The following is a 71,467-nucleotide window of genomic DNA, read 5'->3' on the forward strand; positions in this document are numbered from 1 at the left end:
ACACGCCTAAGTCCCTCTCTACTCACAGCCCTGTGGTGTCTCCCGTAGAATCAAGTCCAGTCCCCGTGTCACGGCCTGGATGATCTGGTGCCCGCCAACCTCCCCAGTCTCATCTCCCACCACTCCCTCCCTTACTCACTACGCTCCAGCCACACAGGCCTCTCCATGGCACTGAGAGGTAACAGCCTCAGGACCTTTGCACTTGCTGTGTAAGGGGATGCTCCTTCTTCCCCAGATCGTCACACACATCTTGCCATTGGGCATCGACTCAGATGCCAGCTCTTCAGAGAGGCCATCCCCAGTCATTCTTTTTTTTTTTTTTTTTTCTTATTTTGGCTGCTCCGTGTCTTAGTTGTGGCACACAGGATCTTCGTTGCAGCATGCGGGATCTTTTAGTTGCAACATGCAGACTTCTTAGTGGCGGCATGCAGACTCTTAGTTGCGGCATGTGAACTCTTAGTTGCGGCATGTGAACTCTTAGTTGCGGCATGTGAACTCTTAGTTGCAGCATGTGAATTCTTAGTTGCAGCATACATGCAGAGTCTAGTTCCCTGACCAGGAATCGAATCCAGGCCCCGGGAGCACAGTCTTACCCACTGGACCACCAGGGAAGTCCCGTCCCTGGTCATTCTGCACCATATCCCTCCCTGGGATGGAAAAAGTCCTCTACACCAACTAAAGGAAAACCCTGTTTGTCCAATTCAGGATGCTGGCTATTCACAAAACCCTCCTGTAGCCCAGAGCCCTACCAAATTATCCAAACTACCCAGCCCTCGGCAGCAGAGCTTACTCACCCTGCCTCCCGTGCCTTCCCATGAAAACCACAGTAAAGGACCCTGCCCACGCCTTCTCCTCTCTCCTTTCGCCTCCTGATGAATGTGGCGCTCCCCTGCCTAGCCCCCCATGGCGTGGTGTGCCCCCTCCTCTTGGGAATGAGTAACAAACTCTATTTTCTTTTTTTTTTCAAGATTTATCATTTGTTTACTTATTTATTTATTTTTAGCTGCATCGGGTCTTAGTGTGGCACATGGGATCTTCGTTGAGGCATGTGGGATCTTTCGTTGCAGCGCACAGGCTTCTCTCTAGTTGTGGCGCGTGGGTTTCCACGGTGCGTGGGCTCTGTAGTTTGTGGCGCGCAGGCTCTACAGTTGAGGCGTGCGAGCTCAGTAGTTGTGGCGCGCAGGCTTAGTCGCCCCACGGGGTGCGGGATCTTAGCTCCCCGACCAGGGATTGAACCCGCGTCCCCTGCATTGGAAGGCGGATTCTTTATCACTGGACCACCAGGGAAGTCCCCCAACTCTCTTTTCAATGGCCATCCTCTCCTGATCTGTTGGCCTCATCCTACAAAAACAGTAATGAAACCTACATTTTCATGCAGTCTCCTACCCCCAAACACAGAGCCTGGCACTCAACAAACATGCCACAAAGATCACACGAGGGCAGAAGCCATGCCCACCCAGCCCACCGCTCTACCTCCAGAGCCTAGCGCACTGCCCACCCCACAGCAGGCGCATGAGAAATACCAGTTGAATAAATGAATAATAAGGGCGGACTAAGTGCCAGGAACATTCCCATCTGGGAGGATAGTACGGTGGGTGGGAGCACGGATCTCGAAGCCTGGGTTGAATCCTGTTCTGCCACGTTCTAGCTGTGTAGACTCGGACAAATTACTTAACTTCTCTGTGTGTCCTCATAGGGAAAAGGGATAGGTAATAATGCCCTCAGAGAGTCGCTGTGACTGTTAAGTGAATTTGTTTAGGCAGGGGGTACAGAGCTGCGTGTGGCATGTGGGCATCACCACATATGTAATTACATGTCCTTGTTTTCTCCACCAACCAGCTCTGAGGACAGACTACTATTCCCATTTTGCAGAGAAAGACATTGAAGCGAAGAAGTGGCAGAGCTGTACCTTGACTATTCATCGTGTATTAGAATCCAAGGTTCCTCCAGTCAGGGCCAAGAGCTGGGCCTCCACCCCCCTGAGGGCCCCCAGCCCCCTCTGGCTCCTCGCCCGCCCACCTCCTGACCTGCTCTCCTGAGTGCCGTATCTTGGGCTGCACACACAAGCCATTCGGAGCAATGACCTGGATTCCGGGTGTTCAAGTTAAACTACAATTACGCCTGTGAAATCATGACTATATTATGCTTGGCAGAGAGGCTGTCCAATGGGACTCAGGCCATAGCCCAGCCCCACTCCCCACCAACAGAGTTTAAGCATTTTTTAGCTGCCAACAATGAAAACTTGTGAGATTCCACAGAAAACATTTAAATGTCCACATTCTGTTGAAAAATCAGAAGGTCTGGTCTTATCAGAGCTCAGAGACCCGCCTCCCCATTCCCACTGACCCTTTGTCCACCCTCACTCAGACTGTCACAGCCTCAGATGCCCCTGTTTTCACCCCCTCTAATCCTCCCTTGAGACATCTCCCAAAGAAGAATTTTACACCATTGCCCTTGTCACAAGAACCTTTTAGAAAATATCAATTGTATCAGGTCACGCCCTTGCTGTGAACTTCTGATTCTCTGTTTCTCTACAACTTCATATCTAAACTCCTTACTGGGGCATCCTAACCCGCTGTGGCCCAGCCTCTGGCTACTTTTCCAGCCTCAATTCTTCTGGCTTTCTTCAAAGCCATCTTAAACTATAATCGTATCCTAATGTGGAAGACAGACAATGAACAAACAAACAAATGAACAAGATTATAAAAGAGATATGAAAGAGCTGAACAGGGCAGTGTGATAAATGGTAATTGTGGGTCACCTTGAGGTAGAGCCATCTGGGAAGGCTTCTCAGAGGAGGTGGCCTTTGACCTGAAACTCGCATGGGCAGAGTTATCTCCTGAGTGCTCCCAATGAATCTTAAAGATGGATCTTCATCCATCCTTCATCATGAAGGATTCCAGTCCTTTGTGTCTGCCTGTCTCCACACTCCTTGCAATGCACATGTGCTGCCCTCCCACCAAGAGATATAGTCTGTTTCCCTATTCCTTGAACCTGGATTAGCCTTGGGACCTGCTTTGGCCAACAGAATGCAAAGACCATTCTTTCCCAACCCAAATGCTTAGGCACCTTTGTTGAAAATCAGTTATCATATGTATGTAGGTCTATTTTGGACTCTCTTCTGTTCCACTGATCTATGTGTCTACCCTTTACCAATACTACACCACTGTCTTGATTGTTCTGATATAGTAAGTCTTCAGACCAGGAAAAGGAAGTTTCCCAACTTTGTTCTTTTCCAAAATTGTTTTGGTTGATGCTAGGTCATTTGCATTTCCGTATAAACTTTAGAATCAGCTCATCAATTCCTACAAAAGTACCTGCTGCGATTTTGATTGGGACTATGTTGCTCAATTTGGGAAAAATTATCTCAACAACACTGAGTACCCCAATCCATGAATATGGTATACCACTCCATCTATTCAGGTCTTCCTTCATTCTCTTATTGCAGATGTCTTCCATTACAAAAGTCTTGGCTATCTTTGGTTAAATTTATTCCTAAATTGTTGGTGATACTGTAATTTCTAAAAATTTCATTTTCTAATTGTTTACTGCCAATACATAAAAACACAGGTGATCTTGTTTAGCCTTAGCTGGAAGCTGCCTACATCTGCCCTGCACATGTATTTTCAGGTTCAGCCAGAGACATTTTGGAGAATATGGAGAATTTAGGGGTTCTCCCCTCCAGCTCTCTCCTGCCCAGGACTCCGTCACTCTCCAGTGGCCACAGTAGCCCCACAGAACCAAGCTCTGATTCCCAGCCCAGAGATATGGCAGGATTTCTACTGGAGTTTTAGCTACTGTTTATTTCACCATGACTGCACCGTACCTTCAAGCTAAAGCCATAAAAACTGGAAACTACTCAATGTTGGGTCCCTTCTTTCAAGTTTTCTCCAAAATCTACTTACTTTGTGCACTTTCCAGAGGCTTGAGGTCCTGGTTATGTTTTGTTTTGTTTTTAAACAGTCAGCTTTCCTCTGGCTGACCTTTCTTCTTTTTCTTTTTAATAAATTTATTTTATTTATTTTATTTTTGGCTGCGTTGGGTCTTTGTTGCTGCACACGGGCCTTCTCTAGCTGCGGCGAGTGGGGTCCACTCCTCGTTGCAGTGCGTGGGCCTCTCACTGCGGTGGCTTCTCTTGTTGCGGAGCACAGGCTCTAGGCACGTGGGCCTCAGGAGTTGTGGCTTGAGGGCTCTAGAGCACAGGTTCAGTAGTTGTGGCACACGGGCTTAGTTGCTCCATGGCATGTGGGATCTTCCCGGACCAGGGTTCGAACCTGTGTCCCCTGCATTGGCAGGCAGATTCTTAACCACTGCGCCACCGGGTAAGCCCATGGTTACGTATTTTATTCAGTTTATAGTTGTTCTCTGAGGGAGGATCAGCCTGTTAGGAGCCTACTCTGCCATCCCAGAAGTGGAAGTCCTTGTTGATTTTAACATCTCTGATGGAACAAAGAATTTTAAAAGAAACATATCTTAAAAAAAAAAAAAAGGAAAATAACAAGTGTTGGCAAGGATGCAGAGAAATTAGAAAACTTGTGCTTTGCTGGCAGGAATGTATAATAGCACAGCCACTGCAGAAAAAGAGTCTGCCAGTTTCTCAAACAGCTAAGCACAGAATTACCATACAATCCAGCTATTCTCCTCCTGGGCATATACCCAAAAGAATCAAACGCTGAGACTCAAGGAGACACCTGTACACCAATATTGAAAGTGGCATTATTCACAACAGCCAATGGATGGAAATAACCCAGTGTCTATCAACAGATACATGGATAAACAAAACGTGGTCTATACACAAATGGAGTATTTTTCAGTCATAAAAGGGAAGGACTTTCTATTACATGCTGTTTGCTAGAGCTGTCGTAACGAAGTACCACAGACTGGGTGGCTTAAACAACAGAAATTTATTTTCTTCCGTGCTGGAGGCTAGAAGTCCAAGATCAAGGTGCTGGTAGAGTTCGTTCTTGCTGAGGGCTGTGAGGAAAGGGTCTCCTTGGCTTTTTGGTGGTCCTCTTCTCCCTGTGTCTTTATATGGTCTTCCGTCTGTCCACGTCTGTGTCCAAATTCCTTCTTCTGGTCAGGACACCAGTCATACTGGATCAGGGCCCATCCACATGACCTCATATCAACTTAAGTACCTCTGTAAAGACCCACTCTCCAAATGTCGTTATATTCTGAGGTACTGAGGGTCAGGACTTCAGCTTATGAATTTTAGCAGGTGCGGGGAGGAGAGATACCAATGCAGCAGCATGGATGAACCTTGAAAACATTACACTAATAAACCAGACACATAAGGACAAATATTATGTGATTTCGCTTATATGAGGTACCCAAAATAGTCAAATTCATAGAGACAGAAAGTAGAATAGAGGTTAACGGGGGCTGAGGGCAGGGGGAATGGGGAGTTAGTACGGAACGGTTACAGAGATTTTGTTTGAGACGATGAAAAAGTTCTGGAAATGGATAGTCACGATAGCTGTACCACACTGTAAATGTTGCACATTCACTGAATTGTACACTTAAAAATGGTTAAAATGGGCTTCCCTGGTGGCGCAGTGGTTGAGAGTCCGCATGCCGATGCAGGGGACACGGGTTCGTGCCCCGGTCCGGGAAGATCCCACATGCCGCAGAGCGGCTGGGCCCGTGAGCCATGGCCGCTGAGCCTGCACGTCCGGAGCCTGTGCTCTGCAGCGGGAGAGGCCACAACAGTGAGAGGCCCGCGTACCGCAAAAAAAAAAAAAAAAAAAAGCCAGGTCTTCCGTTTGACTAGTGGGGGCATCAATAACCTCGGGTGATCTACTTTATTTAATTTAAATAGTTTACTTGAACTTTCCCAGGGTGGCCAGCTGGGTGTCCCTTTGCCCCAGTAAGGTATCATCTTTTGGGCTGTAGACTCAGAAGAATGATTTCTCTCTGTGTCAAATGGTATCGTTACCCACTTAGAACACAAAACGTCGTGGTCCTGGGAGCTGGACATGCAAAGACATACAAAGCGTGGACAGCACTTCCGGGGCAAGGCATTTTCACTTCATATTCAAAACCACCTTAAGAGAATTACAATAGTCCCCATGGAACAGATAAGAAAACAGGCCTCAGTCTTCCTTCGGGAGCCTACACGAGCCCTGGAAAGTCTATGGGTATTAAAAATTATTTGAGGAAAGTTTGTATCCTTTCCTCTGGTGGTTCCAAAATAACTGCCTTTTCTTTTCTTTTTTTTTTTTTTACGGTACGCGGGCCTCTCACTGTTGTGGCCTCTCCCGTTGCTCCCCTTGTGGAGCACAGGCTCCGGACGTGCAGGCTCAGCGGCCATGGCTCACGGGTCCAGCCGCTCCGCGGCATGTGGGATCTTCCCGGACCGGGGCACGAACCCGTGTCCCCTGCATCGGCAGGCGGACTCTCAACCACTGCGCCACCAGGGAAGCCCTGCCTTTTCTTTCCATTGGACAAATAAGAGGGGAAGGAGGTGATGGAGATACATATATAATATACCTGTATTATAAATCTTAAATCCTTGCTCTATCACCTTATAAACCGTGTAACTTTAGGCAAGTGACCCCACTTCCTTACACTTAGTTTTTCTCAGCTGTAAAACGGAGATACTAGTGGAACTTGACCGAAACATAGGAAACACTTAATAACTATTAGCTAGTATTATTACTGTAATGGTGGTTATTCTTTTTTTTTTTTTTTTGCGGTACGCGGGCCTCTCACTGTTGTGGCCTCTCCCGTTGCGGAGCACAGGCTCTGGACGCGCAGGCTCAGCGGCCATGGCTCACGGGCCCAGCCGCTCTGCGGCATGTGGGATCTTCCCGGACCAGGGCACGAACCCGTGTCCCCTGCATCGGCAGGCGGACTCTCAACCACTGCGCCACCAGGGAAGCCCATTGGTGGTTAGTCTTACGTTCTCAGCAGTATGTCAAGGGCTTTAAGCATATCGTTGTCTACTGTCTCTCTTTCTACAGATAGACGTCTATCTATTAATATCCAGCTACCTCATTAAACCCATCTCAGCAACTCTGCAGAACATATTCTCTCATCCCCCTTATCGGAGGGAAAACTCAGGTTTTGAAACATTAAATAAACTTCCCCGAAGTTTGCACAGTTTATTGGCTGAGAAGTTCAGGGTTTAGAAAAAGCTGTGACTTGGAGGACCTGGTTCCGACACTGGTTTGTGATTGTCAGCAAGTCACTCTGCTTTCTCCCCAGCCTGTTTCCTCATCTGGAAGCTGGGAGTAACCAACCCCTGCATCCTCAGCGTCCTTGCTGAGACTGTGGCTGTGCAATCCTTTGTCATGATGAAAGAGAACGCAAGCTGCCTGGGAGGTCTGCATCTGTTGTGTTCCTGATTGTGCTCCCAGTTGCTGGCACCTTGGATGGGGACGTAGCAGGTACCCAATTTAAAGAAGCTGGATGAATGGGCAAATTAATTGTTTTGCTCAGAGCGGAAGTTTCCTGAATAATTCCCCAAATCCCAGCAATCCTGTGGTTCTCAGGACAAGAGCCTGAGAGGGTGATCACAACATCTGTCCCAGGTCTACCTGTGATTCCAAAGAGGAAAAATCCAGGAGAGATCAGGACACCTTTCTGCCGGCAGCAGCTGTGCCAGAGGGAGGAACGGTTGGTATCCTTGCAAAGGCCGTGGCGCTTGTACCCCGCCTGCCCTCGGAGGCCCCCTCCACAGGGCGGGGAGAGTCTATGGGGTGTCTCATGAACTGAAGTTCACATAGAAAACTAAACGCCAATGTCACTCAGGACATTTTTAGCAGTTCAGAGCTCAGCCCCTGTTTCGAAGCCCACACTCAGGTCATGTAGAGAAGCATTCTAACTCACTCACTGGCTGCCCTGTGGCCATCCTTGCTTTCAACTTGGGTTTTTCCTACTCTGCTCAGCAGAGATTAAATTCTCATTAGTTTTCTACTGTATCTTGAGGATGTGTATATCTGACAATGAATCATGCCTGGAAAAAACGAAGGAAACCCTCCAGAGGCAGCTATTTATTTGTCGTCAGATAAAGCTGCAAAGGAACCTAATTAAGGCTTTTATTTTTAATTTGGGTTCAATTTTGGAATGCTCCATTACCAAGAGCCCAGAGGAATCTACTTTCAGGGTCCTGAGGGCTTGAGCAGCTAGACCAGAGGAGAAAGGAGCTGGGAGTCAAAGAAGATGCAGACCGCCTTCCAGGGACAGCGGGAGAGGTCCTGGGGCTGAACAAGAGCCCCCTCCCTGAAGGAGCATGACCTTCCCGGTCACAGAGATGGTCATTCACAATATTATTACCCCCACATGACACAGCGGGCAGACTCAACTGCAAGTTCTTATGAAATGTTTCAGCTGCAAGGTGCTTAGCCCTTTGGGCCTCAGTCTTCTCATCTGTAAATGGGAATCGTAATGCATGCCTAGGTCAGAGTTGTTCTAAGCAGTCCAATGACATGCTGAGTGACAAGGCAACTTTAGAAGTGGGACCTTGCTTCCCCAAGTTTGGGCATTCTTTAACTGTCTCATGTCTCCCCCCTCTCCCACCCCTCCTCCAAAGAAACAATGAGCTCTTTCAGGGCCAGGTCCATGGCTTATCTAGCAGTGAAACACAGCTCAAAGTGAACAGGCTTTGACACAAGACATACCTGGGCTTCAGTTCTATCCCTGCCATATTCTGGCTGTGTCAACATGGGTCCATTTCTTAATCTGAAACTCTCACTGGATAATGGGGGTCATAACATTTTCCTCCTAGGGTGTCGTGAGGATAAAATGAAATCAGGGATTGACAGTGTGTGACGCTTAGTCAAAGTTCCCATGGAGGGTCACTCTCTTCTCCTCGTTCTTCCCCTAATACACTATTCTTATGACCTCACAGTTATCAGGGCAGGGCCTCTGCACATAGAGTGGGCAAATTAATGTTTGCTCAATAGATGATCAGTGTTTGATCAATACTTGTTCGAGACCCGCTGGCTAATTCACCCGACCTTGTCATGCAAAAAGACTACTTTCCCATAAAGCAGTCCAGCCCCCAACCTACTACTCTCTTTGTGGGAAGCCCAGAGGGAACTAACAGAAGTGATATCCTTTCATCAGTTGATAAAAGCAATAAGCTAGATTTCAATGATCTGATGTGGAAATCGTCATGATCACCATCATCGTCACTTATGTAGCTCTAACTCCATGGCAGTCACTGTCCTAAGAGCTTTACAAATATTCATCTGCTCATCAGAGCAGCCCTATGGATGCCTGTGCTGCTATTAACCCCAGTTTACACATTAAGTAAGACACAGGAGCCTTAAAGAAGGTCTCCTAGCATATGAAAGATGAAAGGATTCAAGTCCCAGAACTATGAAGAGAATTCCCAATTATGCACTTTTCAACACACACACATACATGTAAATTCACACACTGCGATGAGTGTAAGTCAAATATAGAGTTAGAGGGCACTGTCCCCAAGACCACCTTCACTTCTGACACCAGCTGCCAACTCGGAGTGGTTCCCGAAACCCTCAGGTTCAACACTTTGCTAGAACCCACAGAACTCATGAAAGCTCTTAGACTCACAGGTATGGTTTCCTACAAGGAAAAATACAGACTGAAATCAGCCAGGAGAGGAAGTGCGTAAGGCAGAGCCCATGAGAAATGCCAAACGTGGAGCTTCCACTGCCCCCTTTGCACGGGGTCATGGGCAGTTCATTCGCCCGACGTTGACATGGGACGACATGCAGAGGGTCACCAGCAAGGGAAGCTCACCCAAGCCTCAGAGTTGAGGACGCTCACTGTGGCGCCATTAGACCTGATTGATTAATTGATTGACTGCCCCGTGGTTGGTCTAATCTTCAGGTCAACTGGTAGACCGACCTACCCACCCTAAATCACCTTGTTGGTCTTTCTGGAATGGCCAGCCCCACCCTAAATCACACTGTTACTGTCTGGCTGACCCAGGCAAACAAAGATCGCCTCCCAGGAGCCGAGGGTAAAGGTCAGACCTCCCCTGGGGCAAGGCGAAACTCTTGACTACATATACACACATGTATTTGCTTGTACTTACATGTATATAAATGCCTAGAAGAAAGACTGGAAGGAAACTTACAGACTGTGCACAGTCAGAATAGAAGGAAGTGCAACCTAAATATTTCACTCTGTTTTCTTTCTGCATCTCTCTATCTTTAAAATCTTTTCTGGTGAGAATATATTTGCATATCACTTGTGAGAATAGTTACTTTTAAAACCTCAGAGAATAAAGAAAAAAGAGGAAAGAAAACAAAGTCCATTGTGGCTGCCAGGTCTGAAGTGCCTCATCCTATAAATAGGATGAAATCTGCTGCCTTGGCCCAGTGAGGAATGGCATGGGCTGACCGTGTCATGGAATTCGGAGTTGGGAAATGCTAATAAAATGGTGCACGCCGGGACCCAGGAGCAAGGGGAAGGAAGGAGGTGACTCCAGGAGAGTAATGACCCTCAGACAAGGGTCCGTTTGACCTCCGGCGAACTGGCAGCCAGGCTGCGCTGAGTCCTGGGAGGAGATAAGTGGGGATGGTGGCTGGGATGGAGAACATGGAACTCAGATCTTGGCCTTGAAAACGGAGGAGGGAGGTGAAGGTCAGAGGAGCACGAGGAAGTCCCCACTTTGATACTCCTCCACCCCAAACCCTAGACAGGAGCCCAGGAGAAGTCAATGGCAAAGCCCCAAGTCCCTCCTGTGTGGCACTCCGTGACACTGATCTGTCCTCTTGTCCTAGCCATGCAAAAGCTCTTCTAGCTCAGCACCCCGGGGGCGCCCTGATTTCCCCCAATCTCATAGCACAGGTCAGGGCAAGCCCTGGCCCACCTGTCGCTGTCATCAGGACAAACTCCCAGACCTCTGCTCCGTGGTGTCCAGCTGTCCCAAACAAAGGCAAGGCCTGCATTTTTCTTTTGAGAGGCAGTTGTACTTTCCCCTCTGAAAAGACTCTAACAAAACCTAAGAGCAAAGAAAGGCCAATTTACAGTTACCTGCATAAAAAACACAAATCAGAAATCACTTTGAAATCGTAATTCAAGCACCCTATGGGATCTATACTATTCATGTTCTCCAACATTTTGTTTTCTTTTTAGAAGAGTCAGATTTTCTGAAAGAGCTCACAGTGTTATTAGAGGCATAAGAGTGAAGTTATAAATACAATGTCTGCTATATACCAGAAACTGCACTAACTCAATTAATCCTCACAGTTAATACTGCAAAGTACTACCCCCATTTTACAGATGTGGAAAACTGAGGCTCAGAGAGGTTAAGAGGCTCAAGGTCACACAGTGAAAGGAAGAGCCACGATACAAACCCAAGACTGATGTGAGAATCTGTATTCTTTCCAGAAGGTCCTAAGAGTTCCTGGCTCTCCCAGGCTCCTAGCAACCTAGGAGGTCCTGGTTCCAATTTGTCACAGCGACCTATAGTTTATCAGGCTTTGTTCCCAAATTCAAAAGCATTCTGAATCCCAAAATGACCTGGGCTGACTTTAAGGTCACCTATTACAGGGACACATTTTCCAAACCAAAAAACAAGCTCAGAGTCTAACAGATGAATTTTATTCTCCTTCAAGTGTGAAGTCAATCTAGGAAGGTGTCATTTGGACACCAAAGTGTGATGCTTCCAGGGAGAGTTCAACGGTTTACGAAAACCACGGGACAGAACTTCAGACACTGGGATTACCCAGAAACCCCGCGTTCCCGTAGCATCCTGTGACACCTTGGGCCCGCCTCGCACCGGGTCATGGATGCTGGTGACTGACATGTGTCTCACCCAATGGCCTGCAACCTGGAGGACAGAGGCATCTTGGGTGATGGCGAGTACAGAGACAAACTGTGCTGGGGGCGCTGGGGATGGGGGCACTGAAAGAAAGGAGAAAAAGGAAAGGAAGTCAGGGAAAGCGGAAAAGGAGGGAAGGAGCAAGAGAAAATAAACCCGAGAAATGTGAGACCTACAGTCACTCTAGTTATAAAACCACTGAGTCCAACCCCTGGAAAAGGTTCCACACGTGAACAGACCTGTAGGCAGGAGGCTCCCTTTTCCCTGCATCTGTCACCCCCGACCCAGCCACTCCTGGTGACCTCAGGCCCCAGGACCCACGCAGGCGGCGGCTGTGTCGAGCTTGCCTCCCTCTGGGTTCCAGGGCCACCTGAAGACCTGGTCCTCCAGACAGATGGCGAGGGCTACCAGGAATAGCACAGCTAACCGTGCACAGGACGACCCCCTCCCTGCTTTAACACAACGACAAGTCACTTTGGTGGGGGTTATGCATACACACAGACTACCTGGTTCACAGCCCGGCTTCCCCAAGCACCCGTGGGTGAGTGAAGAAACGGGAGCTACGTGATGTCCGGCCTGTAAGGTGCTGAATGACCACCCAGCAAAAGGGCGCTGAATGATGGCTTCACCAGAGTCTGACAGGGACGCACGTGCCCAGCCCCACAGATCGTGTTTCTCAGCCACGGGGCGAGCACAGCCGCGTGCTCATCCACGGCGTGGACAGCACAGAGCTGAGAGGGGCTGCCAACCTCAAGAGAATTAGGACCCAAAAATATCCAGACAGCCTGAAGAGAATGAATCCAACAAGGCGAAACTTTAATGGGACAGATGCTCGGGAGCCCTGTACTTGGGCCCCGAAATGCAGCTGCCCAAATCCCACAGGGGGCGGAGCACTTGACAGCAGCAGCGTGTGTGAGAAAGGCATGGGGGTTGCGCTGTGTGTCCAGAGCCGGGGTGTCTGCCAAGCAGGGCTGTGGCCGTAGGTACGCGAGAGTGGGAATAAAGGAAGTGCCCGGCTTCTCTCTGCTCCGAGCAGCGCCTCCAGGGCCTCACGCTTTCAGAAGGACAGCAAAGAGCTGGTACCCATCCACAGGAAAATGATGAGGACAGTGGGGTGGACTGAAGTCATGTCATACGAGCGATGGCAGCAAGAGCTATGTTTAGCCTGGAGAAGCAGCTCAGAGGGGACAGGAGAGCAGCTTTCCAGTATCTGAAGGGCTGTCACAATGAAGAGGGACTTTAGTGGGTTCCCTGTGGCTCCACAGGGTGAAACCAGGGCAACGGAAGTGGCATCAAGGCAAACTGGCCTGTCAGAAGTCAGGTTGGTGCTGTCTAGCACTTCAAGTTGTCTCCAGAGAGAATGAGTTCCCCGTCATTGGAAGTAATCAAGTACAAGAAGAATGACCACCTCCTTAGGGGTGTTGGGAAGGGTACTGGCCAGCCAAGATGACCTCTGTGGGACCTTTCATCTCCGAGTTGAGCCTTCCCTGGGAGACCTCGGGAGGGAAGACCTCTCTCTTGAGCGGCATGTCTCCAAAGGCCTTTCCCTTAAATTCCCTGGCTAAAGGCAGGAGCCAAGCACTTTCAACAGCTGCCATCCCACTGATTCCTTTTCCTAAATTAGGCTCCCTGGGGCCTCACACCGGCTGGAGACCAGAGACAAGGGCCCTACGTGCTCTAGAAAGTAATTAAGTCCATGATATCAGCACTGACTTGTCCCAAGAACACCGAAGCCCCAGGGGCAAGGCGCCAAGGGTCCTCAAATTACCATTCTTGTAGCGGATTTTGGCCTTTTGTCCCCGAGAGCCCAGGACCCTGTAAGGCGACCCATGCCAAACGGCAACCGAAATAGAGCTGAGTGCTGGGATACAGGCTGTCACCCAGGAAGGGGACGTCCAGTCAAGGACACTGGGGACGTGGCCTCCAACATCCCTGCCTACCTCTTCTCCCTCCACTGTTGTATGCAGTTGTTTTCTCCTCAATCAGCCAAGCAAAGTCAGATATGGGAGATGCCCCACAGCCAGGAGTAGGATGAGAAACATCCTGAAGCGGGGCAGGACTGGCGCGTCTTGGGCATCTGACCCACTCACCCAGCGGATGAGTGAGCACTCCCTACGTGCTAGGCATTCTGCTACAGTGACTCGAGTCTAACAGTAGGAAAAGAAAGGAATAACCAGTGAACAGATATTCTCTCTTGCCACATTTGAGGCAACTAAAGCCCAGAGAGGTTAAGTAACTTGGCGAGGGTCACAGAGCAGTGCCGAGGCCTCAGTCAATTCTTAAACAGAACTGTCAGCCCCACTAGGCCCAGAAGTACCAAGAAGGCCCTTCTACCAAGCAATCCACTGGCTCTCTCATCCCTGGATCCTCTTCTTTTTCAGGGGATCAGAATTTGCTGGGAATCAAAGTTCCTAAGCACCTCCTAAAGGAGGTGGGTGGGAAGCCCGCAGAGCAGATAACCCCCAGAAGAGCTTGGGGGTTCCAAAGACAAATCTACCTCCTTCCCAAATTCCCATCTTGGAATGACTATAAACCTGGGGGACATGAGAAAAAGGATGGAGACACGACACGTGGTGGGAGGATAAGAAGCAACATGAAGGACCACGTTCAAATCCTCACTCAAGCAAACCAACTATACAGAAATACGTTTGCCGATTAGCGATTGCATATGGTTCCGTCTAATATTGTACATTCAGAAGTATCTGTGGATGAAATAACACAATTCTAGGATTTCCTTCCAAATAACCCAGTGGGATTAACAGAAGGAGGGAGGTGGTAAGAGAAGAAACGAGACTGGACCTGCGTTAATAATTGCTGAGATCAGGTGTCGGGTGCAAGGGGCTCATTATACTTACCATTCTCTCTACTCTTGGATATGTTTGGAATTTATTCTAATTAAAGATTTAGAAAGGAGATGTTGCCAATATTTTGAGCATCACCGCTAATGTCACAGCCTAGAAAGAGAATCTGTAAAGGATGCAAATATTGTGCAAAGGTCAATTTTGGGGTCCGTGATTATGTTAGCGCTTATTAGTCTTTCTGGAAGGCATGTAAGCACATTCCGATTGAGCAGGACGGGAATTGAGAAAAGCGCTCATTAAAGACACGGCCAAAGCGTCGTTCATCCTCACTTCTCTTTTCCAGGAGACCAAGGTGCTGGTTTCAGCCTCCTTCATGGGAAGGGAGTACCTCTGGGGAAGCTGCTAGAAGATGTGGCGGGTCTCCCGTCCCTTTAATCGCTCCGTGGTGGTCTCGGAGCAGGGCTATTGTACCCTGGCTCCAGCGACGTCACCAGCAAGCCTGATATGGAGATTCCAGCAACCCCTCCACAGAGCCCGGCCCATCCAAACCCAGTTGCTCAGATGCCTTCTCTAAATAGAAGGCTTGTGTGATGATGCCTCCCTTTGCCTGCTTGAGGAAGCCAGGCCGGCAGGCCACGCTGATTAATCCTGAGCTTATTTTTACCTGCATCCACCTGTCAATGTCAATTTCCAGAGGTCCTGAATCATGCAGCCATGTGGTGTGGTGATAGGACAGCCTGACTTCAGGACAGGACTGTCCCTGGTGTAGGGTGAATTCCACTGGCAGCTCAGGGATGGCTCTGGGTGGTCCACAGACCCAGCATGAAATGACACTGGCTCACACAGCAGGAGATTTACCGTTCTCGTCGTCAGTTCTCTCCAAATCATGCTGGTTACTGCAAGGAAAAGTCTCACTTTGCTGCCAGTAAGCCTTTAATTCTAAGAATAGCTAATTTCCCTTTTAACAAACAGAGAGCAAACCTCAGGTTTGGGGTCCTTGCAGACAACAAGATCTAGCTAAGATAGAACAACTTTGATTTTCATCATGTCTAATTCTGCAGACGCTTTCCATGTATGGAAATGATGCTGGCGTCCCATGCACAACCGTAAGACAAGGCAAAGAAATGTTCAGCAAATATAATTCAGGTGTTCTGCAAAGTGTGAAGAAACAGACAGAATTAACATGGAGCTAATGAAGTTTGCACGGGCCCCTCCAGCAGCTGCCCCACCTCCATCCAACACAAGGGACAGTGTGCAGAGATCAGAGAGGACAGGGAAGGCATCTTCACTGACTGGGGTTAAGATATCCCACAGCCAACTTTTCAAATTCTACAAAAGCATAGAACCATCTGAATATATTCTATTTGGGTTTTATTTTCTCAGTCGCCAGGCCTACAACTCCAGGAGTCGTCCCTGACTTTTCTTTCAAACCCCACTTGCCATCCCCATTCCTGTTATCACCATCATTATCACCATCACCTCTTCACTAGCATCACCGTCAGCAATGGATGGCATCTACTGAATGCTTCCTAAGAGCCAGGCACTTATCTCAGTAAATCCTCCCAGCACTCCACAAGCAGAGATGATCGCATCCAGCCTATCTTAGAGATAATGAAACAGACTTGGAGAGGTTAAGGGACTCGCCCATGTTTACACACCAAGTAAGTGGTGGAGTCAGGATTTGAACCCAGGTTTGCCATCAGAGACCAAGCTCTTAACCGTGACAAATTCCTGCCTTTAATGCAATCAATCACTGACCTAGCTTAGGCCTTTAGCATTTCTTTTCTGGTCATCAAAACTATCTAACCAATCTACCTGCCTCCTATCTCCCACCCCTATCCCCACAGGAACCAAGCCATCCACTGTTGGGCACCAGCCTGACCTATATAACACTCAAATCTGCCCCAGAGACTCCCCTGCCTAAAACCTTCCAAAGCTGTTTCACCACTAGATGGTATAAACCCCCTGCACCTATTGCAGCTCCTTGATAGAAAGTGATACAAAGATTCCGGGTAATTTAAGAAAGGAAGAAAGGCAAGGGCAGGGAATGTATCAGAAAGACACGAGGTAGCTCACTTGTTAAACACGGGGCCAAAGAGAAAATAAGCACTCATCTCACGTTTGCTGGATGGATAAATGAATGAGAGAATAAGAGAATGAATAGGGCAGGCTGCTTGGTGAACATCATTGGTTTTTAGCCCGATTTGGAATTGCTTCAAAAGCCCCTAGTGGATGAGGCTCTGAACCACACGTAGCCCCCTCCCCACTACTCCCATCTGCTTCTGAGTTGTAAGGACTCCCAGAAAACATTCACAGGTAAGATAAGTAAAGCGCCAGCCTGGAACCTAGAGATTTACACGTTAGTCCTGGCTCCACCACTCACTGGGTGGGCATTCTTGGGCTAGACACGTCCCCTCTCTCAGCCTCAGTTTCCACATCTGTAAGATGGCCACATCCAGCAACTCCAAGTTGCTGGTGCTCAGAGGGAAAAGTAATGGAGTGTAATTGCATAAACCCTGGATAAATTCAAACACAAGCTCTGAGAATCAACTTTCTCACTTGTATTTTGAGTTACTGTTAAAATAGTAAAATAAACTCATTTGATTAAAATTAAATAAACTCTAGAGTTCATTAAAATGAACTCTACCCAGCCAAGAGAAACGATGGGGCCACGGCGGGCACTCACAGGAAGAGGGCTTTGTTCAGGGGAAAGGTGGCCCTAGGTTTCCATAGCGGCTACTAAGAATCCACCAAGTGCATCTACAGCACCAGGGCAGCAGGAGGAAGCTGAAAATTACAGGTGAGTGAGCTGGGATCTAGCTACTATCCAGCAAGTGGATTATACAACAGAACATATATTTTGTTTTCTTTTTTTTTTTAGAACATATATTTTGGACGCGTGTGTGCTCGCACACATGCGTGCATGAGTGTATGTGCACTCGATGGAAAAGGCCCTAGAAAACCTTCCAGCACTAACCCACACAGGTGAGGAAACCGAGACTCAGAAAGTCTCAAATACCTGCTTTTGACGTGACCACTGATTTTGCACCAACGGTCTCTACAGCCCAGGTGTCCTGATTCCGCAGCCAGTGCGTGCCTGCTCTCTCATAAAACTCCCACCCATGAATTCTTTCTACAACACATCACGCTGCTTCTCCGCCACGGGGATTGGCTGCCCCCTCAGTCTCCTGGTATGCCCGAGCCCATGGGAGGCAGGTGCAGACACGTTCTGCCACGTGAGCACAACATACAGTGTTTTTTGTTCTAAGTGGATTGGCACCAACCCACTCTCAACCTGCCAAAAATCTCCTGTGTTCTTTGGGCTCAAGCCCAAGGTCATCATATCACTTTCCAGGGAGCCATGGAATTGGCCCCAGAGAGAAGAAACATCTGGAAAGTAGAAAATGGATACGTATTACTCTTGGAAGCAGAGCAGCTCTCACCCACCGCACCTCACGACAGGCATCTGGCTCCCCTTCAAGACCTATGGAGGTGGGACCTGGGGGAGGCGGGGCTGGGGCCTGGGGGCGGGGCCAGGCCCTGAGGAGAGGTTGTACCAAATTCCCCATAGGCAAAGTCACCTTGAGACCTGCACCCTCCTGGCTGACAGGCAGTTGAAATGGGGCTAGTACAGCTCCTCTGCAAGGCATGACATCAGCATACCAGGAGACTTCAGAAACGACCTACAATGCTGCACACAAACTTTGTGTTTATCTGATTATTTCCTTCATTCAGAATTTAAAAGTGGAATTACGGCATCAAAGGCCACGCGCATATATATGTGTACTGAACAATACATACTACATATTCAATATATATTATATATTCAATATATATTTTATATCCAACATATATTATATATTGAACAATATATATTATATATGTGCATATATAGATATCATATATATATCTACAATAACAGGAAAATAAAAATTAGGAAAGGAAAAAATTAGATGCCTCCTGTCACAGGAAGAGTTACATAAACAAATTTTGTCAATTTATATGATATTTAAAATTTCTGAAAGCTTAAAAAATCATGTTTATCTATCATGTTTGCTCATAACACCAGGAGAAAGAAGAAGAATGCAAAGTTATAAGAACAGAACAACTACTCTGTGGAAGAAAAAAGCCTCTAAGGAAATAAAATAGTAACTACGGTATGCCCAGGTGGTAAGATCCTGGATGGTTTCTATTTTATGCTGTGCTTTTCAAATGGCCTGTAATGAATCTGAATTGCTTTTATAATCAGAAAAAGGGAGGAACATCTTCTCAGTCTCAGCACCGCAGAGCCCTCTGAGCTGCTCTGCCCTGCAAGCCCTGTAAACGCCCTGGCTCTGCCCCTCCCTTACCTGGGGCTCCATTCTGGGTGGGTTTTTTATTTTGGTTTTTTTTGTTTTGTTCTTTTGGCCATACCTTGTGGGATCTTCGTTTCCTGACCAGGGATCAAACCCGGGCTCTCACCGCTGGACCTCCAGGGAACTCCCAGCGGCCCCATTCTGAATTTACATCTGACATCTCCTCTGATCTTGGGCCAGGCCCCGTTTTCACTCCAGCGCCTTCAATGCTGTCTTCTACTTGACATATAACCTTGAACCACTTAGAGCCTCAGTTTCCACATCAGTGAAATGACCACACCCAGCTCATCTCAATTCCCCACCCTCTGTGTCTTAAGATCCTGGCTGTTCCCAGCCTTCATCAAAGGAGGACCACTCCATGATGGCCCAAGGGGTCCCAGCCTCGTGACCTCCCGGAGCCACTCTGATGTTCTGTGACTCACATTTCCAAGTGACCATGGCCGCGAGGGGCAGCCAGGATGCCAGCAGATCCCCGGAGAGCTTCTGAATGTGTTTGCTGTAACCCAAGTCAGCTCTTCCTTCATCTAGTGAACTCCTGCGTCAGCCTCTTGCCTGGGATGCAGAAGCCATCCCTTTACAAACCTCCAAGAGAAATGCACTCACCCCATGTGGGTTGGCCAGAGTCCCGGCAGGAAACAGCCAGCATGCTCAAATTAGGATCATTTAGGGAATGTTTAATTGAGGGAAATTTTACAACGGTGTGGGCAGGGTGCAAAGACACCCCCAGGGACCATGTGCTTCTCTGTCATTAGCAACAGCCCACCCAAGGTGATGAGGATGTAGGAAAACAAATATCCCCCCTCATCGCTCTCCTCCTTCCCCCTGATGCCCTGACCAGATGTAAATGGGGACGCCCCACTGGCCGAACCCAAACCTCCCTGTTGGCCAAACCCAAAGGAAGCCAGAGGGCAAGGAGCCCATGCAGGCTGGCCTCCCGCGGCGAGGGGAGCAAAGAGAAGAGATGCTGCCCACCAAGCATTAGGAGATTTCTTAATAATTTCTAACGGCAGCGTGTGTGTTCACAGGGAAGGCCCACGTCAGCCAGCACACCCTGAGCTTCCCTTGGGAAGTTCCCCACCTGGCAGTCTACGTTCCTTAGGCCCCTCTCACCTCAGCAACACTATTTCTCTCCCTCTCTCCTGCCCTTCCTCCACCTGGTGGCCAGCTTTGTAAACCAGTCACTCCCTCCCCAGCTGCAAACCCCTCCCTCCTTCATCATGCAGAGCAGTTTAGAGAGCATCCTGCCCTCTGGTCCAAGGGGTCACCACGCCTGTCTTCCTGACCATACAGCGCTCTCCTCAGGAGGCAACCTGGCAAACTATCTTCTCGTCTCATTTCACGTTTCTGTCATTCGCGCTGCACAGCTCAAACTCCTTATTCGCTGCAAAGCCTTATCTGGGGAGCGTTGCAAAACGTATTTTCCCTAATTGATCTGGATAAACATGTGTCTGTCGATACAGATCCCATCCCTTCACGGATCATTTGCTGCGTCTCCAGCTATACACCCCAGGGCAACGCCAAGCAGGCTCAGTGGATCTGTCTTTGAGAAAGTCCTCTCCAAGACAAGCTGGAGGAACGAGAAAAATAAGCAGGTGCTTGGAGCTGAAAGGAGTTTCATGCTGGTATCATCAGATCTGGTCTGCCCCCTGCAAGAATCTAGATTCCCTGGCACCCACCAGGAGACACAGCCCCGGAGCCACCTGCCCAGCGCCACGCCACACTGGCTCTGCAGCCCAGCTTGACCTCATTCTGTCTCTAAGTGACAGTTGTCCTCTGCGCACCGTCCTCTTTCATCTCTGGGTATCCTGCCTTGATCTACAGGCAGTGGGACGTGATGGGCACGAGTCTGAGCTCAGCCACACGGTGGACAGGTGACAGCAAGCTGGGGGCTCCGGGACGAGAGCATGGAAGCTGGACCCAGGGATGGTCGGGGGTCAGACACCAGGAAACGAGGCTGGGGATGTCCAAAGGGGTCTGTGCCCTGAGAAGTGAGGCGAGTCTGGGCTCTAGGTCATGGCTGGCTCACCAGGAGTCATCAGTTACAAGAGGGGACAGAGCTAGAATCAGAGGCAGTGACCTCACGGGCAATTGGAGCGGCCAGGGTGGCCAGGGAGGCAAAGACGGGGAAGGAAGCACCATGCTCCACGGAGGCAGGAGCTTCTTGGAACACGCAAGCCTTTTGTTTTTGTGGCCGTGCTGTGCGGCATGTGGGATCTTAGTTCCCCGACCAGGGATCGAACCCGCGCCCCCTGCAGCGGAAGCGGGGAGTCTTAACCTCCAGACCACCAGGGAAGTCCCAAGCCTCCTCTGGGCTTAAAGGAGCTCCCTTCAAATCCACACAAGGGAACTAGAAACCAGAAGACCTGGCCCCAGTCCGACCTGCCACATGACTGCAGGCAGGAAGCTCAACCTCTGTGAACCTGTTTTCTCATTTTTGAAATGGGTCTTAAAGTAAATGGGCTTCAGAGGACTAAAAAGTGAATCAGACTGAGACGGCAGAAAGAAAAACGTTTTGTAAATAGGCAGTTGGTAGCTCATATGATTTAAAACGTTCTTTCCCGCCTAACAGGAGGGCCCCTTGAAGGAGCCGTCAATGCTTTATCCCAAAGTAGGAATGCATGGCGGTTGGGAGGAGGGACGAAGGATTCTGAGTCTGAGTACTGTGAATTTTAGATGTGACTGTGACCCTTACTCTTTAGGAAACCTGGAACAAGACATTTTGGGTTTCTCTGCATCTGTTTCAACATTTTTCAAGTGAGAAAAAGAATTCCAGCTTCCCCTCAGATCTAGAGTGAGGACCAAATGAAGACAAAAGAATTCAGTAAAACACAGTAACAGAGAAAGAGTAGTACCTACCCTTTAATAAGCACTTGCTCTGGGCCAGGCATTGTCTCACCTACGGCCCACAGCAACGCTCCCAGATGTAACGGTAGTAATAACGACAATCGCTGATGCTGGACTGATGACAGTACTCGTTACTGAGCACTCACCATGCACTAGGCCCCATTCTAAGGGCTTTCCAGGCAATTCCTACCTCTAGTTCCCCCAGTGGCTCTAGGAGGAGTAGGAACTAATTAACTCCCCATCCTGTAGCTGGACAGGCTGAGTTCACAGGCATTGATAAGCCAAGGTCACAGGGCCAAGCACGGCACAGCTGGGATTCACTCAGATGCAGGGCTGGTTCTCCAATGTATCATATGTACATTGTGAGCGTGTGTGCTACAGCTATCATACACTGTCTGATACCTAAGTAATTCTAGTCCCGAGAATGATGGGCAAGAGAAGGATGACACGGGGCTCTGTCAGCCACCTCGCCCGGGACAATGACACCAACAGGAAGCCACAGACAGGACCCTTATGTGCGTTCCAAAATGAAGCCGTTCCCGTGTAGCTGAAGAGGTGACCTGGAACCAACCCACCTGGAGAAACTTGGGGCCCAAACCTCTACCCAAGAAGAACAACTCACTTCCACTCAGCAGCTGCCCCCAGTCACCCCCGGGCTGCTCTGCCCACCCAGCCGAGGGCGGGCCCTAGACGGGGAGCCTGCTGTCGCATTGGCTGCTTTGCACATTTATCCCCAGGAGTGCCGGGGGCTCGCCCCTTCTCACACCCACACAGAAGCATACCAGCTACACCGGCACACTGCATGTGTACCCAGGATCAAAAGATAGCCTGGCTCTACGCCCGTGCTCTGTGACTTTGGGAGAGTGATTTAAACTCTCTGTGCCTCAGTCTGCTCACCTGTAAGATGGGGATAAAAAAAAAGTCCCTCCTTGTAGAGAAAAGGGAACCGTCCTACACTGTTGGTAGGAATGTAAATTGGTACAGCCACTATGGAGAATAGTACGGAAGTTCCTTAAAAAACTAAAAATAGAGCTACCATATGACCCAGCAATCCCACTGCTGGGTGTATATCCAGAAAAGACAAAAACTCTAATTCGAAAATATACATGCACCCTAATGTTCACAGCAGCACTGTTTACACTTAAACAACACATGGAAGCAACCTAAATGTCCATGAACAGATGAATGGATAAAGAAGACATGGTACATATATACGATGGAATATTACTCAGCCATAAAAAAGAACGAAATAATGCCATTTGCAGCAACATGCATGGACCTAGAGATGATCATACTACGTGAAGTAAATTAGACGGAGAAAGATAAATATCATATAATATCACTTATATGTGGAATCTTAAAAAATGATGCAAATGAACTTATTTACAAAACGGAAATAGACTCAGACACGGAAAACAAACTTATGGTTACTAAAGGGGAAAGGGGGGTACGGATAAACTAGGAGTTTGGGGTTAACAGATACACACTACTGTATATAAAATAAACAACAAGGACCTGTTGTATAGCACAGGGAACTCTACTCAACATCTTGTAATATCCTACAATAGAGTAGAATCTGAAAAAGAACAGATATATGTATATAGGTATAACTGAATCACTTTGCTATACACCTGAAACTAACACAACCATACTTCAATAATAAGTAATCAACTTATTTCTGAAGTCAGTCAACTATACTTCAACAATAATAATAATAAAGTTAGAGTTAAGGCTTTGAACAAGGGGACTGGTTTTCCTAAACAAACAGTACAGTTTAGGAATACCTTAAATAATCAATAGAAAGTGTTGGAGGATTACATTAATCATGATAAAGAAAAAAAAGCTCCCTCCTTCCTAGAACTGTTGAGAAGATTTAGGGTCTAACACGTATAAAATGGTTACAGCAGCACATGATAAGCTTAGTAAAGTCTTATATTTGCCATAATTACTCCCGGTTGCAATCAGTAAAAAAGCGAAACAGGAACTGGGAGGGGTCACAGCACCTCCCAAGGCTAGATTAGACGAATCTCACGGAGCTTTGTAATATGACTGAGGTGGGAAGAGACAACAGTTCTGTCAGTATAACAAGGTTGAGACACTGGGCTGGTTCTCCTGCATGGAACTGCGATGACTGGCCACAAGCCCCTAAGGTGAGAGGCTTGGATTTCTACCAGGTACCTGGGGGCTGCCGAAAAAAAAAAAAAACGAATGGGACTTCCCTGGCGGTCCAGTGGTTAAGACTTCACCTTCCAATGCAGGGGGTGTGGGTTCGATCGCTGATCAGGGAGCTAAGATCCCACATGCCTCGTAGCCAAAACACCAAAACATAAAACAGAAGCAATATTGCAACAAATTCCATAAAGACTTTAAAAAATGGTCCACATCAAAAAAAAAACAACAACAAGCAAGAAGTAGCGTCTCTCTCCTTCTGATCTCTTGCAGGAACCCGCAGCGCCACAGGGAGGGCAAGGATCAGACTGAAGGGCTACCCGGCACCCAGAGAGGGGGGTGAAGGTGGGCAGCTAGTCACCGAGCTACCTTCCTTCACAAGATGAGAGCCCCACTGTCTAGCTCAGGAAGCCGTCAGCAGCAGGCCTGGGGACAAGGAGTGACAAAGGCATGAGTCTCCCATCATGCTTATTGCTAAGTCACGGTCACATCTCCCTCCCCCACCAAACCAGACAGAGCATGGGCTCTGGAGCCAGACTGCCCCCGTCCAAATGTGCAAATCCCTGCTTCTCCCCTCGATGTGGGACTCTGACTTAACTCCTCTGGGCCTTAGTCGTTCCTCTCTCAAGTGGAGGTCCGGTTCATACTTCCCTTGCAGTACTGACATCAGACGACACGTCAGGAGCCCAGAGAGCATCTGACACGTGGGCGGTACTCCCGAAACGTTCACCATCATTTTGAACACCGAGGGTCCTCAAGGCGAGATCAGGGCCTGATCCACCTCTGCTTGCCCTGTCCCTTAGATTCGAGAGCTAATGTGTTGACCTGAAGTCCTAACTTCCAGTCCGGCATCTCAAGTCTGCCTTCCTAAACGTCACTATTGATTTCCATGGTGTCTTTTTGGAAGGATAAAGCAGTTTTAACTGCAACCAATGAATAATGGAAGATATACTAAATACACCTCTGAAGAAACTTCCTGGAGCCACCCTGAGTTCCCTGAGATGACCCGATAGCCCAAGGACTGCTGAGAGTGAGAGGCCCTCACAGGGTTCTGATTTTACCGGATAAGGCGCTCCTCCCGCGTGCAGGAGAAACGCTCTGAGGTTTCATGTGTGTGCACCTGTGGCACCCTGGTGGAGAGAGTCGAAGGCAGCAGGAAGCCTTGGAAACCGTGGAGGTTGTCTTTCCCACTCCTAACATGAAACATACGTGTGCAGTGCTGTAGTCTGCAAAGCTCTTTCCCATTCCCTGTCTTATATGAGCCTTCAAACAACCCTGCAAGGGAAGTAGGACAGGGATTCTCCCCACTTCACAGATGAAGAAACAGGTTTAGAGAAGGTCAACCCACGGTGAGCTAAGAACTGAAATTTCAGGCTCCAAGTTCTGATTCCAAAGCTGTTTTTTGACTCCAAATGTCAATTTCCTGTTCTAGCCATTTGTAAGAATCATCTTGGGACACTGGGTAAAACTACAGAATCTCAGCCACTAAAACCCCAAATACCTAGGGCAGGGACTGGGAATCTGCATTTTCGACAAACTTTCTAGGTGACACTAAGTGCAGTCAGGTCCAGATACTTTTGGACCTGACTGCAGATGGCTTTTGGAAAACACTGCCTGATATCACACCACCTCAGACTCTGTGCTTAGACACCTTCTGAGTTTGTGTGGGTTGCTAGAACAGAGTATCATAGACAGGGTGGCTTACAAACAAAAGAAATGCATGTCTCACAGCTCTAAAGACTGGAAGTCCAAGACCAAAGGGCCAGCAAGTCGGCGTGTGGTGAGGGTCTGCTTCTTAGTTCAGAAACAGCCATCTTCTAGCTTTAACCTCTCGTGACAAGGGAGCTCCCTGGGGTCTCTTTGATAAGGGCACTGATCCCATAAATGGCAGCTCTGCCCTCATGACCTAAGCATCTCCCCAAGGCCCCACCTCCAAATACCATCACATTAGGGGGTTAGGATTTCAACATATGAATTTGGGGGGAACATTCAGTTTACAGCACCCTCCTTGTGCTCTACCCCCAATGCTAAGGGTCTAATCTCTTCCTCCCAACATGCGCCTCTCCCTGGATCCCCTCATACTACTAACAGCCCAAATCCCTTGAGAACTCGTGTGCCATGCATACCCTGCACACTATTCACTTAGTCTCCCCACAGCCCTAATGGTCAGTACTCCCGTCTTACAGATGGAGGCCTCTGGGCAAGCACGAGTGAGCTGCAAGCTGTGAACCCCAGGCCGTGACCACGGAGACCACACTGTGTGGCTTTGTACCACCCTGTATCGCCCCATCCTGTGTCCCAGCCCCCTTAAAGTTCTGCCAGATTTTCTGATCGTGGGACAAAAACAGATGGTCACTAAAATGACAGTGACTTATTCTGGCCTCAAAGATGAGCTCCCCATGTCCAGGTCCCATCTTTCTTTTAGCAGGAAATCCCAATTCCATCAGCTGATGGGGAAAAAGCAAAGATATGCCCCAGACTTGAAGACATAAAGACAAGCAGCAACACACTCCTACAGCTTGGGGACCAGGCTAGAGGGAGGGGACCCCAAGTCTGAACGCCCCAGGGCCATTCTGCTCCAAAGTACAGGAAAATTATCAACTGCTTAGAGCACCGCTAGACAGAACATTCTATGGTGCCTTCCTCTACGCATGTTTCACTCTGAGGAATATACAGTCAGAACATAAGCTCAGGTCAAAGGTTTAATTCTTTGAAGGAAAAAAAAAAAAGACAGAGAAATTTCTCAGGATTGGCCTGTGGTCTGTTAGAGATGCAGCCCACCTCCCAGAACAGGAGCGAGAGGCTTGCCTGGCCGTGTCCCGTGGGCTCCCAGACGCCGGAGGTTGGAGGCGAGGAGGGGGCAGGTTCCCGGGAGGCCGCTGGGCCCCCCTCACCAACCAAAGCAGCCCCACTTGATCTGTGAGCCGGGTTTATGTATCTGGGTCCCACAGATTTGCGGGAGAAAAGGTGACATTTTAAAAGGAAAACTGGGATCAGGTGCAACTCTCCAAAGTACACAATGAAAACTGAAGCCCCAGAGGGGCCTGAACGACTCGTCCAGGGCCACACAGCTGACAGAGGCCAGACTGGAATGAAAATCCGGTATCTTTTGTGTTAAATCAACGTGTGGCACCTCCTCCTAGCCCTTGGGTCATGCTTGGCGGTCATCACTGACACGCACCACTCTCACGTAAGGCAGTGACAAGCAAAAACCCAGCCGCCGGCCGGCCGGCGGTCCAGCGGAGGCCGAGACAAGGCAAATCAGGGACCAGTGCATGCGCCTGTGCCCCGCATGAGCGCAGAGGAGGGGTCGCTGGATGCCGCCCACCCGAGGGCAAGGTGAAAACGACGCGGGGAAGTAGTGCGTGTGAGCTGAGCTGAAGGATGAAGAAGGGGAGCTGGCGGAATAGAGGTCACTCGCACTCACTCTGGTGCACGAGGCCCTGCTCAAGGGTCACCTGGAGAGGCGCTGTGACAAGCATTCAGGCCCTGCCCATCGCCACAAAGGAGTTTCCTTCTGGGAAGAGATGGCCTTTCCAGGTACTGAGCACCTACTGAGGCTGAGCTCTGCCCGCCTGATGTCTCTTGAATCTGCCCTGCAAAGCAAGTGGTATCATCCCATCTCACAGAGGAGGTAACTGAGGCTCAGCAAGGTTAAGAGAACTGCCCAGTGTCACACAGCTGATTAACGGGCAGGGCCAGAATTTGAACCAGAGTGTATATGCTCTTTCCACAATCCCTGACTATGAAATGTCAGCAAAAGGAGACTGGAATTCAAGCTGAAGGTCCCAGCCACTGAATCTAGAAGGGTCTTTCCTGCTGAGAAACGTAACGCCACAGTCCTGAGAAAACACAATTCTCTCATCATGTTCCGTATCAAGGGTTGCACATGAACTAGAAATTGAAGTTGGCTGTGGTACAACAAGCTGATAGGTGTTGAAGGCCAGGGTATAGGGAACTAGAGCGAATGACAGGGACCAGGAGAGAAGGGAGGAAAACCAGGTGGGGGAGGAAGTCCCTCCTGCCTTCTAAGCAGTGATCCTCTCCCCCTGGCAAGCGCACACACACACACACACACACACTCCCCATGCACACGCAACATGCAATACACACACATCATGCACGCACACACAACACACACCATGCACACACACACATATGCACATGCTCATGTACAAATGCATGCACACATATATACACACAGGCACATTCATACACATGCTTGTAACCGCTACCGCCATCTTGCCTCTTAGCATCCTCATCTTGTAAAGCCACCTGACTCACATGGATTCTTTCCTTATCCTCTGCTTACAGACAGCCTCTCCTCCCATCCTGTAGTCTCAGAGCAGAGACATCAGATCCGCGGGAAACCCTCACCAAGGCCTGAGTGGCTCCGGCCGCCAGGCAGAGGCCCAGCGTCTGCCAGTGACTGGTAAAGAACAGAGCTGGTGTTGTCCTTTGGCAGGGCCATAAAGAAACAGCCAGCCGCTTGAGGCTCACATCCTTCTCCAGCAAAACTGAATCGGGACCAGAGCCGCCTTCTGCAGTGGCCAGTTTGGGGGTTACAGCTGCCCTTGCATTCTGTTCTCTGCCCTCCAGGGACTTCAGCTGGGTCTGGGCTTACCAGCAACAGCCAACTCAGCCCTAGGATAACAGGCACAAAGAGCAAATTAAGTCAGATCCTGGCTGCAGCAAAGGTCATAAAAACAGACAACACTGCAGGGGAAACCACGCAACAGTTATCAAACAGCCGGAGGACCCAGTAACCATCTGGGATTTTGCCAGAACCACCAGAACTAAGGGGCCCTACGGCTGGTGGCTCACTGAGGCTCCATTAGAACAGTGTCCCCATGACCCACTTTATTCCAGCCAGATTTTCTTGCTGGGTCCAGTTCACATGCCAACAGCGTGTACGGGCCACGTGGCCTCAACCCTAACATACATGAGGCTCCCTTTTTATCCTAAAATGACATTTAGACATAACCCACTTACAGACCATTTTTAAAAAGCAATTTAATGCCCAAACGGAAACATAAAGGAGAAATAAGAAGAAAGCAGTGTTTTAATACATGTATTTCAGTCTGTGAAGCTCAAGCACGGCGGCCCGCGGAACCCCAGCGAAGGCGCCAGAGGTCCAAGTTTGTACGTGAGAGAAGGGAGAGGATCAGAAGCCGTTTCAAACAAGACACACCAGAAAATCAAAGAACAGAGGCGAACACCAAATAAAAATCCGCACTGCATTAAGCAATAACCGATGAGACCTTGTAGAAGTAATTTCTCCGTGAGTGTCAGCGGGGTATCTGCCAGCCCCGTAACCCGTGGAATGCCACTCCACTGCGCTGACGTCCCCGAGCACTGCGGGATGCGCCGCTTTCCTGGGCTCCGTCCACCAACGATGGCAACAGCCAAAAACCGTCCCCTCCATTTGTACGAGGCCCCAGGGGAATGGCCTCAGACCACCCCTCCCCCACCTGAGCCTCCCCAGCCAGGCCTCTTATGTCCACGTGCTTCTGCCCTATGGGGGACGAGGGCTGCAGGCCAGCAGGAGCTTGGGGATCAAGAGGGTACGGACTGGCCCTCCTGGGGTGTAGCACTCCCCTTCCGGGTGGGGGCAGGCATTGTAAGATGACAGGGACATCCGGTTACTCACAATCAGGTACACGGTGGCTCACGCAGCCCCCGAACCACCCCTCCAAAGCCAACCGGGCATTCAGTGTGCAGGGTGTCCCCTCCACCCACCCAGCCTCACTGCACCAGGTGGGAGTTCCTGCCTGGGACTGGGTACACAGGACATCCAGGTCACCTTCTACTCGGTGCGCAGGTTCTAAGGTCAGCACGTGATGTAAGAACCTGCATATACCCAAAACCACTCTCTAAAATTTACCCATGCACAGGCACCATGTTAGAGATTAGCATACAGACCCTTGGTCTATCCAACACAGCGGGTTTGTTCTCCAGTCTGGGAACAGATCTCTGTCTCTTTAATTGGGGCACACGTGTGGGGTGCTTACCCTGAGAGCCGCCATGCTGTGAGGAAGCCCACGCCGCATGGGGAGGCCCCATGTAGGTGTTCCAGCCGAAAGCCGCCATCGACCACCAGGCATCTGGGTGAACCAGCCTTCAGCGCCCCTGCCCTTGAGCCACCCCAGCCTTTGATACTTCCAGGTGAGGCACCAGATGTCATGGAACAGAGATAAGCCATCCCACCATGGCTATGTCTGAATTCCTGACCCACAGAATGAGGAGTAAAATGGTGTACATTTTTGCCTAAGTGCACTATTTGGTGTGCATAAGAGGCAGCTAATTTCTGTCTATCTTTCAACATTTCAGAATCACTCAGCTCCACAAAAGGCCCAGACTAGCAGAGACACACCAGAACTGAGACTGACCGAGGGAAAAGTAAAATCAACCCCACGCTCAATCAGGGCTTTAGTTCACAGGCCAGAGGCAAAGCCCCCACTGCTTAAGTTATTTCTCCTAAAGCAATGTGTGTAGATGAATTCTTGTAGCTTAGACACGTGATAGATTCCGCCAGACGGGCTCCAGAAGGACTTGTAGCTTGACAGAGGAGCTGAATTCTCTGGAAGGACACACCCGGGTTTGCATGCAATTGTCCAGAGGAGCCAACAGTGAGTCAACTCAGAGACCTCAGCCAATCTCCTGGGCAAACGTGAGTGGCGGGCTCTGGGGGCAGATGTGCGACGTCAGATGATGGTGCAGCCACAGCAGTACCTCTCGGGGTAATCCACCACGTACACTTTGTGGTCGGTGCCGTAGATGTAGTAGACGTACGTCTTTCCTTGGTACCAGTAACGAACTTCCGTGAGGGGGACCAGTTCAATGGTCTGGCGCTGAGGAAACAATTGGCCAAGAAAAACCTCAGGGTTCTGTTCAAGTCACTCGCCTGCTCAAGAACCTTCAGTAGCTCCCTACTACCTGTGGAATGAAGTTCAGGCTCTGGACTTGGCGTTTTGCCTCCAACCTGCCTCCTAGATGTATCTCTTACTACGCCCCTTCACATACCCTAAGCTCTGGCCCAAACCGACTTCTCGTCTTTAACCACCACCTCATTCTAAGTTTCATGAAGCGGTGGGGTGGGGGGAGGGGGCGCACAGGCAATCCCCAGGGGAGTTGCAGGATGTATGGAACTCCACCAGCCGAACAGGACATCTTCCAGAAGCGGTAATTTTTAGATGGGAGGGTGGACAGAGTGGAGTGGAGAAAAGTGGAGGACAAAGTCATTTAAAAAATTTTTCTATTAAAACAACCATGGAGATGTTAGGGAATGTATTATGCAATTTGAATTAAATTTTAAGATAAAATGTTGACACCAAAGAAATTCCAAAGTTTGGTGGGCTGCTTCAGGCTATTTTCTCAGACGCTTCCCTCCCTGCACCAGAGTTTTGCATCAACCCTCCTTTGAGAAAAGTCTTTCTCAAGTTTTCCCCTCCTTTCACACATGGGGAAACTGAGGCCCATGGAATTTCAAGCTTGCAAGATCATCCAGGTCAAGCCTCACCTCCTGGCTGGACCTATTTCAGGCTCAAACCTCCTCCCTGGCATCCCTGTCTACTCAAGAGCCCGGGGCACTCACTCCCCCCATGAAGAGGGGTCCTAAATCCCTTGTTCTCTAGCCCCTTCTTGGAGCACTTACTCAACAATCTTCCAGAATCACGGGGCAGTGAACGGGATGCCCTGCCGCCTCGGAGCTGACACTGACTCCTGCTGAGACACCCAGGTCATTGGCTTTGGCACTGATTTGTTACGGAAAACTACGGGTGCAACCCACAGAGCAAAGTGACTCCTCAGCCCCAGCAAAGCTTTCTCGGGATGTACCGTGGGCCAGGCTCGGTGCCCAAACCCTAAGTTCTTGTGCACAAGCTGCTCCCCTGTCCCAGACTCGGATGTGGGGACCCCAACCCCGGAGGGAGGTGGTGTGCTTGGCCCAGGGTCAGACCCTCCTACTTGCAGGAAGATCCCCTCCTTGCGAAAAGAGCCCAAGTCCTCTCGTGGGAGATGATGGTCCTGAGGCCCCTGGGGAAAGTGGGGGACAGGCCGGGAGAGGATGTTGAGCAGAGGGCTCCCTACGCTGGGAGGTGCGGGTTGGAGGGGTGGCAGAGGGAGTGACACTGTAGCAGGAGGCGGGGGACTCAGGGTCAGGGCATGCACTTCCCATGAAGCCGTCTGCGTGACCTCCCACTTCCTCTCTCTGGGCCTCCGTTTCTTCATCTGTGAAATGGGTACAAAAACTTCTATGTCATGGAGTTGCTGAGAAAACCAAATGAGACGGTGAGACTGAGTTTTCTCCGTGTGCCGGAGAGCGGCCTCCAAGGGGGATAACTACGGAACGAAAAGGTAGACGATCCCTCTTGCCATGTTGGCACAGGAGACCCAACGTGGGAACCACGGGGCAAGAGGGGAGGGGAGCCAGCCTCTGCTCAGAAAGCCTGGGCCGCGGGTCAGACCACTCTTGTTTCCAAACTCTTCTACTACCCGACACAGAGCAAAACCACAGCAGCCCCACCCCACGTGCCTCCATTTGGATTCTAAAGGTCTCCAGGTTGGGGACCACAGGTTGGCCAGGACATCAACGGCCATCCAGTGGTCATCTCGTAATCGGACGTGTATCTGCTGGAACCCCTTGACTGTGCCCCTGGGACGAGCAGATTCCAGGTCTGAGAGGAGGGGCCGGGGCCCCGCGTGTGACAGCTGGTCCCTCCCTGGATTCTACTCGCTAACTTCCCAACCCTGAACAAAATATCGGCATGAACCTTTGTCTGTAGATCCTGGGCCCAAGGACGATTTAGGACAAAGAGTCACAGAAGTGGCCTCTTCTCCCTTTATGCTCCCTTTTAAAGAAACATGCACGTCTGCCCCTGGTGCACCCCTCCCTGCTCCAGGTCTGGTCCACAGATGGCTTGTGTCGCCCGAGACGGGGCTGTACCATCAGGGAAAGCCCGGGAGCCCCAGGGTCTAGACGGAGGCCTGCTGCCAACACGCAGTGTGATCTTGGGCAGGCACTGCTCCTCTGCCAAATGAAGGGTCCAAAAAGGACTCAAAATTGTCAGCCTCAGCAGCAGAAACGTCCCAGGAGAAGCACCTGTGTCCGCAAGCTGCTGCAATCCTGCCTCGTCCTCCGGCCAGTCCTACAGTAGTGCTACAGTACACAGCTCACTACTGGGCGGTCTTCACTGTAATGCCCACCAGACTGTACCAGGGCTGCAGAAGCAAGGCCCCTTAGAGACCGGGCTGGGATCCTCCGTGGATGGGGCTGAAGAACAAACGTCAGCTCCAGGCAAACAGCCGCTGAGGTATGGCTGACACTCAGAGCGTCACTACCCTCACCGCCCCCTTGTCTGACCCTCTTCCTGTTCCGGCTCCCCCACCCCTTTACCTGTTTCCCCTGGGAGCCCTTCCTTAACAAATGTCTTGGGCTTCCCTGGTGGCACAGTGGTTAGGGAGCCGCCTGCCAATGCAGGGGACACAGGTTCGAGCGCTGGTCCAGGAAGATCCCACACACCGTGGAGCAACTAAGCTCTGAGCCTGTGCTCTAGAGCTCATGAGCCACAACTACTGAGCCCATATGCCACAACTACTGAAGCCCGCACACCTAGAGCCCATGCTCCACAACGAGAAGCCACCGCAATGAGAAGCCCGCGCACCGCCAAGACCCAACGCAGCCAAAAATAAAATAAATTGATAAAAAATAAAACAAACGGGCTTCCCTGGTGGCGCAGTGGTTGAGAGTCCGCCTGCTGATGCAGGGGACGCGGGTTCATGCCCCGGTCTGGGAAGATCCCACATGCCGTGGAGCGGCTGGGCCCGTGAGCCATGGCCGCTGAGCCTGCGGTCCGGAGCCTGTGCTCCGCAACGGGAGAGGCCACAGCAGTGAGAAGCCCGCATACCGCAAAAAAAAATAATAAATAAAACAAACAAAAAATGACTTGCACACGGATCCTCGTCTCAGAGCTGCTTCTGCGGAGCCCAACCTAAGGTAAGGTCCAACCGCGCCCCTTTTACAGATGAGGACATCGAGGCCCGTGACTGGAAGGGCCAGGAGCCATGACTATGTGCCAGAGCTGGGAAGCAGGACATAACCTGGGAAGTGACTCGCCCCTGCAGTGCCTGCCAGGCGAAAAGGGCGCTGCCTCGTCCGGCTGATAGCCCTGCAAACCTACGCTGGCTTTCACAGTCGCTTGTGTGCCTTGAGTGCGGCAGATAATAACATTTCCCTTGGAGTTGGGAAATCTGAGTTCTACTCCTGGGCTCTTCCACTGAAAAGCTGTGTCATCTTGCCTAAATTATTTCCACTGTCTGGGCTTCCTCTGATTTATCGGCAAAGTCATGGGTTTGGACTAGACCAGGGGTAGCCGAGGATGCCCACAGGCCAAAGCTGGCCCAGCAGTCCATACAGTGCTCTTAGCATTTTTAAAATTTTGCTTTCAGTATTGAAAAACTGGAAGATTTCATGTAAAAATGTGTATTTCAGAAGGTCTGAAATCTCTGCCCCTGCACTGCACAGAGCTGAGGGGAGGCGGGGCCCTCTGGGTAAGGGGGCCTCCTACCCACAGCACCCCCCACCCAGGCCTTTCAGTTTGCAGTGCCCCCGTTTCATCCTCTCTGAGGTGCATTCCAGCTCCAAGACGGTCATTATTAATTTTAAATTAAATGCATCCTTTTCTCTCCTGCAAACAGGGTAAGCGTGCAGGAAGAGAAGCGGAATACTCATTGCAAAGGGAACGGAAGGCACAGGGACATTTTGAGCACCGGGTTCCACGCACTTAAAGCAAATGATCTCATCCCTACCAAGCCCTCTGAGGCGGTAGTAATATCTTTTTCACGGGTGAGAAACTGAACTTCAGGAAGGCGTTTGTAGCTGGCCCGGGACCACTCTGGGACGTGGAAGAGCCAGGATCTGCGCCCAGTTTGTAAGACTCGGACCCCCGACAGAGCCCTCACGGAGCTCAGGCGCTGGGCTTTCCCTTGCCAACCCCCCGCCCCATCTTCCATCCCCGTTTCCTTTACCCCGTCCCCTGCCGCACACGCCCCGCCCACCGCGGCTCCTGGGGACGCGACGGGCACCAGCGCCACCTAGAGGCCAGCAGGATAACAGCCGCACAGCAGCGCGGGCCGTCAGCCCTGCCCTTGGGGGCCTGGGATTTGGGAAGTGCCCCGGGGGGCCGGACGCTGGGTTCCAAACCTGCCCTTGCACCCTATATCTCGAGCTTTCCCTCCCCTTCCCTGAATACCGGGGGGGGGGGTGAGAATCGAAACGACACTGAGCCACATTCCTGCGTGAAACCCTGTAAGCTCCCTGTCGCTCGCAGGATATAACAGTCCAAACTTCTCCCCGTGGCCTTATGTCTGACCAGCCCTGCTCTCTGACCTCCGGTCACTCTGGCCCCACGTCAGTGCCTAGTACCTCTGTGCTCCTCCGACTGGGGCTCCACCCCTCCCCCCCTTCCTTCTGCCCTGCCACTCTCAAGAAGGAACCTCCCCACAAAGGGAGGAGCCCGTTCCCTCCTTTACGTCCACGGGGACAGTGTCCTGGAGCCCCAGCAGACCCGGAACCTCACCTTCCACCAGCCCCGGTCCCCACCCCACCCCCCTCAGCTCACCTGCTGCAGCACGCGGGCTCGGGAGGCCAGCGCAGCGCTGTGCTCGGCGATACCCCGCTGGGAGGCCAGAGAGATTTCCCGCAGGGGGAAGTCCACGATGGGGTACACCTGGGGGGAGACGCAGACCACCTGACCCGGAGCCTCAGCACCTGGAGCCTTGGAGGGCTGATGGGAGCACGAGGCCGGAAAGGGACGGGCCCGGGCCAGGGGCGAGCGGGATGGGTGGGGCTTGTTAAACCCAAGCGGACCATTGATCATCCACCTTATAGCGTCGGGAACTCCAGCCAATAAACGAGGGCCGTAGACAGACTACCCGCCCACCCGGCGCGCCTTCCCTGCTGCCTAACTCAGGCTAGGATTGGGCGCAGGGTTTCCTAGAGGGGTGATGCCTGAAGTGAGCCTTTAGAGAGCCTAGTGATTGGGGCAAAGAAAGGAAGGTGAGGACTATTATGAAGCCATAAAGAAGGAATTCCTGCCATTTTCAGCAACATGGATGGAAGAGGGCATTATGTTAAGTAAGATAAGTCAGAGAAAGATACACACCCTATGATCTCACTTACATGTGGAATTAAACACAAACTCCTAGATACAGAGAAGAGATTGATGGTTTCCAGAGATGGGGATTGGAGGGGTGGGCAAAAGAGGTGAAAGGGGGTCAATTGGTACAAACTTCCAATTATGACATAAATAAGTCTTGGGAGTGTGAAGTACAGAATGGTAACTACAGTTGATAATACTGGATTGGATATTTTAAAGTTGCTGAGAGTAGCTCATAAAAATGTCTCATCACAAGAAAAATCATTTTAACTGTGTGGTGATGGACGTGAACTGGATTTATTGTGGTGATGATTTCACAGTAATATACAAATATCAAATCATGATATACACCTGAAACTAATAAGCCAATCTGAAACAGCTACATACTGTTAAAAAAAAAAGAAGGAAGGAAGGGTGGGAAGAAGAAAGGGAAGAAAGCAAAACCAAAAAAAACTGTCTGAGGATGTCCCATAAAGGCCAAATTCCCTTCCCAGGCCGACAGCAGGGAGCCACAGATCTTTTCTGTAAAGGGCCAGAGTAAATACTCACGTTTGAAGGCCATAGGGTCTCTGTCTCGACTACTCAACTCTGCCCTCGAAGCACCATAGCAGCCACAGACAATACATAAACAAGTGGGCTGTGCTCCAATAAAACTTTATTTATAAAAGCAGGCCAAGGGCCGGAATTTGCCAACTGCTAGTGTACAAGACCCTCCCTGATCTGGCTGCTGGCACCTGTCATGTCTTAGCTCCTTGCTCCGCCCAGCTCGCTGCCCTCCAGCCCCCTGCCCTCTGCCGCTCCTCGAGGCCTCTGTCGTGCTGCTTCCTCTGCTGGACACCCTGACTCCCATACTGTCACACCATCCACTCCCCCAAGGCACCGCTCTCCACCACCGACACCCTGCCCCTTCCTGTCTCTCTATCTCGCTTGTGTATTTCTCAATGGCTGACAGTGTGGTGAAAATGCTCTTATTACCCTCTCCCTCACCGACTGTGAGATCGGAGGGCAGAGATCCTGTTTTATCGTATCCCCATGGCCTAGAATGGTGCCTGGTATAGGAGGAGGGTCTCAAGATTTGTCCAAGGGAAGGAGGGAGGAAAAGAGGGAGAGAAAATGAACAGGGGAAGAAAGGAGGGTTGAATATGTAAAATTCAAGACAGAAACTGCCCCATGGGGTCCCAGCAGCCTCTGTCCCCGCCCAGCCTTTCTGAGTGAATGCATCGCCTGCAGAACCAGAAGACCCGGCCTCACAGGTGGAGGAGGGACCCAGCTCCCTATAGGGCGGTAGCAAAGCCCTCCTTACCATCGTGTTTTCATCCTTAAAGAGCGTCTCTCCTCTGGCTTTAGCAAGCAGGTCTCCAGGGCAGGCCAGCTGGTGCTCAGACACAAACTCAAACAGGCTGTTCTTCCTGGAAGTGACGAGGATGAGAGACAGAGCCCGGGGGTCGGGTTAAGAACCTGGGTTTGGAATCAGGCAGATAGGGCTGGACGGCTTGCCGTGCTACCGCTGGGACCTTGGGAAAGTGCTTTAGCCTCTCTGGGCCTCAGCATTCTCACGCGTAAGATGGAAAACTAGTGAAGTACGGACAGTTCTGTTCTAGCAAGGTACCCGATAGGAGAAACCCTTAATGCGTGGGAGCTTCCCTGACGTGGGGCCTTAGGACCCTGGGACTCCGTCTCTCCCAGCAGGTCCCTGCACTGTGAAAGCCCCAACCAAGTGGAGCTTCTCTGCAGAAACCAATCCAGGCCACGTCCCCCCCGGCCACCCCGCCAGGCCATGGCATTGAGAGGTGCCACGTACCACACGATGACCAGCTGGAGGAAGTGCAGCAGTTTCTTCTCGCCCTTGCAGGTGGCACAGGTCTTGTTCCCCCTCCCTGAGCATGTGCTGCATCTGAGAGGGGCCCCATCAGTACCACTCAGATGGTCGTGGTGTCCCAGTGGCTCCGGAGGCCCCTGCCTCACATCCTTCCTCACAGAGGTGCACTGTGGTGGGCACGGATTGCTTCCACGTGCCCACCATCTGGACCTCCCACTCCTCGTAGCAGTGCCCCAATCTCCCTTTGGAGACATGGTTTGTGGACTTGCCCCCATCCCTTCTATGACCAGCTTGGGACCTCAGCCTGGCCAATCAGAGCATTCCATCTCTCTGGCCATAGTGGCTGATACAGAGATTGACGCATGACCCAGGTGAGTGCACTAAGATCCACCCCCACAACTTTTGCTGGAACTATCAGGAAAGGGCCATCCTTTTCCACTGAGGTCACCAAGCTTGGAGCTCCTGGTGGCCTCCTCTGCCACCACAGGAGACAGCCTGCCTGAGGATGAAGCCAACATGAAGGAAAGCAGAGTGAGGGACAGAGACAGATTCCTGGTGACATTGTTTACGCACCTGGATCCAGCTGTACCTGAAGTCATCCCAGAAATCTATTCCTCGACTTTTCCATTACATGGGCCTATAAATTTACTCTTTTGCTAAAGCCAGTTTGAACTGGAGTTCTTTTACTTGTAAATGAAAGAAATCTAAGTTTCTTTCCAAATCAAAGAGCTCCTTTACCAACCACAGGTGGCAGGTCCACCAAAGCTTTGCCATCTGGCTTCTTAGAAGGATGGCCTGGGCCTGGATGAGCCACAGGTATCATTAACCCAACACAACTTTGAAGAGTTTCACTCCTCATGGTTTCTTGTTTCCCTTTAAAGATTTATAAATACGTGAAAGGACGTCAAGCCCAAAAGGCAGCAACCCACTGTTTGCAAAGCCCTGTGAACAGGCACTTTGTTTAGTCAATCAACCAACCTTCCTTCACTCTTCCTCCATTTAGTCCCTGCAATGGGTTATAAATAAGGGTTTGCCCGGGCCCGGATCCTCAGAGAGATAAGAATCTCACCTTGGGTGCTCTTCTGTATTCACTTCCCCTCCACGTGAGCACGAAGCGGTCTCCTCTCTGAACCCATGGCCTCCCTTCCTCCCTGCAGACCCTCGTACCTCCCCCCGCCCCCGACCCACAGATTGCTTGATGGGCTCCACTTGGTCTCGAGAAACACTCACTGAGGTGACAGGGCACCTACAATGCACAGAGCTCTGGGGACACAGGGGTGACGAGACAGCGCACCCGCTTGCCTTCCTGAGGGCAGGCAGTAAAAAGCAAGAACGCCCGTGAGAGCACTCAGCTCGGGGCCGGGGAGCCCCGTCTTACCTCTGCCTGCCGGACCCCGAGCACATCTGACACCGCCGGGCGGGCCTGGCTCTGCGCTTGGCCCGGCTGCATGAGGGGCACCGCACCTGCGGACACACGTGGCCTCAGCCCTCGCCCGCCTCCCGGGGAGCAGGCAAAGGGCAACCTGAGACCTGGCTCCAACCCAGCCTGTGACCTTCCCCAAGCTGTCACTTCCCTACTTGCTCTCCCTGGGCCTCGCCCCTTGTCTGTAAAATGCAGTGTATCTTTGGACCCCTCCAGTTGTAGCGTCAGAGACTCTGCATCCTCACATCCCTGTTTCTCCTGAGACCTCAGCCTCTCCTGCTCTTCTCTCAACCCCATGACCCTTGGGACCGTCCCCTGACCAAACAACCACGGCCGGGGCGGGGAGAGGGGGGCAGGCTGGCCCTCCCTGGTGCTGGAGAAGCCCCCAGGGATGGACCAAGCTATGCCCTCACAGCGGGCTCGGGGTGCGCTCCGGAGACATTCCAGGGAAAGCCTGAGGGACAAGGGGGTAAGAGGAGGAGGGGCGGGAGGGAGCAGCAAAGGCCACCAGCGAAGGCCACCGGAGGACACAGAGCAGGTGCAGCCACCGCGGAGCCCCACGGTGCGTGCGGAGCGGGTAGAGGGACGAGCACGCGGCAGGCGGAAGGTGGGTGCAAGGGCGCGTGGGCAGAGAGAGGACAGAGGAGGCCGGTTTACTGCAGCAAGTAGTCAGTGTGTGTCCAAGGGGTTAGGCACAAACGGGGAGGTAGGGAGAGCTGAGAACACGTGAGGGGCGTGGACTTACTGCCGGGAAGGCTAGTAGCCTAGAGGATCCTGCAAAGAACGCTGAGGCCACGAGGGCCTGACTGGCGCTTAGGGGCCCGCGCGGGGCTGAATAGTATACGTGGTCGTCCCCACCCGGATTTACATCTTCCAGAACCTCAGAATGTGACCTTATTTGGAATTCATCTTTGCAGATGTAATTAGTAAAGGTGAGGTCATACTGCAGAAGGGTGGGCCCTACATCCAATGACTCGTGTCCCTATGGGAAGCCCGTGAGGAGACAGAGACACACACAGAGAAGCCAGGAAGCAACACGGAGGCAGCGATGGGGCTGAGGCAGCTATAAGCCAAGGACTGCCAGCCGCTGCCAGAAGCCAGGAGGAAAGCATGAGATGGCTCTTAACCCTGCCGACACCTTGGTATTGGACATCCAGCCTCCAGAACTCTTAGGGGATAAATTTGTTGCTTTAAGCCACCCAGTTTGTGGTCATTTATTACGGCAGCCCCAGGAAGCTAATCCAAGGCCGAGTCTATTGTGTCCCTCAAAGGCCCTGAACTTCACTTCTCGGCCGGCACTGGCCCCTGCACTACAAGTGCTGGTCACTTGCCAGTCTGCCCCTTGGACAGAGGGTCCCTGTGAGAAGGACCCCAGGTCTCAGTCCTCCTGCACCCAGCAGGTACTCAATAAATGTTTGTAGGTGGAGCAGAAAAGGAGAGAAGAATGAAAATCATAAACCATCAAAGGGAAATAAGGTCAATAGAGACCACCCACTCCAACATTCCCATTTTACAGGTAGGAAGATGGAGGCCCGGAGAGGGAGGATGACTTGTCGGAGGGCCCACTGTTGGCGCAGGGAGCCCCAGGCTGCCAGCCCAGCCCTCCATCCCCACGTGGCCCTGTTCCACATCACATACTCACCAACGGCCACATGTGACTCACCGTGCCGGCCCCGTGGCAGCTGCTGCACTTGTAGCGCCCATGCCCGTGGCATTTGTGGCATTCCTGAGAGTGAACGCTCTCCTTGGTCTGGTTTTCCAAGTACCAGCAGCTCCTGATTTCACCAACCCCACCCCCATGATGTCAGCATCCCAGGTCGAGGTATAACAATTCAGGCCATGGTGGGAAGACGACCATTTGTGACTAGGCTTCCAAAGGGCCTTGAACACCAAGCCAAGGAGATCACATTACCATCTCCCCGGAGCCTCAGCCCAGTCGGCCCTGGATGCTAAGACGGGGAGACCAGGTCTCCGACTCCCATGTCCTAACTCACACTCCCAGGCGAAACCACAAAAGCCAGTATCCTTTGCCCATTAGGTGGCTAAAGTGGTCTTTGGGAATAGAAGCCATAAAAAAACAGAGGGTGTTTTTGCAAAAGGCAGCGAGCGAGCTACTGGAATTCAATGGCTGAATCAAAACAGCTTTTCCACCCTGGAGAACAGAATGAAACACTTTCTTGATCTCTCAAAGTCCTCTTCGTCTTATGATGCTATGAAAACTCAGAGGGTAAAATGACACGCTTGAATCAAGTTCTAAAGTGAAAACAAGGCAGTTAATTAGATGAGCACATACCATAAAACATCTCAGCTGTGGTTTTGTAACACATTAGGTTACCCTCACTACCTGTCCTGATTATATTTCTGTAAAACAGCGTGGATGTCAAATTCTACTCCCCTAATGACTTCCATAAAAAAAAAATCCCAGTGATGCTTTAATTTTATTTTATATGTTTCATTCAGCTGTTTCCCAACAGGTCAAAAAAATAAAAAAGACAAAAACCCTCAGATGGTCTAGGAATGTGAATGCTCGCTATTTAAATCTGGTGACAATTTCGTACCATCCTGTTGCTATGTGAACGCTCCCTAATTTGCACGGAATTTCGTAGGGGACTACATCCCATACGCTGGGTTTTCCTAGAATTCTGCTTACTTGATGGGCAAGGAATAAACCACCAGCCTGGATTTTGGGTTTCCTTTTTCAAAGGATAAAGTTTGAAGAAACTACGGTGCCCGGAAAACCAGCTCCGAGAAAAGGGCAGAGACTCCAGTGAACACATTACCTTGACCAATGATGAGTGAGGGACTTGGAACTTCCTGGTATCTTCCTGAAACATCGGGGGAACCTGGACCTTGATGTCCCAAAGCCTGGGGGAGGTCCCTCTTTGTGGCCCATCCACGGAGTGGTCTGACAGAGAAAGGGGCTGTTCAAAGAGCAGCAAATGGCTGCAAGGACCAGCCTTCATTTATTCACCAAATAGTACGGAGCCTTCACCTGGTGCAGGCGTTAAGCTAGAACCTGGGGCCGAGGGACTGGTAGGTAAGGGTCCCCTTAGAGCCTGTGGCTAGGCAGCCAAGCGTCAGAGTTGAACAGACCCGGCTGCCTCCTGCTTCTTGTACTTCCTGGCTGCGGAACTCGACACCAGCTCCTCCACCTATATACACCTCTCTGCCCTGCAATCCTCTCCTCTCTAACCAGGGATAACGGTGGCACCTACCATGGAGCACGGTAGTAAAACTGAACAGCAGAAGGCGTACCAAAGCTTAGCCCAGGGCTGGTACATGCCGAGGGATCAATAAACCAGGATTGTCTTCACTACTGTCACCATCCCCACCATCTTCTTTCTCCTCCTCCATCACAATACAACAGAATATGACATGGGAAGTGCTTTGGACAAGAGCTGCATAAGGCGTTCTGAAAAACTCAGAAGACTGACTCATTCTGCTGGGGAGGGGACAGCAGGGAAGAAATCCTCAAAGGCTTCATAAAAGAGGGGACCCTTGAGCTAAGTCTCGAAGGATGAACCAGAAAACAGATAGGGCACAGAGCTTCCCACAAAGAGAGCCTTAAGCCTCTAGGGGGTCCAGCAGAGGTGACATAGCACACTGAATGGGGTGGGGATCTAGAGACTCGGGGAGGCGCTGGGGGTGGCCCAGGAGGCAGGTAGACGCCCGAGCACACTGGCTGCCTTTGCAGTCTGGCCCCGTGTGGCAGCACCAGCCTGTGGCCAAACGCAAACACTAGACTTTTGCAGGACCTCCTGCAAGCCACTTCCTGGACAGGAAGCGTCTGCTAACGTCAGCCCTGGAAGGTCTCCAGGAGGAAAGGCCACCCTCTCTTTTTATGGGGGATGGGAAACTGAGGCTCCGAGCAGCAGAGCATCTTCCTCGGGGTTGGCGGCTAAGCCAAGTCCTGACATTCTCCACCAATCCCGGCCATATTCACTCCGAATTAAACTGATTTCAGACAACTCACTTACTGGTAAAGGGCTGAAAAGTCCATTCACTTATCCTGGATTCACTGAAGGTTTCTAGTCGATACTATAAAGGAAAAATAGTGTGTTCACACTCGTGCCCTTAGGAAGACAGAGCCTCATGAGAAAGGATGAAGCTCCCCACCCCTGGGCTCAGCAGGGAGAACAAAGTTCCCAAGCACGGCCAGCGCCCGAGGGCTGCTCAGAACAGGCTGGCAGCAGCGAGGACTCGTGTCGCAGATGCCCTGGGACATATCTGCTGGCGGTCATTCAGCCCCAGGAAACCTCCCCTGACAGACACACCACTGGGCACCTTCAGGATAATGTGTATAATTTCTTTATACACAGAAATGGTCTATGAGGCAAGTTTTGAAGCAAAAATTGCCCTCTGACAGATGGAGGCTGCTGGAATCAGCCACTCCGAGCACCCCTGGGGGAATGTATCTGCCTGAGGTCGAGATCCTCCTTCTTGATCCTCATCCACGGGACCTCGGACATCGCCTGTCTCCTCCTTTTCCATGTGAGGAAAGGGATGCTCAGAGAGGTCAGGTGACTTTCCCAAGGTCACACAGCTACACAGAGACCTCGTACCTCAAATCCCTGCTCTGACCACTCCCTGCGAGGCTGATTTCTGCAACTGTGTGCCCTCCAGGGGACGGCTATGCCAGTGACACTAGGAAATGTGAACTTAAGCTTGTCCCTGTCAAGGCAGAAGGTGACACAGGTGGGGTCACCTTGCGTGGTCTTGGTACCAAGCACAGGACCTCCCTGGAGCCTCAGGCTTGGGGGTGATGAATAAATACCCCTGGCACAGATGAAACTTGGGGGAGGCAGAGGGAGCTGGGATCAGGGGAGGAGACGGCCCTTTCCAGGCCACGCCTCCAGGAAGCAGGTAAGTTGTGTCTTTAAAAACAGGGCTTCGGTGCCCGCAAACCTGTTTGAATCCCAGCTCGGTCACTTCTAGCTGCATGTTTGGGGGCAAGTAACTTCATCTCTCTAAATGTCCAATTCCTCCTAACTGGTGACGATGATACCTACCATGAAGGGTAGCTATGAGGATTCGGTGAGACATATAGGTAATGCGCTATCCATGACGCCTAGGGCATTCGAGCTGTTCTCTGGTGATTGACAACCAAGATTCCTCGTATTATAACTCACTACAATGTCACCGCTATTCACACGCACTGTTCCCCAAGACTCCTTTCTCCCCGGCCTCGCCAGGCGCCCTCCGGCCAGCCCTCACCCTGCGCAGGACCTGCTGCTTCAGCTCCAGGATGACGAGGTCACCGGCGGCCGCACTGCCGTAGCAGCACTTGGAGTCCACGAAGCTGAGGAGGGCTTCCCGGGCCACCTCCTCTGTCACCACGGGGACTCTGGTGGGGACCGAGCAGAGGGGCAGTGGTCGGGGAGAGCCTGCGGGCTCACCCAGGCCAGCCAGCCCCCTCACGGTGCCGATGGAAACTAAGGCCCGGAGACAGGGGTCCCCCAACCGTGTCCACAGCAGTGGTAGAGCCCTCGGGCACCCAGCTGGTGAGCGCATCTCCGGCATCAGGAACTGTGTGAACAGATGCCCAGTGGGAAAGTGGCAGGTCCTTCTAGAGGACAGCAAAACCACTTTAGCTGAGGTCTGGAGCTGCGGAGAAGGGCTGATGGGGTCTTAGAACTCAAATGAAAAAACAGAAACAAAAAACTGAAAGATGAATTATGCCACTTTACAGATAAGGAAAACTGAGGCCCAGAGAAGATGTCACACAGCTAGGAGGAGGCAGAGTTAGGACTAGACGAGGTTCCTGCCCTCTGGGACCTTGACTTCAGCCAGAGGAGTTGTGAGTAACGCTCAGGGGAAGACCCCAGCCGAGAACCTTCTGACAGTGGCGCCCACAGAGACCCGCCGTGAGCCCGCTGGACGGCAGTGGTGCAGGCTGGGAGGGCAGACTAGGAAGGACCCCTTCTCAGCCCCCTCTCGGGACACCTCTCCTCCTCCTGGAAGACTCCCCTGAGGCCCAACTGCCCTGTCCCTCCTCGGCAAAGCCCTCCCGCCAATGCCATGAGCTGAGGCCCCTTCCTCCGCCCTGCCCCCCATCTTCACATTCTTCTCCACGGCAGCCTGCCTCCAAATGTAAGCCCTCACCAACGCACGCTGTGTCGCCGACACCCCCGGCCCAGCGCACAGAGGGGCCCGTGTGCCCACAGACAGTGCCCAGCAGATGGAGGGCGTGGGCGCAGCAGTGGCCGGGACGACTCCACGGAAGAAGGGGCGTCTGCAGGCACGCAGGGAGGGCGGCCAGGGAGGAGAAGGGAGGGGGTCCAGGCAGCAGCGGGGCCAGAAGCACCAGGAAGGCACCCTCGACGGCAGGACACGGCCACTCTGGACCCAGCATGGGCACAGCTCCTCCTCCTGTCCGCCCAAAGCTGGCCGGACAGCCGGAGCTCTGCCCCGAGTCCTCCAAGCAAGCGGACTTTCGGTAAAGGGCGAGATAGGAAATACTTTAGGCTTTGCGGGCCACGTGGCCTCTGTGTCACCACTCAGCTCCTCTGTCACGGTGTAAAAGCAGCCACAGACAGTAAGGAAACAAAAACACACGGCCGTGTGCCAATAAAACCTGACAGACAAAAAGAGGCAGTGAGCTGGATCTGGCCCGGGGGCCGTAGTTTGCAACCCCTGATCTAGACTAGAGTTTTCAACCCTGGCTTGGTAGCCAAACAACCTGAAGAGCTTGGAAAAATACACACTCCCAGGCTCCATCCCTGGAGACTCTGATCCACTGGGTCTGGAGTCCTGATGCACTGTCTGGGTTGAAATCTGTGGCCCCTGAGGAGGGCTGTCGGGGGACAAAGGTGACCTGAGGATCATCTCGCGTGACCCCGCGCAATGGCTCTGTGGGGGCTGCCAGGGCTCACCTGTGTTCCAGAAACGAAGACCAGCACCTTTGTTCCCGGGGCCTCCCCGGGGCCTCCGAAGGTGGGAAGAATATCTGGCATCCTGGGTTCCAAGACCGGCAGCATCCTGGTCGTAAGTGGAGATGGACGTGGTCACAGGATGTCCATGGACACAGGGCCTACGCCCCATCCTCCCGTTCCCTCCCGATGGCGACAAGGGGCTTCCCAGGTCCCCCAGGGGACAGGGGAGCTCTCCCAGCCCGGCCTGTTCCAGAGATGCCCGCACAACAGCATAAGCCCCAGGAAGAAGCTGCGGGACCCAAGCCCCCAGGGACACAGACTCACTGTCCCCTTGAAGAAGGCAGTCACAGCTGGGCAGCCTCTCCAGGAGTTCAGCCGGGGGCACCAGAGGACTCTCGGCCTCGAAGCTGAGGTCCATCACACCTGGGGAAGAACGGGCAGTGCTGAGCCTCGGGGAGGAGGGGGTGGAAGGCGACTCCTGTCAGCTACCTGACGGGTGAGGGCAGGTGCGTCGTAGAGAGGCTCACGGTTTCAGTCAGTCTCACTCCGGCCCCCTCACGACACACAACATACTTGTAGGGCAGCCAGCAATGGGGTTGGGGGTATGACAGTAGCAGCGGTAATAATAACGATGAGACAAACATTCGGAAGGGCAGCTCCTATCTGCTGGACACCTACTCTGTGCCAGTCAGCGGGACAGGTGCGGTATAAACAGTATCATATTCCCCAGCCCTAGGAGACAGACACTGAATAACAGATGGGCACACTTCTCTGCTGCTCCTCTCATCAACAGACAGGTCTCCGTTTCCTCCCCTTGAACCTGGGCAGGCTTGTGACCGCTTCACCAAGGGAACACAGCAAGCAAAGAAGAGACTGCAGCTCCTACTTCTGGCCTCCTGAAGCCGTCCCTCTTGATGCCTGAGCTGCCAGGTAAGACATTAGACTATCCCGCTGGAGAGGCCACGAGCAAATGCCCTGAGACTACGTGGGGAGGGGCCCAGTGGAGCCTGGCCTTCCAGCCACCCTGCCAAGCCACCAGGAACATGAGCAAAGCCATCTTGGACCCTCCAGTCCAGAGCAGCTGTCTGCTGAATACACTGAGGGACCCTTTCATGGACTGCATGTCTGCATCCCCCCAAATTCGTATGTTGAAACCCACAGCCCCAGTAGAGCTGGGTTTTGGGGTGTTTTTTTTAACACATTAAAAAAATATATTTATTTATTTATTTGTTTGTTTCTGGCTGTGTTGGGTCTTCATTGCTGCACTTGGGCTTTCTCTAGTTGCGGCGAGCAGGGGCTACTCTTTGTTGCGGTGCGCGGGCTTCTCATTGCGGCAGCTCCTCTTGTTGCGGGGAACGGGCTCTAGGTGCGTGGGCTTCAGTAGTTGTGGCACACAGGCTCAGTGGTTGTGGCTCGCGGGCTCTAGAGTGCAGGCTCAGTAGTTGTGATGCACGGGCTTAGTTGCTCCGCGGCATATGGGATCTTCCCGGATCAGGGCTCGAACCCGTGTCCCCTGCAATGGCAGGCGGATTCTTAACCCCTGCACCACCAGGGAAGCCCTTGGGAGGGGATTAGGTTTAAATGAGGTCTTACGGATGGAGCCCATGATGGGATCAAGGTCCTTATAAGAAGAGAAAGAGGCTAGGGCTCTCTCGCTCTCTCTACTATGTGAGCACCCAGTGAGAAGGCGGCTGTCTACAAGCCAGAAGTGGGCCCTCACCAGATGCTGGGTCTGCTGATGCCTTGACCTTGGACTTCCCAGCCTCCAGAACTGTAAGAAATAAATGCTTGTTGTTTAAGCCAACCCAGTCTATGGTGTCTTTGTTACAGAAGCTTGAACCAACACAGACCCTAATCAGTTACAACACGGAGCACCCACCTGAGCCCTGTTGAAATTTCTGACCCACAAAAGCATGAACTATATTAAAGTGGTTGTTGTTTTAAGGCACTGGGATGTGGGACGGTAGGTCATGCAGCTTCCTCCATCAGGCAGTCTTTACTCTGAGACTCTCCACAGACCCACACAAGACTTTCTTGCAGCCACACCAGGGTCTCAGGCTCCCCTGCTGCCCCCTCTCCTCTCACAGGTGTCTGACCTACACTGTGGTCCAAAGACGGTCCCTGACTACGCCTGCCCCTTCTCCCCCTTTCCCTTCACAGGTCTCCAAGGGACGTCTGGCATGTCTCAGGCCATCTTGGTGTCTGCTTCTTGGATGACCCAAATTGACACACCAGCACAACCACATTCTACCAGTGTGACTCGCGCAAGATCGCCCAGCCGGTGAGTGATAGAGTTGGATTCAAACCAAGGTTCTTCTGTCTCCAAAGCTGGTGTTCTTTTCCAAGTACTTTTTACAAGGCAAACCCTATGGAAGAAGCACTGATTATATAACTGTTTTTAAAACCTCATCTTGATCTGTCAGGCTGTGACATCTATACATAGGGACTGAGACTCCAAGTAGGAAAGCATAATACTAGAACTGGCTCCTGGAAACTCAGGACTACTCACGAAGCACCTCCCACACCTGATGCCTCACCCCACCATCCCACCTAGAGGTGTGGAAGACAGGGCGTCTAGCTCCACTTGACACGAGGAGTCTGAGCCTCAGAGAGGTTACTCCAGTACTCCTAGGGTGCACAGCGCTGGAGTTAGAGCAGGCCAGAGGCTCCTTGCTCCACTTCCAGCCCAGTGGGCCACCTGTCAAACCTGTTCCGTGAAGTCCCCAGGCTGGGGGACAAGGATCCCTCAACTGTGTCTTTCTAGTGGCCAGTTGACCACAGGAAGTTGACTTTAAAGGGCGAGCTGATAAACGGTCAGTGGAAGGGGATTCTCTCTGCCTTAAGTCACTGAAGGCCACTTGGGTCAGACTTCCAGCTGATCGACCTCATCTCCGAGATCCTCCTCTTTTCTGCAGCTCTCTAAAACGTACAGCTCTTTATCACTACAAAAAATAAAGATATTATGTCCTGTTCTTTAGAGTTTAATAAAAGCAGAGGCCAGAAGAATAAGCAGATCTTGTTCAAAACCGGAACAGCTTAGGTTATCTGGAAGCAGAGACAAGACGTTGGACGGTGAAGAAGCCTGAGATTCTGGCATTCATGGCCGAGAACAGTGAGGGAGGAGGCGGTGTCATTGAAACAAATTAACAACCCTGCTCTACCACCCCTCCCCCATGAGGGGTGCACTTGTCCTCTGATAATAAGCACTACATATGCGTCTCTAAGGTTCTGTCTCCTTGCAGAAAACTTCCAAAGGAAGCTGAAATAGAAGAACGTTTGTGGATATAGAGAGTACCTTGCTTAGCAGGAAAGCTTATCTTTGTAAGCAAATGATTCTGCCAAGAAGCAGGTGAGAGGCCTGGGACGCACGCGAGTGCGATGTCAAGTGACGTCATCCCAAAGCGGCAACGCCTGCCAATGTGTCCTGAAATCCCCAGGATGAGATTTCCCCCGGAATTATTCTTCGAACCTTGGTTCTCAATATTGTTTCGCTTCTAATAAGTTTATTAGCATTCTCTGCTACTCCAGCCACCAGGGACCCAGGGATCAGCAAACATTTTCTACAAATAGCCAGGTGGTAAACAGTTCAGACTATGGGCTGTACAGTCTGTCTTACTCACCTTGGCCGTAGTGCCCTGAAAGCAGCTATAGACAACAGACAACTGAATAGTGTGGCTCGTTCCAATTCAACTACAAAACGGGCGGTGGGTCTGCTTTGGTCCGTGAGGCGTATTTTGCCCACCCTGACCTGACACCCACCTGTGCGGGGGCACTCTGAGGGAGATCCGGAAGGTGGCGGCTGGAACTTGAACCTGCCTGGGGCAGGGTCCATGCAGTGTCTGTGAGCGTAGTTAAAAGAATTAAAGGTGAGGGGCAGGGTTGGACTGTAGCCAGGGTGGGGATGGGGGTGGCTGCACTCAGAATCCCTGGGCATTGTGTTGAGGAACCCGGGCTCCGATATGCTGCCGTCTGAGCCAGGTAACACATGGCACTGTGCCGGACACTCATCCTCCCAGCGCTCAACTCCTCCAGCTGGGAAAGAGAGCGGGTGGTATTAGGGCCCACCTAACGAGACAATGTGGATACAGCTCTCAGCCCCGAGCCTGGCATGGAATAAATGTTCGGTCAGTGCCTTGGACCCAGGAGGGCGGGTCTTCCTCTTTCCCGGTGCTCCTTTAAGCCAGCGCACAAGAGTGAAAATGTCAAGCGTGGAAAGAAAGGCAAGGCCATCACAGCCCCCTCCCCTGGGAGGGCCCCCGCCTGCCCGGAAGTCTTGTCTCCGCTGGGGCATCAGTGCTCCCCTGGACGAGAAGACGCCACGTGGCTGCTCTGTCCTGCTGGAAACCCAACAACGGTGCAGGAAGACGGGAAGAATGAGAGGTGGGGCGCTCAGAGCTCCATCCATCAACTGGGAGCCACAATGACCTCTGGCAACTCATCAGAGCTAAATTAAACTCCCCATTATGTTGTGGACGAAAATAAAGGCCTCCAGGCTGAAGCACGGGCAGACATGTCATTTCCTGGGCAGATCTCAGCGGGCACAACAGGAATGCGGACGTCACGGGACATTGTGTGGCGCCCAGCGTGGGGTGCTCCGATGGGGGCCACCAGCTGCGTCACCGTTTCCATGGTGTGGGGCTGAGTTCCAGGGTGGCCGACCAGCTGGACCACTGCCCCCTAATTCACGTACTACCTCGGTGAGAGACGCTCCATGATCTCTCTTGTACCTCATGACAACCACTATTTTCCCCATTTAGTAGAAGGACGAGATGAGGCTCAGAGATGTGATTTGAGACAGCAAAAGCTCACAGGCTCATAGCAGAGACAGAAACAGTACTTAGAACTCAGAGCCTGACTCCAAGCCCCAAGGCCTTTCTACTCGGGTGAATACCCCAGTGCTCCAGGCACACACGTCGAGTGGTTGCCGAGAGAGCTTTGCAAAGTGCCACCCAGGTCGTGTTTCTGCTCACCAGACGCCAGCTATTTTTCTTTTGTATAGGAAGGAATTTTTCTGGTGGAGAAAGGCACAATTCATGGATAACCCCCTTATCTTTCTCTTTTTTTTTTTTTGCGGTACGCGGGCCTCTCACTGCTGTGGCCTCTCCCGTTGCGGAGCACAGGCTCCGGACGCGCAGGCTCAGCGGCCATGGCTCACGGGCCCAGCCGCTCCGTGGCATGTGGGATCTTCCCGGACCGGGGCGCGAACCCACATCCCCTGCATCGGCAGGCAGATTCTCAACCACTGCGCCACCAGGGAAGCCCTATCTTTCTCTTTTTAAAATGCCATTCCCTTGATTTCAGGTGATCAAAGGAGTGCACGTCTCTTGCCCCTGATTAATCATTGTTGAAGCACTGAAATCCGACAGAGGTGGTACTGAAAGTGACTTGCAAGTGGATGCAACACCCAGAATGTCCCTATCCATGCCTACGTCGGTACCAAATTATGTCACTGGAGGAAGATATTCTTTCTCTGAAGCTTCCCCACATTGTAGACTCAACAACTAAGGGGACAACACTTTAGTGACTGGGAAGGGTAACTCAACTGGCTAAAGTGGACAACCATCTCTCACCTAAGAAGGGACATTTAAATTACAGAAGTCGGGCTTCCCTGGTGGCACAGTGGTTAAGAATCCACCTGCCAATGCAGGGGACACGGGTTCAAGCCCTGGTCCGCGAAGATCCCACATGCCAGGGAGCAACTAAGCCCGTACAACACAACTACTGAGCCTGTGCTCTAGAGCCCGTGAGCCACAACTACCGACCCTTTGTGCCACAACTACTGAAGCCCGTATGCCACAACTACAGAAGCCTGTGAGCCTAGAGCCCGAGCTCTGCAACAGAAGCCACCGCAATGAGAAGCCCGCGCACCACAATGAAGAGTAGCCCCTGCACACTGCAACTAGAGAGAGCCTGCACACAGCAACGAAGACCCAACGCTGTCAAAAATAAACAATAAATAAATTTATTTTTAAAAAAAAGAAAGAAAAAGCTTTAAAAATAAATAAATTACAGAAGCCCCATAGCAGGCTCCCTTTCTGAAACCAGGAGAAAACTTTACCTAGTTTCAGATTTCATCAATCTTGTTTCTAAAAACTCTCTGGACAATCTCACACCTTGCAGTAGACCCTAAATGCCGGCCTGAGGTCTGATTATGTTGGAAACCAGCCCATAGGGTGACCCTACGGCAGAATCAGAGTTTTTAGAATTTTAAGGGAACTAAAAAGAGTTCACCTTCCTCTTACCTTGCTTACCAGAAAGCTTGATGCCAAAACAGAAACACCACGGTGGTAATATTTTCCATTAATAGCAGTTTAATTTTAAAGCTCTCGGGGACATAATCTGATAATTCTCTAGAGTCAACATTTACTCCATGCCTACGCTGGGCTGAGTGATATATTAGGCACTTTACATCCAATTAATCTTTTACCAGTTCTGCAAGATGACACCATCTCTATTTTTATTGGGGGAAATAAAGCTCAGAGAGGTCAAGTGACTTAGGTGAAGTCACCCAGCAATTAGGAGGCAGAGCTTGGATTTGAATCCAGATCTGACATAGCCCATGTCTACTACAACAAACTCCAAGAATGAACTGAAAGAATGCTAATGAGCAGTATTTTTTAAGAGGGAAGACTGCATTCTACTGTTAGTAGAAGCTTATCAGAATAAGACTATGGATCCACAATTTCCAATATATCAGAGATCAGAGTCAGTCCTCCTCAAATACATGCTAAAATATCTAGGTACAGTCTCTCACTTCAATATGAAAAAGGACTCCAACAAAATTTAAACTGAGCTCTCTCAGATTAGCATGGGTTCATTTCATAGCCCACTGCAGCTCTGAGGCTTAAAGCTCTGACACCCCAACATTAAGGGCAGGAAAGAGTGCTGGGCCTGCAAAGGACCTTCAAAGTCACCAAGCTCGGTAACTCTGAAAATGCACTAGTGTCACGGGCCTCTCTGGGATTCAAGTGAAAGCTGTGGATGCCTTCCCCTCCCCCTCCCCCTCCCCCCCCCACAAAGCCCACATACAGTATTTTGCCTTCACCTTCATGGTCCTCAAATTAAGAACTCCTGACCAATCTCCTTTTACAGATGGGGAAACTGAAGCTCAGAGAGGTTAAGTGACTTGACCAAGATCACAGAGCCAACTCACAGCAGGGCTAGGACTTGAACCCTAGCCTGCCAATTCCCAACCTGATACTCACCACGTTGTCCATTCCAAACTCACTCTCCAACTTTCTTGTTTTAAAACACAGCACATTTCTTCTTAAAATACCACTTCCTTCTTCATCTCTTTAATTAGTTCTTAGATTCCATTGTATTTCTGTCCCACTAATGACAAGATGGGGTCACCTGGACTATGTTTCCTGAGCAGTAATGAACAAGTGAGCTTTTTGCTAGAGGGAGATCATGCGTAAAGAGCTTTCACTGACATTGCTTTAAAATTAACCTCATCTGGGCTTCCCTGGTGGCGCAGTGGTTGAGAGTCCGCCTGCCGAGGCAGGGGACGCGGGATCATGCCCCGGTCCGGGAAGACCCCACGTGCCGCAGAGCGGCTGGGCCCGTGAGCCATGGCCGCTGAGCCTGCGCGTCCGGAGCCTGTGCTCCGCAACGGGAGAGGACACAACAGTGAGAGGCCCGCGTACCGCAAAAAAAAGAAAAAAAAAATTAACCTCATCTAAGAACTGATGCAACTCTGACTGAAATAAGAATCCTGATATCCAGGCTCACATTTGGCTTGGGCAGGGGAGGGGTGACTATCAATCGGAGAAAGGAAGGATAGAGAATCTAAGATTTGGACAGTGTTTCGTGGTTAGGGAGGAAAGTCCTCACCTTGGTTTTCTACCTTCCTTCTCCACTGCCCCGAGGCACCTAATGGAAGGCTGCAAACGGGCTTTATGTGTGGAAGGAAGGAAGGAAGGAAGGAAGGGATGCCCTAGCAGCACAGACGCAGAACCAAGACAGCGCTGAGGGCAGCAGGGAGATTTCAGCTCAGCCACCCACGGAGGTGGGCGCCCCTCGCCCTGACAGGCTGTACTTACTGTCACCGTCACTGAGATCCCTGTCCATCGTCGAGACGTCCAGCCAGGGAAGCGTCTGCCCTCCCAGTGGGCTCAGGCTGCTGGGATCTGAGGGGACCACCCCAGGCCCCGCCCAGAACAGCGGGCCCATTGTTACCTGATCTGAATACAACAGAGGGAAACATCTGTGGGGAAGCCCCAAGGCCATCAGAGCGGCTGCTCTGGCCCCCGTCTACGGGTTCTTGGGGCTCCTCCTCACAAGACCCTCTACTTGCCGGGCTCGGCTGGCGCCCCCGATCGCCTGCATCCTCACGCAGCCCTGAGAGATGGGCACTTTCATGGAACCCATCTTCCTGAGCTGGGATTCAGACTCTCGTTTGCTTGGCTCTCAGGTCAGAGCTCTCGACCCCTGTGCCACGTGGCTTGTCTATAGGGAGGCAGGTTCCGGAGCGCTGGGCAGGCGGGGTGGGGGAGGGGGCAGAGAACGATGTAAAATGCAATAACCGCAGGGAGGTTACCTCCCCAACAGCAAGGGGAGAGGCAGGTGGGAGCTCTCAAGTCGTGAGTGTCAACCTCCCGGGCTCGCTGGGGGAGAGTCCAGGCCGGCATGAAGAGGTGATGCTCCCAAGCTGCTCAGCACAGCATGGGCAGAGCCGGCTCCCAACCCAGGCTGCGTGGGCCGCTGATGTCACCACACCAGCCCAGCTCTCTGGGAGACATCTGTGGGTTTCTAAAGGCCTCTTCCTGAGCCTCCTGCATCAGGGCTCGAAACACCTGCAACCCCGACCCTTGCAAGACGACGCAAGATCACCCCTCTCCTCTAGAGGAGTCTAAACCATGAGCACCTGGACCTGGGTCACCTGCTGGTGGAGGCAGAGGGCCCTGAGCTGGTACCACCTGCACCGCATCCTTGGCAGTGACGTTCACAGCCGGGCCTGGAGTTCTCTAGCCAGGACAGCCTCGCTCCGTAGGGCAAAGCATGTGCCCTATGCCCTGCCTGCCCAGCCCAGCGATGCCCATGGGATGTGTCACGACGCCCACAGTGAAGACTGGCTGTCGCCTTCACCTGGGGAGTGCTGTGACTGATGTGTCCATGGCCTGGCTTCAGTGGTCACACTGGGCACAGAGAGGGCTCCGAGGCGGCCACAAAGCGCCCTCGGTCTCCCTCTGCTGCGCTAACCCTCCTCATTTACCACCCGCCCTCAACAGAATGCTGGTGACAACCGTGAAAGCAGTAGTGATAATTTAACAAACGCTTCTTAAATACAGTCAGATGCTTCAACGCCCACAAATAGGTTTTTACGGTTGATCGGAGCACTAAATTCCTTAAACTGGAGAGTTATATAAGTTTCATTACTGCATGTTCATGACAAAGACAGAGATCCTAATACAGCCTTTAATACCTTTAGACATTAAGCAATGATTTGAAGCCCTTGTAGAACTGTCCCCAGGGTAACAAGATTACCATGGATGTGTATGCCTGGGTGTGTATTTTACTCTAAACATAATATGTGTGTGTGTCTATGTCTACGTCTGTGTCTGTGTGTATGTATAGTTGAGCCTAAACATGGTAGATGATAGATAAATACATAGACACATACATGGATAGACAGAAACTACCTGTGGCTTAACTAAAACAATATACCACTATTACATGTTGAGTACTTTTTAAGAAACAATATATGCATGCCCAAAACCCTCCTCAGCATTTGAAAGAAAGAATCGTAGGAAATTATTAAATGGCAAATAGAAGCACAGAATGTTAAACAGAGCTGAGCACTAAGGGGTCCGGAAGCCTTGAGGCTGCAAAAAGGCAGACAACCATGAGTTGTATCTTAGGAACCGGGGAGTGTTGATCAAAGGCAGTGAAAGTCCCTTGCTGCACACTAGTTAGATCACATAGTAATGGGATCATAAATATCTCTTAAAATACATGGAAAGTGAACAAACCAACTGCTAGACCTTTCTAATCTTGCTTAGGCATCAAGACAGGAATGCTGTCTGCAACTACAATGGCACGCGTGAGCGGCTCGGGCCAAACAATGTAACCATCACCACCTAGTATTCAGATGTCAGGAGAAACGCGCATCATTCATTCTAGGCTCCAGGCCAGCATGAAGCTAACACTGGTTCCCACTTCCTGCTAGTATCAGAGGGGCTTCGGGGAGGGAAGGAGAAGCATCAGATGCGTTCTGGACACTTTACAGTCATTCTGTATCTGTGCTATTGGTATCAAGAAGGGGGCGCTTCGAGCTCTTCTTCCTGAACCGGTCCACAGTAGTCCATGGATATGATCCATCATCACACTCTTCAGGTCTTACACACGGTTAAATACTCATGAGACATTTGTTGAATGAACATAACTGTCGAAGAGCTAACTCTATCCATTTACTGCTGTCTGAGAATCTCGTTTGTTCTTGGAAATAAAGGCTATTTGATCTCATAGTTTGGTCCCTGAGTCCTGAGCGTACCTCATGGCTGTGGGAATCATGTTAGGGCAGTATAGGGCTTTAGAAGAGAAACCAGAAATCACAGTGCCTGGCTACAGCTGAATACGATGCTGAGAGACATTCCTAGAGGCAGGGCTCAGCCAGTGCCTGCAAGTATTTACAGGGCTGTCATGAGGAGGTGAGTCTCAGGACACTCATCCTACGAGCAGGCATGCTGGGAGCCGATCCAGGATGGGGGACCATTTCAACTTATCAGAGAGAAGATCTGTCTAGTGACAGATCCTTCCACTGGGTTGAGCCTCTCCAAAGAATATTAAAGCAGAAGCTTGCCGATCAAACCAAGTGGGCAGTAGTAGAACCCAACGGTTTATGACTTCAGAATCAATGTAAACTGGGTTCAAAATTCAAAGGTGGTTGCTGCAGCACTATAGTCCCTTTCTGGAGCATCCCCAGAGGAGAGTGGAAGGAAATCCTCCTGGTGGGGAAAATTCTGAACAGTGCACCTGGTTGTGCATTTTGCCTGAAGGAAGAAATGGCCACAGATAACAGTCTATACCCCTGTTGTATAGCACAGGGAACTCTACTTCACTTCGCTGTACAGTAGAAACACACACAACGCTGTAAAACAACTATACCCCAATTTAAAAAAAAAAGAGTCTACACCAATTTATAGGCTATGGAAAATGGTTCTGCTGGATGGCCAGGAACTTTGGAAGGAATATCACTGGAACACTGATGACAAGGAGGTCTGGGAAACCGGTATATTGATAGATTTCTCTGAATGGGCAAAGAATACAAAAACATTTGTATCTCATGTTAATGCTCATCAAAGGGTAACTTCAGCAGAGGAGGATTTCAATCATCCTTTAAAGTTGAGGTGTGACCCATCCCATGGGGACCAGTCAGGCTCCCTCTGCAGCCACTTCTGCCATTGCCTAGTGGGTCACAGTGGAAGGGATGCAGGTCATGCGTGGGCTCAGCAACATGGGCTTCCAATCACCAAGGCTGGCCTGGCTACTGCTGAGCGCCCAGTCAGCCAGGAGCAGAGACCAACACGGAGTCCCAATATGGTGACCAACCAGTTACCTGGTGTCAGGTTGATTACACTGAACAGCTTCCATCAGGGAAGAGGTAGTGCTTTGTTCTTCTGAAACAGACACTCTGAATATAAACGTGCCTTCCCTACACACCATACTTCTATCATCTCCAGACTCTAGCAAAAAGAGCAGAGGCTGCATCCTCTAAGATGAAAGAAATCATCAGACCAGTCTGGATGAGAGACAGAGGTTTCTGGCAAGTAGGTCTCATGTTTAAGTCACCAGGAAGTTCACCAGATGCTCCTTCAACAGTTCAGGAAGTGCTTACTGTGTGCCCAGCCCTGAGAGGTAAACCAGGTAATTCCTGCCCTTGAGGAACTCCTGGTATTAAGTGGGAGACAAATTCATAACCAGGTACTTAAAATTCAGAGGCCCAAAGGCGGCAGCAGAGGAGCAGACAAGATGTTCTGGAACATCGAGGATCAGGTATTGCATGGGATACACACATTGGCACAGTAGTGGCAGAAAATGCACCGCCCACTAGGCACTCGTAACACCTCAACTGTCGGATGAGTACTGGGTGAACTTACTTAAACATCAGACCTCCTTGTGGGGGACCCTTGCCCCTCAGCCAGTCTGGGCAGTTGATCGCTTTGTATCAGAGGAGGCCGCTTCTGACAAGCACTGGCCCCTGCTTGCCTCCCCCTGTGACTACACCTCAGACCCCCGGAGGCCGTGGCTGGTTTTTCTCCCATCAACATGGCAGCCACCCAACGTGGTGTTTGTCCCTGGCTTCCCAATTAATCTGCTGGGGCTGGTCCCAGGCTCTCGCTTCTCAGTCAACCAACAGGAATCACCAAGGGGCTTGTCAATATTACACATTCCCAGGCTCTGTCCCCAGAAATCCTGAGGTGGAAGCCTGGACTGTGTCTCCTTTTATAAGATCTCTTGATGATTTCAACTCAGGTGGTCTACACTTTAAAAACCGCTGACTTAAGCAACAGCAGAATTCAGCATCTTAACTTCCTTCTTACGAGTGTCATTTCAAGATACAACCAGTAGCAGATTAATGAGGCTACCCACCATCTACCTGTCTAAGATATTTTTCCTTTTGATGGGAGGCAGTTTCTTGGCCTCAAGATGAAGACATAATATTGGGTTAAGTTCTTTAGTGAGATCATTCTCCTATCAACCCCCAGGTTTTCAATTTCCTCCCTCAAGGGCACAAATCTTGGGACTCCCCTGGTGGCGCTGTGGTTAAGAATCCGCCTGCTAATGCAGGGGACACGGATTTGAGCCCTGGTCCGGGAGGATCCCACATGCCACGGAGCAACGAAACCCGTGCGCCGCAACTACTGAAGCCCGCGCTCCTAGAGCCCGTGCTCCACAACAAGAGAAGCCACGGCAATGAGAAGCCTGCACACTGCAACAAAGACCCAACACAGCCCCAAAAATTAATTAATTACTTTTTTTTAAAAAGGCACAGATCTTACAGGGGTAACAGCAAGCACCACAGTGAGAACAGGTGAAGCTTTTTAGAATCACGGAGCGTTTTCAGATGTTCTCTCATTTGGTGGCAGCCTCAACCTGAGGCATCCTAGGACATTCAAATGCAGAAGCCCTATCTATTTCATGTCTCCTCTCCTCTTCTGAGCCCAGAGAGCCGCCATAACCACATGGTGAGTTGATGGCATCAAGAATTCACCCAGAAATTCAAATTACTCAGGATTCAGCCATTCTACACATAGATAAACAGAAAGGCTCAATTCCAGTCAAAGCAAATTGTTTTCATGAAGGTGGTGGTGGTTATACAGCACTTTAACTTTTCTATTGTGCACGTAACATAAAATTTACCATCTGAACTTTTTTTTTTTTTTTTTTTTTTTTGCGGTACGCGGGCCTCCCACCGCTGCGGCCTCTCCCGCTGCGGAGCACAGCCTCCGGACGCGCAGGCTCAGCGGCCATGGCTCACGGGACCAGCCGCCCCGCGGCACGTGGGATCTTCCCAGACCGAGGCACGAACCCGCGCCCCCCGCATCGGCAGGTGGACTCCCAACCACTGCGCCACCAGGGAAGCCCCCATCTGAACCATTTTTAAGTGTACAAGTTCAGTGGTATAAAGTACATTCACATTGTACAACCGTCACCACCATCCAGCCACAGAATTTTTTCTTCATCCCCAGCTGGAACTTTGTACCCATTAAGCAGTAACTCCCCAATCCCTGTTCCCCACAGGGCCTGGTAATTACCATTCAGCTTTCCATCTCTATGAATCTGACTACTATAGGTATCTCACAGAAGTGGAATTGTACAGTATTTGTCATTTGGGGACGGGCTTATTTCACTTATCACGTAGGGTCTTTTTATTAAAATTTATTTATTTATTTATATTTGGCTGCATTGGGTCTTCGTTGCAGCGCATGTGCTTTCTCTAGTTGCAGCGAGCAGGGGCTACTCTTCATGGTGGCGCGCGGCCTTCTCACTGTGGTGGCTTCTCTCGTTGCGGAGCATGGGCTGAGGCGCGGGGGCTTCAGTAGTTGCAGCATGCGGGCTCATTAGTTGTGGCGCACGGGCTTAGTTGCTCCGCGGCATGGGGGATCTTCCCGGACCAGGGCTCAAACCCATGTCCCCTGCATTGGCAGGTGGATTCTTAACCACTGCACCACCAGGGAAGCCCCTCATATAGGGTCTTTAAGGTTCACCTATATTGTAGCATGTATTAGAATTTCCTTCCTTTTTAAGGCTGAACAGTATTCCTTTGTATGTTTACACTACAATAATATTCCTCTGTATGTGTATATCACCCTTCCATGGACAATTGGGCTGCTTCCACCTTTTGGCTACAGCAAATCATGCTGTTAGGACGATGGGTGGACAAATATCTCTTCAAGACCCCACTTTCAATTCTTTTGGGTATATACCAAGCAGTGGAATTGCTGGATTGTACGGTAATACTATGCTTAATGCTTTAAGGAACTGCCATGTGATTTTCCACAGCAACTGTAACATTCCCACCAACAGTGCACAAGGGTTCCAATTTCTCCACATCCTCACCAACACTTGCTTTCTGTTTATACAGTACTTTACAGTTTACAAATTATTATTACCTCCACTTGACAGATATTTTTAAAAGGCTCAGAGATGTGACGTGACCTGCCCAGGATCACACAGTAAGGAGCCAGGCCGGAGCCTCCTAACTCCTGGTGCTACATTGTCCCCCTGCCACACAGCTACATGTGAGCACTGGTTCCAAATCCAGTCTCACTCTTTCCAGATGTGGGTCTTGCCCCACCATCTACAGAGCTCTCATCACTCACTCACTTGTCCATCCAGTGAATACTCCCTGAGCATCTACTAGGAGCCAGGCCCTGCCCCAGACCCTCTCAACAGCCCATGTAAATAAACCTGAATCCGCCCAGAACCCCCGAGGGAGCCAAGACTGCCCAACAAAGGAACTCTACCCCACAGGGCCTGGCAGCTGCGATAACATTGTTCCTGGCTTATCGGCAGGCTGGGTGGATGGAGACCAGTGGTGCCCATGGCAGGAATTGAGGATGGAGGGGAAGAGAATGGTCTTGACACAAATAAGAAATTTGCCCACGTGGGAGGTTCCTGGAACACTGCACCCGAGCACCCTCCTCTCCCTGGGAGCCAGGGAAATTGGCACATCCCTTCAGGGTCAAATCACGAGCTCCCAGCTGCAGGGACAGAAAAGGGACTGAGATCTTCTGAAGCCTCCCAAATGCCAAGGATGAAGGGAGATGCTTTCATAGGTGTCTTCCCACCTAAACCCTTACAGAAACATGTTAGGTAGATATTGTTCTCTTTATAGGTGAAGAAGCAAGGGCTCAGAGAGGGTGAGTGACTTACCCAAGGTCACACAGCTCATGTATGGCAGAGGCAGGATTTGAACAAGATCTGTTGGCACCAAGGCCCTCATGTAGACTACCAACAATTCCACGCATTACTACCTGTCATTGTTAGCATCTGGGGGAAGAGAGAATGATGTGGTTTTCACTGACCTGGCTAGAAAATGGCTCCATCCTTGTAAGCCTGGCTACCCAATCAACCAAACAAGTAAACTACAGAGGAAAGTTTTCATGGAAGAAAGTGAAACTCTGAGGCTGTCAATTCCCTGGCCTTCAGAAGGTCACTCTTCCACCTTCCCTTTTCTCACGGAGTGATGATAACCTGAACCTCTGTCTCCCTGACAACAGAAGAGCCGTACTTCAACAAGTGTCCCTCCCTGGTCTTCCTGCAGGTTCCCGAGGATCACCCACGACGCACTAATCCTCGCTGTGTGTGCTGCCCCTCGGCACCTTGGCCGGATGCCCCTGGGTTCTCCCTTCCACGTCCTCCGGGTCTCTGCTCACCATCCCTTACCATCTTGACTTAAGTGAGACCCCTCCTTCAAGTCTCTAGAACCGGGCTGTCTCACTTTACAAAATTCAGCTGCAGAAACTATGGAACACAAAGGAAAACCTAACCCGGAAGTCGGACGCATCACAGCTGCTGGGTTCCATCAACCTTGACTCTCCAGGGAACCCCAAACTCGCCAACTCTTTTAACAGACCCTGGCGTGCCACTGTCTTACAAGGCCCTGGCCACGTCCCCCAGTGGATGGGCGGTGGGGGTCGCTGCGCCGCAACCCCAGGTCCCTCAGGACTTACTCCCCAGCCCGGGGGCATCCCCGCTCAATGCCCAGAGGGGGCCCTTCTGGAATGGCCCTGGGCAGAAGGGAGCTGCCCGGCCCCAGGGCATGCCCCACCCTCCGGAGGGGCCCAGGTCCAAGGACCGGTCCATGCAAGGCCGGCTTGCCCCGAAATCGGGGCAACTCTGAAGGGCCCCCCGACCGCGGCCCCTGAGGGAATCAGCTGAGGCCTTCGCTGTGACTGCCCTGCAGCTCCAATCCCCCGCCCCCACGGGCCTGCCGCCTTTGCTCCCTCCCAGGACCTATGGGATCCCCAGAGCACCGCCCTCCATCCGCACACCACCACCCCCTGACCCCCTCCCCCACCCGTCTCTAACTCTGGGGGCCTGGACTCACCTTGTGTCCGTCAGCACTCACTCCTGGGTGACCTCATGTCGCTCCCTGACCACAACCGACTTCCAACCTTGCACCCTCCTCTGAGCTCCAGGCCCCTCTCCAGATGGGACATGTCCACTCAATGTAACAGACTCTGCAGCTGAACTCCTGACCTCTGTCCCCCCCACTCCCCGCCTGCAACTCCCCTCTGCTCCCCACGCAGCACGTCACATCTACTGTCTGGGTCGCGTCACAGTGTGGCCACTTGCTCCCACTGTGTACACTGCGCCCTCCCCCTCCTCCCAGGGTCCTGCTGCTGCTGCTTGCCTCCCTGCACCTCTCCGAGCCTCTGCTAGACACAGCCCTCAGACGCATCCTTCTATACCTGCAAGTCACGTGACGGCCCTCCTCTGTTCAACACGCCTCTGGCTGCCATCTCACAGGTCCTGAAAGCCAAGCCCTTGCCGTGGCCGGTGAGGGGCACCCTGCACCCCTCCATCGTCCCTGCCCTGGTCCCCACTGTTCAGTCTCCTCCTTGCTCCAAAGCCACACCAAGCACAGTCCCACCTCAGGGCCTTTGCACTGGCTGTGCCCTCTGGCTGGAATTCCAGATCCCACAACTCGCTCCGTCACCTCTTTTAGGCCTTGGCTCAAATGTCACTTTCCCAATGAGGCCATCCCTGGCCTGCTACTTAAAATTGGACACCCCTTGGGGCTTCCCTGGTGGCACAGCAGTTAAGAACCCGCCTGCCAAGGCAGGGGACATGGGTTCGAGCCCTGGTCTGGGAAGATCCCACATGCCGCGGAGCAACTAAGCCCGTGCGCCACAACTAATGAGCCTGCGAGCCACAACTACTGAAGCCCACGAGCCTAGAGCCCGTGCCCCACAACAAGAGAAGCCACCGCAACGAGAAGCTCACGCACCGCAATGAAGAGTAGCCCCTGCTCACCACAGCCTGAGAAAGCCCACGCGCAGCAATGAAGGCCCATTGCAGCCATAAATAAATAAGTTTATTAAAAAAAAAAAACTGGACACCCTGACGCCACCCTCACCAACTCTGCAGCTCCCCAGTCCTACTTCCTGCTTTTGTGTTTCTTCACAGCACCTATTACTATCCAGCACTTTAACTATCTTACTGTTTTAACATCTGTCTCACCACCCTATAATCAGGATATAGGATCCATGAGGACAGATTTTTGTCTGTTTTGCTCCCTGCTGCATGCTTAGCACGCTGAACAGAGCCTGGCGAATACCAGGTGCTCCACGAATGAATGAATAAATAAAGGAATGAATGAATGAATACACAGTCAATATTATTACGCAGTAACTTCATCATCCCATTGTTCTGGGCTCTGAGAAGATTTCTCAGATGAGTCAGTTTCATCTATGGAACAATAGCAAGACAAGGAAAGGAAAGACGACTAGTAATTTTAAAATATCAGTTTGTATGACTTTCTAGACTATGACACTTTGAAAAACAGAGGACCCTGGTCTCACAGTGCCTCGTTACGAGGACAGCAGGAGGAAATTCACTGTGACCCTGAGGCTTCAATGCGCAACTAAGGATGTTTCCCCAGAAGCTGGGAATGAGGAAAGCTCTGTCCCCACGGGGTCGGAACACAGACGGGTGACAGCTCGAGAGCCATCCCATGGCTACAACTCCAAAGGACATTTCTCACGGAGCTCTTTAGCAGGTCCAAGCAGATACGCCACCTGGGTGCTTCATATTCCACCAGCCAGAACCGGCTTCTGCGGCCCGGTTGCCATATGCTCTCTGGGCTAGAATCTGGGGGAGGTTTTCACCCCTGCCTCCTGGCAGACAAGGAGGACAGAGTGGTGTGTTCCCAGCAGAAGTCCCAGAATCTAATCTCTTGGGAAAACTGAGACCAAGAGAAGGGAAGGGACTTGCCCAGGGTCACGTGGCAGGGAGAAGCAAGCCAGCGACCAGGATTTCTCCCACGACAAATACGCCTCGCAATTCGCCCTGCGGTCCCCCAGACACGAAGTGGCTTCTGCGGGCCACGCGGGGAGCTGGGAGCAGGGTGAGGCGCTGGAATCAGGTAGGTACCTTTCACTCATCATCAGTAACAAGCTCCGACCCTCGCAGAGACCTTGGCAGGTGCTGGAGCCATTAAGTAACAGCAGACACATCCAGCTGCCTCCCGCAAAGCCGGAAGTGGCAGAAATGATTTCTCCTCCACCCCCTGATGTTGGGCTCCCATCTTACGTCAGCTGGAGACACAGTCCTGAGGAAGGACAGACGTGCGGCCACGACTCTAATCTAATTGCCTTCCTCCCCAGGCCAGTCCCTCCCTCCTCGGCCTCTTCTGGCCCCATTGCTCCACCATGCCCCCCACCCCACGCCCACCCCCCAGCCACACACACTGGAAACCTCTAGCTTTCCTCATCTCCTGCCTCTCTTCGCCCCCGACGCCTCCTGCCCATCTCTCCTGCCCCATCTCGGCCGCACCTTCCTCATCCTGGCCGTCACCACCCCTCCTCCCTGGGGCCTGGGCCCCCGCTCACCTGCCCTGCAGCGCCAGCCCAGGAGCCCGTCTAAACCATGCGCGTGTGCTCCGCGGTGACCCCAAGGGTGGAGGTAACCGGTCCACCGCCAGATCCTGGAAGGGAAACCAAGTGATCAGACGACCCTGAGTAGTTTTGGGTCTGGAGAATGCGACACAAGACTCTTCCCTTTTCCTGCTGAGTCACCCAACCAGCCCACCTCAGCCCCTTCTCCCTGGTCTCCTCCCCAGCCCTGCACCACTACCTCCCTGACACCCGGCGGTCTCAGGTGCTCTGGGAAGGGCTCGGCAACCTTCTGGATCTGGAATGTAAATGGCTTCACCGGCTCTAGATTCCTCCAAATAAAACCACCAAAAGGCCTGCAAACCTTTGTGTCACTAGTAGCGGCCGCATTCCATAGCATAAGCTCCACACTTGTAACATCTACCAAGACTCTGTCTTTTTCTCCTATTGATGGGAGTCCCTCTCCCCGAAAGGAAGGATGGGAGAAAGGGGGGAAAGAGGGGGAAGGATTGGAAGTTCCTTTCTGCCACACTTCACTCTGAATAAGTTTCCGGCTTCAAATCTTCTATGGCTCCATATCACCCGCAGAATAGAGTCCAAAGTTTCAATCTGGCTCCCAGGAGCTTTCCCAGCTTTATCCCTCACACTTTGCCCTGACCCACTCACGCCCTGAGCTCTTGGGCACGCTACACTCCTACATGCCCCCAGCAGCCAAGTCAGTCACAACACCAAGACTTTGTGCATGCAGATCCTTCCATTCCTAACGTTCTCCTCCTCCACTCTCTGCCTGTCAAACACCTGCTCATCCTCCAAGGACCATCTCAGATGCCCCCTCCTCCAGGAAGTCACCCTGATTTCCGTGGGCAGAACCAACTGTTCTATCCTCTGTGTCTCCACAGGGCCATTCTTTATGGATATGAGCATGTGACTGCCTCCCTGACACCCCGGGACATCTCCCTGAGGGTGTGTGTGGGGGGTGCCAAACTGGGTATCACTTCCAGAATGGCCATCCTGAGGCTCGCCCATGGCGCCTTGCTTCCAAACATCAAACCTGACTTAGAGAAAGAATCCACAAAGAAAATTCAGGACAACAGCCACAGGAATGGACAAGGCTGAACACATTTGTGGGTCTAACTTGAGAACCACAAGTGGAGATTTAGGGCCAAACAATTCAAAACCTGGACCCCTGGAGGGGTTCAGCCTTAATCACAGACCCCAGAGCAGGAAGGGGGGACTTCAGATATCATCTGCTCCAAACTTCTCACTTATTTGCCCCTTTTATTTACCTTCCCTATCTATCTATCTATCTATCTATCTATCTATCTATCTATCTATCTATCTATAAAGGAAATACCCTGATGCTGTGGGAAAAAATCAAACCTACAAAAGATTAAAAGTTAAAAATTAATAGACCCGCCCCACACATGAAAAAATGCTCAACACCACTAATCATCAGGGAAAAGCAAACCAAAACCACAAAGAGATATCACTTCACACCTGTCAGAATGGCCATTATTAAAAAGACAATAAATAACAAGCATTGGCGAGGATGTGGGGAAAAAGAAACCCTTGTGCACTGTCGGTAGGAATGGAAATAGGTGCAGCCGCTGTGGAAAATGGTACGGAGATTGCTCAAAATATTAAAAATAGAACTACCATATGATCCAGCAATTCCATTCCTGTGCATTTATCCAAAGAAAATGAAAATATTAATTAGAAAAGATATATGCACTCTACGTTCATGTCAGCACTATATACAATAGCTAACATATGGAAGCAACCTAAGTGTCCACTGATAGATGAATGGATAAAGAAGATGTGGTAAACATATACAATGGAATATTAGCCATAAAAGAGAATAAAATCTTGCCATTTGTGGCAACATGGATGGACCTAGAGGGTATTACACTAAGTGAAATACGTCAGACAGAGAAAGACAAATACTGTATGTATTCTTTCACTTATATGTAGAATCTAAAAAACAAAAGAAATGAGCAAACATAACAAAACAGAAACAGTTATAGATACAGAGAACAAACAGGTGGTTGCCAGAGGAGAGGTAGTTGAAATAGGCGAGGAAGATTAAGAGGTACAAACTTCCGGCTGCAAAATAAATGAGTCACACGAGTGATGGTATGAGATGTACAGTGAGGGGAACATAGTCAATTACTAAGTAATGTCTTTGCAATATCCTAACTAGACTTATGGTGGTGATCATTTTGAAATGTATAAGAAAAAAATCACTATGTTGTGTAACAGGAGCTAACATAGTGTTGTAAGTCAACTATACCTGAAAAACAAACAAGCAAACTCATAGAGAAAGAGATCAGATTTGTGGCTATCACAGGCAGGGGAAGGGCGGAGGGGGAACTGGATGAAGGTGATCAAAAGATACGAACTCCCAGTGATAAGTACTAGGGATGTAATGTACAACATGATAAATACAATTACCACTGCTATATGTTAAATATGAAAGCTGTTAAGAGAGTGTTAAGAATCCCATGAGTTCTCATCAAAAAAATTTTTTTTCTTTAATTCTGTATTTGTATGAGATGATGTATGTTCACTATGCTTATTATAATAATCATTTCACGGTGTAAGTAAGTCAAATCATTATTCTGTGCACCTTAAACAGTGCTGTATGTCAATTATATCTCAACAAAACTGGAAGAAAAACAAAGAAAAAATTAATGGTCCCCACCTCCAATGTCCATATATAATTTATATATAGATCTGCATATAAATGTACGTGACCTTAGAGCTTTTATTATATTTTTACTAAATGAGATACTATAAATATTGCTCAGCATCTTTTATTAAAAACGAAATATATCATGGATCTCCTTCTGGGTCAGCACACATAGTTTTACACTGTTCACTTTTTTACTGTTGTAGCAAATTTTACATTTATGTACACTTACGAGGGTTAAGTCCAGGCACCGGGCTTGATACCAATAACAGAGAAATGACTGAAATATTGTTCATGAGTCTTTTGCTTTTATTGTTAATCATTTTTAGTTGGGCAGGTTTTTTTCTTGCTGTTTTATTGAAATAGAACATGCGCCATAATAATGCACAAATTTAAAACACACCTCAGTGAATTTTCACAAAGTAAAGGCACCCATGTGACCAACCGTCCGTTCAAGGACAGAATGTGACCAGATCCCAAAGCCCTCTCGTGCCTCTTTTTGGTAACCACTCCCCTGACTTGTAACACCAAAGCTCAGTTGGCCTGTTATTGAACTTTACACACTTGAATTTATACGACAGGGACTTAGCGTTAGTCATCTCAGGCTGCCGTCACACTAGCCTGGTGGCTTACACAACAGACATTTATCCCACAGTTCTGGAGGCTGGCAGTCCGAGATGCGGGTGCCAGCATGGTGGGCTCTGGTGAGGACTCTCTCCCTGGTGTGCAGACATCTCCGCTGTATATTCACATGGTGGAGAGAGAAGGGGGGCAAGCTCTCTGGTCTCATCTTTCAAGGGCACTAATCCCATCATGGGAGCTCTAACCTCATGACCTCATTGAATACTAATCACCTCCTCAAGGCCCCACCTCCGAATACCATCACATGAGCATGGCTGGTGCTTCCATGAACGGATCTGGGCCTCTTTTGCGTCTGGCTTTTTTTTAATTAATTATTTATTTGGCTGCATCCGGTCTTAGTTGTGGCGCTCGGTATCTTCGTTGCAGTGCAGAGGCTTCTCTCTAGCTGTGTTGCGCTAGAACACCCGAGCTTAGTTATCCCGCGGCATGTGGGATCTTAGTTCCCCGACCAGGGATAGAACCCGTGTCCCCTGCACTGGAAAGCAGATTCTCAACCACTGGACCACCAGGGAAGTCCGTGTCTGGTTTCTTTTACACAACATTACACTTGTAAGAATTATCCCTGGTATCTCATCCCCATCCATTTTTAACATTTCATTGCATCCCGTTGTAGGGATGTACTGTGATGTATTCAACCATTCTCCTCTTGATGGACTCCCAAACTGTTTCCTATTTCTTTTTTTTTTTTTTTTTTGCGGTACACAGGCCTCTCACTGTTGTGGCCTCTCCCGTTGCGGAGCACAGGTTCCAGACGCGCAGGCTCAGCGGCCATGGCTCACAGGCCCAGCCGCTCTGCGGCATGTGGGATCTTCCCGGACCGGGGCACAAACTCGTGTCCCCTGCATGGGCAGGCGGACTCTCAACCACTGCGCCTCCAGGGAAGCCGTGTTTCCTATTTTTTGCAATTATGAAAAGCATTGTGATTTTTTAAAAATCCTTATACATATGCCTGCATTGGCGTGTTTCCACATGTTAAATGATTAGAAATAGAACTGTTGTAACTACCTCATTTCACACACAGATGCCGGGACTCGGGGAAAACGTGAACACCTCAATGTTTCAGTGGGTGACCCCCCCAGGTTCACTGTGGGTGACCTCTCCAAGGTCACACTGAGCGAGTAGTCTGTCCAAGGTCACAGTGAGTGGTGTCCCCAAGGTCACAGTGAGGGAACGGCAGAGGCAGGGCTCGCAGCACACTTCCCTAACCTCCCATGCCTGCCCCATGGAGTCCACACAGGCTCCGTGGACTTCATTTCATTGAAAATATTCACTTGGAATTATTTATGCACACAACTTCTTGGAATCCCAAACATGCCTCAGGCCAGTTTCCTGACTGACACTAGAGCTGACAGCGCAGAGAGAAAACACTGCTGTTCCTTTATTAAAAGCAAATCAGGCAGCCAAACAGTACAGCCTCTTAACCATTTTGCGTTTGTCCGACTTAATGCCTGACAGGATCTAAAGCAAAAGACTTGGATCTCTGGTTAATGGTAGGGGTTGAGGAGACAAACAGACATAGATGGAGATTCTGAAAGTTCACTGTGTTCCTTTGCAAGGTCAGGACATTGGGGATTTTTCAGATTTCTCCACTTTTTTTTCCTTCGCCTCGCACCACTGTGGAGTAAGAGAAATTGAATTTCCAAGGGATATTTTTCTAACTAAACATAAGCCTGTGCCACTATAAAAACAGGGTTGTTGGTTTTTGTTTCTTATTTTAATAATAATTTATGGCCCATTTCAGCAATGGTCAAGGGAATAAGACTTTAAGAGAGAGAGAGAGAAAGACTGGATTAGTGCAAATCTCAAACCAAGCACACAACTCAGAAGGCTTCATATTCAGACTCAGAACTGAGAAGCTCACATCTCTGGCAACACACACCCTCACCCCTTCTCATCTCCTACAGCTCATTTCCCATCAACAAGTCTAATGGGAAAGGGAACAAAAGGTCCGGCCCAGGACAAATGTTAGTTAGTATTTATTCCAACAACACCTGGGAAAACTTTTGGAACTCACTGCCACCATCCCTGTCCGGAGTCCCAGGGCCCCTCTGTTCAGGCAGCAGGGCTCTGCTGCTCAAGAGAGAAGGCATCTTCCCTCCATTCACTGGGAAGACACCATTCCAAAGCTTCCAAGGAAAACGAACTGGTTCCGGGAGCTGTGGAATGGTGCACGCAGACCAAGGTGGTAGGGAGTCTCCTGTGGAAAATACGGGGAATCAGGGGATGCAAAGAGCCGGCCCCATGGTGACCTTGCCATCCTTCACCTCCTTGCAAGAGCAAAAGCAAGTAGATGAGCCAGAGCTTGGATCTGAACTTTAAACGTGACCCCAGCAGGTTCTGTCCTCCTGCTCTGGGCTTCAGTTTCTCTGCTTGTGAGGTAAGGCTTAGCTAGTCCAGGCAAAGGGGACCTCCAGAAACTGCTCCCTCTCTCCCTAAAAATGTATTCTACAGACCAGAGGTAGGAGAGAAATAAAAAAGACTGATCAAGCTGAAGTTTGATGCAGAGGGTCTTTGGGACCATTCTGGCAAAAAGCCTGCTTGTGGATGGATCATTTCAACTCCCAGGCTCCCAGCTCCCCTGGACCAGCCACAGGCAGCCACTGCCTGGGACTCAGGGATGGAGAAACAGCTTCTCCACAAACAGTGATCACGCCCCCACCATGTCCCTGCCTGTGAGGAACGAATGTGATAGAAAGGAGTGGGGGCCAGGTGCCTCACATGCATCAGCTCACTGAGTCCTCACTACACCCTAGTGAGGTGGGAACTACCATTATCCCCATTTTAGAGATAAGGAAACTGAGGCACAGGGAGAGAACTGACTTGATCAAGTCCTGCCGGTGGGAAGTGGCAGAGTATGACTCGAATATGGGTTT

The 71,467-nt window shown here is 50.9% G+C and overlaps 1 protein-coding gene across 5 annotated transcripts; it reads right to left on the reverse strand.

Annotated features, from left to right (window-relative positions):
* Positions 1 to 1,025: 1,025 nt before the first annotated feature.
* SSUH2 (ssu-2 homolog) lies at positions 1,026 to 54,294 on the reverse strand. 5 transcript variants are annotated; one of them, XR_010947148.1, is made up of 13 exons: positions 54,242 to 54,294; positions 46,524 to 46,622; positions 46,200 to 46,305; positions 44,542 to 44,671; positions 43,305 to 43,365; positions 42,108 to 42,232; positions 40,991 to 41,053; positions 39,283 to 39,368; positions 37,887 to 37,979; positions 37,389 to 37,494; positions 35,549 to 35,656; positions 29,942 to 30,781; positions 1,026 to 1,341 (listed from the first exon to the last, which is right to left on the reverse strand). XR_010947148.1 is itself a non-coding variant. In XM_067755289.1 (12 exons), the coding sequence occupies exons 1-11, from the start codon at positions 54,267 to 54,269 to the stop codon at positions 35,540 to 35,542; spliced, it is 1,014 nt and encodes a 337-aa protein (XP_067611390.1). In that variant the 5' UTR covers positions 54,270 to 54,294; the 3' UTR covers positions 4,886 to 5,259; positions 35,535 to 35,539. The 5 variants fall into 5 exon arrangements, 3 of the variants coding, with proteins under 3 accessions (XP_067611390.1, XP_067611388.1, XP_067611389.1); XR_010947147.1 differs by lacking the exon at positions 1,026 to 1,341 and adding an exon at positions 4,886 to 5,259; XM_067755289.1 differs by lacking the exons at positions 1,026 to 1,341; positions 29,942 to 30,781 and adding an exon at positions 4,886 to 5,259 and having other exon boundaries at positions 35,535 to 35,656.
* Positions 54,295 to 71,467: the final 17,173 nt, after the last annotated feature.

This window comes from Pseudorca crassidens, chromosome 10 (assembly GCF_039906515.1).
Source record: "Pseudorca crassidens isolate mPseCra1 chromosome 10, mPseCra1.hap1, whole genome shotgun sequence".
NCBI lineage: Eukaryota > Metazoa > Chordata > Mammalia > Artiodactyla > Delphinidae > Pseudorca > Pseudorca crassidens.

Coding starts and splice junctions, on each gene's coding strand:
- SSUH2 (XM_067755287.1), bottom strand. CDS start 54,269: ATGGACAGGGATCTCAGTGACGGTGACA. Junction 43,366..44,541: donor AGCAGCAGGTCCTGCGCAGG/GTGAGGGCTGGC, acceptor TTTCCTTTATAG/TATCGACTAGAAACCTTCAG. Junction 37,495..37,886: donor CTCCAGCTGGTCATCGTGTG/GTACGTGGCACC, acceptor CGTCACTTCCAG/GAAGAACAGCCTGTTTGAGT.